Below are 72,089 nucleotides of genomic sequence, written 5' to 3'. Positions count from 1 at the left end.
CTTGGTTGATTATATCTAATGTTGCAATACCCCCAAGTTGATGAAAACCAATGACCTGTGATGGCAGGAGAACAGATAAATACCCTCCTACAGATATTGCATCCCCCTTAAAACTCAACACTTATATTTATTTTTAATGTTTCTAAATGACTGCAATAACCACTATTTAATTATGCTCCATAGTATATAAATATTTTGTCCTTAGATCTTTATTTATTGGTATGTTGATTAGTTTATGACAAAATGAGGCAATAGTCACTGCTAAAAGGTAGACGCAAGAGCTTCATAAATTTTCCTTTTGATTTTTTCCTATAGATTCTGAATCATTCTGATTTAGTTAGGTAATAGAAACTGTTATTTAAATGCCCATTGTGTACTAGGATTTTCAAAATCCAAGTTAATAGAGGAAACTTGGTGGCAATTCTGCACATGGTTATAAAAAATGACACGTCTAGAAGAAATGAAGTTCTTATTGAACAGAGCAATAGTTTAATATCACAATTCCAATGTACAGGTTTCTTTCTTAAAACTATCAAGAAACACCAAAGGTGTTTAGGGCATAGAACTAAGGAAATATGAATATTAGATGCCAGTATTATTCTGTACTCATTATCAAAATCACAGTAATCTTGATGGCTAAGGAGGCACCTAGCAAACTGAAATGATAATGTGCTCTGAAATGAGAGGACCGGAATTCAAATCTCTCTCTTGATGCTCATTTACTTAAGTGACCTTGGCCAAAGAACTTATATTACTGAGCCTCAGTTTCTTCATTCATATAATAAGGGGATCTTAAGATGGATTCTGAAACCTAATATTTTGGATTTATTATTCTATCATTCAAAGTTCCATATTGGAAATCAAAACTGCCAATGTGTGATGCTTTGAGACATGGCTCACTGAGGATAATGATATACTAGAGTGTTTATAAGGGCATAGGATATGAGACCCAAGAAAGAGCCTGGGGATTATCTACTACAACTCTCATTTTCTCCTTCATTTGACAGATGAGTAATTTAAGGTTAAAATAGAAGAAGTGGCCTGCTAAAGAATACAATACAATATGACACAACATAACCCAGCATAATAATATAACATAACTTGATAAGATAAAATATGTTTTTGAAGCCCATGACTGTGAGGTTATAATGAGCAAACAGATACAGCTAACCAAGAACAGAAGGGAAACTATACCCTAAATTAGGAAATAATATCAATATTAAATATATAGATGATGAATGGTATCTCAATTTTTTTTAATTCTTAAAAACTTTAGTGTGAGATCAAAACTGTGAAGTCAAAACTTAATCAGATGAGCCTTTGAAAACTACTTTGAAAACATTGTCAAAATCTTACCCTAAATTCTAGTTTCTTTTGGAGTTAGATGAAGTAACAAATAATAATGAGAGAAAAAAATATAGTAACTATCCGGACTTGCTAGAAATTTTTGCCATATTGAGGGTTTTTTCTTCTTTTTTTTAATAACCAGAATGATCCTATTTTTTCCCAGAGAAATCAAAACATTAATGAATTCCATTTCTGAATCTACTCTTTGTTTCAATAAGTATGTTTGTTCTTCCTTTTTCATGGAATGAATTCTTAAATTGCTATCTATAAGAGAGAAGGTCTTCACAAAGTAACTACCACAAACTTTGAGTATAATTACTTGCTTATTCAGTCAGTCCTATGTTACTTAGCTGTCAGACAAGAATACCAGAAATGGACATAGGACATCTTACTTTGTCCTTTTGGAGTTCTTTTGAGGAAACTATCAGACTTTTCATTATCTCCCCCCACACCAATTCAGAGACAATCGGTGACTTTAAAGAAGAAATAATTAAGATAATATCAAATATTTTTCCTCTGGTACCATCTCCCAATCTTAATTTCCAATAAAGGTGATAACATCTCTTATAAAATTCTAAAACATTTTTTTCATTTTTTCCCACCATCACTCTTTTTATTCCTTATTCCTGTGCTTTAAAAATCATATATAACTCATATGCCAAAAGATAGAAAGACTTCTTAACAAAAGCATTTGTGAAAATAAATATAGAATGAAAGAAAAATCCAGAGAAGGTAGAGCTCTCCAATATTTATAATGTCTATATGTGTACATTTTAATGATATTAATTCTCATTTTTTTATCCTCAGGGTAGAACAAGCAAAACATTTTGCATTTCACTTGCTGTTCATCCTTGCTCACTCTAATTTTTATTCATTTCTGATCTGTAAACATCATTCAAGGACTTTTGATAACATGAGAAAATATTAATCCATGTCCTCTGAAGTCACATTTGACTCTAACACTATGATTTCTATTGTTTAATATTTGCTAGAATTTGTGTTCCAGTGTGTCTGTATATACAAAGAACAAGTGACATTATCTCAGTTCTCAACTCATTTATAGCCTAAAAGGTAAGATAAGAAAAACTAAATAGCTGTACTTCAAATTAGCATATGATATGTAGCATGGACCCAGGGAGAGCCCTCTCTTTTATTTATTATTTTCAAAATCAATATTACTTACAAAATTAAAGGCTATATAAGAATGGATATGAAAAATCATTATTATTGTTCCAATAGTATTGTATTCAGAACTGTCCTTTGGGCTTTGGGGTTCAAATTTGAAACACATTTTTCATTGTCCCACAAAGCTTCTATTCTGAAGCTTTCTCGTGGCACATTAGTGACTTGATTCTTAAAGGTTATATCAAAAAATTACAATCTTTGGTAAACCCAAGCTAGTCTTCAAGCATGGGCATGTTGGTACATTGTATGTTTGCTGACCCAGGATCAGTCTAATTGAGTCCACTAAGGACACATAATTGTTGGTTGGATACAGTGAGATTTATTTCTTTGGCTATAGATCCTGAAAAATTATATGATCAGTGATGTCCATATCAATGATTTTATAAACCTTTCAAGTATTATATTTCTATTCTTTCAGTTAGCCTTAAGAGAATTCATAATCTAAAATACAAAATGCTTTCTTTTAAGATTTGTAAAGTTTACTTCTCTTCTGGTCAGGACCTTGTGTTTAGGACAAAAACTTTTAAAGTTCAAGAAAATGATTTTGAGGCCTTATTTTATGCATTTGAGACATAGACTCTTCAGTTCTTCAAGGTCCTTGGTAGAAATTCCTTTGAATAGAATTCTAACTCAATCACTGAGCTGAATCCCATTTAGTTGAATCAACATTATATCTCCAATCATTAAATTCTTCTCTTATCCATCCCGATGAAGATATATTTAGTTGTTATTTTCATAGCTAATTTCTTCTGGATCAAATGCATTTGCATCATTAATTAATGGTTTCTATTCTGATTCTAGCACCAGATAGATTTCCTGTAGTTTGTGAAAGACTCCTAGATTCTAAAATTTTTGAGATGCACTCTCATAAAGATAACTTAGAAATGAAGACTATGACAAATTGAAATTTTGAAGTCTTGATTGGAATGAGTTTGGAAAGCTTGCAATTTACTTGGATATTATGTCAAATGGCTATATCAAAATCTACAATGATGATGATAATGATGACAATAGAAATGATGACAGTGATGACAATAGAGGGTTGTAAGATTTGTAGAACATTTTTTATATATGTATATATACATATATATTATTTTATCATTTAATCATTTAAAAGTTTAAAATTTATTTTGAACTTTACACACAAAAAAGAACATTTCCATATACACAGCACAACATGAGAATTCAATATAAAACCATAAATTTCTATTTCACAATGTTTACCTTTTTTTGAAAAACTATGTAATAAATACTACACTTCATTTTCAAAGCTACCCTACATTTATTTTTTTCCAAAACAATTTTGTTTTTTTCCACTTCATAGCATTTTATTTTTCCAATTATATTTAGAGAGAGGTTTTAACATTTATTTTTGTAAGATTTTGAATTCCAAATTTTTGTCTCCCTTCATTCCATCCTCCATCCCCAAGACAGCAAGCATTCTAATATAGGTCATACATGTACACTCATTTTAAACATATTTTCATATTAGTCATGTTATAGAAGAAAAATTAAAACAAAAGGGAAATAATATGAGAAAGAAAAACAACATTAAAAAGATGAAAATAGTATGTTTCAATCCACATTTAGACTCCATAGACCTCTCTGTAGTGCATATGGCATTTTCCAGCCCAGGTCTATTTGGAATTGTCTTGGATCACTATATTGGTGAGAAGAGCTCAGTCTATCATAGTTGATCAACACATTATCTTGCTGATCTTCTGTAGAGTGTTCTCCTGGTTATATTTACTTCACTCAACATCAGTTCATTTAAGTCTTTCCAGGCTTTTCTGAAAGCAGGCTGCTCAGTATTTCTTATAGAACAATAATATTCCATTATATTCACATACCATAACTTATCCAGCCATCCCCTAATTGATGGGCATCCACTCAATTTCCAATTCCTAGCTACCACAAAAAGAGCTGCTACATATATGTATATGTGGGTCTTAACCCCTTTTAATGATCTCTTTTGGGATATAAAGCTAGTAGTGACACTGTTGAAGCAAAGGGTATGCACACTTTTATAGCCTTTAGGCACAGTTCCAAATTGCTCTTCAGAATGGTTGGATCATTTACAACTCCACCAACAATGCCTTATTGTCTCAGTTTTCCTACATCCCTCCAATATTTATTATCTTTTCCTGTCATCTTAGTTAAACGTGAGGTTGTTTTAATTTGCATTTCTTTAATCAATAGTGTTTTTTCATATTTCTTCACCTGAAAATTATCTATTCTTATTCTTTGACCATCAATTGGGGAATGACTTGTATTCTTACAAATTTGACTTCATTTTCTGTAAATTTTGGAAATGAGGTCTTTCAGTTCCAATAGACTTGTGATGGATAGGATCATTCACATCCAGAAAAATAATTACAAAATTTGAATGTGAGTCAAAGCATAGTATTTTCACTTCTTTTGTTGTTATTTGCTTGTTTTTTATCTTACTCATTTTTCCCCTTTTGATCTGATTTTTCTTGTGCGTCATGATGAATACAAAAATATGTTTAGAAGAATTGTTTAATCTATATTGATTTGATTGCTGTCTAGTGAAGGAGGGCAGAGAGAGGAGAAAAAAATTGTAACACAAGGTTTTGCAAAGATGAATATTAAAAACTATCTTTCCATATATTTGGAAAAATAAAAAGCTATTATAAAAAAGGGAAACAAATTTAATTTTTTTTAAAGTTGTATACACACGCAAAAAGAAATGAAGCCCTTTTCAGGAACACTGCCTGTAAAAATTGTGTCCCATCTTTTTGCTTCCCTTCTAATCTTGGATGCATTGGTTTTGTCAGTCCAAAAACTGTTCAATTTAATGTAATCAAAATTATTTATTTTGTATTTTATAATGTCCTCTAGTTCTTCTTTGGTCCTAAAGTCCTCCCTTCTTCAAAAATTCAACAAGTAAACTGTCCCTTGTTCTCCTAATTTGCTTGTAGTGTATCTATTTATGTCTAAATATTTTTTTTGCCTTTCTTTTTTTGTCTGAGGCAATTGGGGTTAAGTGACTTCCCCAGGGTCACACAGCTAGGAAGTGTTAAGTATCTGAGGTCAGATTTGAACTCAGGTCTTCCTGACTTCAGGGCTGGTGCTCTATTCACTGTTGTCACCTAGCTGCCCCTGACTTTATTTTTTAAAAGATGTGAGAAGTTGGTCTTTGCCAGGTTTCTGCAATACTATTTTCCTTTTTCCCCTGAAATTTTTGTCAAGTAGTGAGTTCTTATTCCAGAAGCGGGTATCTATGGATATATCAAACAGTAGATTACTATAGTCATTGACTATAGTATACTATATCTTATATTATATATATATACATATATATATATATATGTATGTATATATATATAATGACTATATCTTGTGTACCTAATCTATTTCACTGATTTACTACTTCATTTCTTAGCCAGTACCAAATTATTGAAGACTGTTTTATAATGTAGTTTTAGATCTGGTATAGCTAAGATAATCTCTTGCATTTTCTGCCATTATTTCCATTAATATTCATGACTTTTTTGTTCTTCCAGATAAATTGTATTATGGGGGAGGGAAAGTACAAAATACACTTGGACAAAAAAATTCCTAATTATTAATTTTATTTCTTCTTTATTGGTGGTAAGTTCACATTTTTTATTTTATACAAATAATTTTGTTTGATTCTTTTTTAATCAAATAAACCAAATGTTTTTCTATTTTATCCTTTTTTTCATAAAACCAATTCTTAATTTTATTTGTTGGTTCAATAGTTCTCTTACTTTAATTTTATTAATCTCTCCCTTGATTTTCAGAATTTCTAATTTGGTATTCAATTGAGTATTTTTATTTATTCTTTTTCTAGCTTTTTTTAGTTGCATGCCCAATTCACTGACCTCCTCATTTTTTTATTCATGTAATCATTTAGAGATAAGAAATCCCCCCCCACCCCCGCCCCAGAACTGCTTTGGCTGTATTCCATAAGTTTTGGTATGTTGTCTCGTTATTGTCATTCTCTTGGATGAAATTGTTAATTATTTCTATTATTTGTTGTTTGACCCATTCATTTTTTAGAATTAGATTATTTAGTTTCCAATTGGTCTATTTTTCCATGACTCTTTATTACATATAATTAAATGCTATAATATTTCTACCTTTCTGCATTTGATTGTGATGGTTTTTATGCTCTATTATATGGCCAATTGTTTTGTAGGTGCCATGTTCTATTGAGAAAAAGATATATGCCTTACTATCCCTATTCAGTTTCTTGCAAACATCTATCATACGTAATGTTTCTAAAATTCTATTCACCTCTTTAACTTCTTTCTTCTTTATTTTGTGGTTAGTTATGAGACAGGGAGGCGGAGATCCCCTACTAGTATAGTTTTGTTGTTTATTTCTTCCTATATATTTCTTCACTTAATTTCTTCTTCAAAAATTTGGATGCTGTATCACTTTGTGCATATATATTTAGTATTGATATTAAATCATCATCTATAGTACTTTTTAGTAAAATGTAGTTTTCTTTCTTATCTCTTTTTAATTAAATCTATTTTTATTTTTGCTTCATCTAAAGCATCTCTACTCCTACTTTTTTTACTTCAGTTAAAGCATAATATATTCTGCTCTAACCTTTTATCTTTACCTTGTGTGTCTCTCCCTGCTTCAAATGTGTTTCTTGTAAACAACGTACTGAAGAATTTGTTTTTTAATCCACTGTTATCTGCTTCCATTTCACAGGAAAGTTCATCCCTTTCACATTCGTCAGCTTTGATTACTAATTCTGTATTTTCCTCTCTCCTATTTTCCTCATTTACACTTTTCTCTCTCCTTTCATCCTTTCCCTCCTTACTGATATCTTGTGCTTCTCTATCTCTTTCAATCTGCTCTTCCTTCCTTCTATCAACTCCCTCCCTTTTCTTACCTTTTCCCTTTCTACTTCTGCTTGCCCCTTCCATCAGCTTTCCCTCTTCCCTTTACTTTCCCCTTTCTACTCCCTAAAGGGTAAAATAAATTTCTATACACAATAAGGTGTGTATGTTATTCCCTTTTTGAGTCAAATTCTGTCAGATTAAAGTTCAGACAATGCTCATCCCCCCTCTTCTTTTCCTCTACTATACTGGGTCTTTTGTGCTTCTTCGTGTGATATAATTTATCACATTTTACCTCCTCTTTCTTCTTCTCCCAGTACAATCTTTTTTCTTTCCCTAATTCCTTTTTTTATATGATCATATCAAAGTCAATTGACAACCACACTCTGTCTATGCATACCCCTTCTAACTACCTTAATGAAGATACAGTTCTCAAGAGTTATAAATATAGGGATGTAAACAGTTTAACCTTTATTTTTTATTTTTAATAGCTTTTTATTTTTGAAAATGCATGCAAAGATATATTTCAATATTAATCATTGCAAAACCTTGTGTTCCATATTTTCCTCTATCCTTCACCCCTCACCCCTCTCTAGACAGCAAGTAATCTAATATAGGTTAAACATGTGCAATTATTCTAAACATATTTCCACATTTATCATGCTTCAAAAGCAGTTTAACCTTTAGATAACATTTTTTCTTTCTTGTTTACCTTTTTATGCTTCTCTTGAGTCTTGTATTCGAAGATCAAATTTTCTGTTCAGCTTTGGTCTTTTCATTAGTAATGATTGAAAGTCCCCTCTTTCAAATTAAGAGAGCTGCAAGAAGAAATAGACAGCAAAACTATACTAGTGGGGGATCTCAACCTTGCTCTATCAGAACTAGATAAATAGAAACACAAAATAAATAAGAAAGAAATTAAGGGGGTAAATAGAATTTTAGAAAAGTTAGGTATAATAGACCTTTGGAGAAAATTGAGTGGAGACAGAAAGGAATATATTTTTTCTCAATGGGATTTAGAACATACATAAAAATTGATCATGTATTAGGGCATTAAAAACCTCAAAATCCAATGCAGAAAGGTAGAGATAGTAATTTTCAGATTATAATGCAAGAAAAACTACCTGTAATAAAGGGCAGGGAAAAATAGGCCAAATATTAATTGGAAACTAAATAATTTAATCCTAAAGAATGAGTGGGTGAAACAACAAATCATAAACAAAATCAATAATTTCAACCCAGAGAATGATAATAAACAGACAATATACCAATATTTATGGAATACAACCAAAGTGGTTCTTAGGGGAAGTTTTATATCTCTAGATGCTCATTTGCATAAAATAGAGAAAGAGAAGATCAATGAATTGGGCATGCAACTAAAAAAGCTAAGAAAAGAACAAATTTAAAATCCCCAATTAAATACCAAATTTGAAATTCTTAAAATAAAAAGGAAGATTAATAAAAATGACAGTAAAAAAATTTGTTGAACTAATAAAACAAATCTAAAAGTTGGTTTTATTTTTTAAAAAACCAACAAAAGAGAAAAACCTTTAGTTAATTTGATTAGAAAAAGGAAAGAAGAAAATCAAATTGTTAGTATCAAGGTGAATATTCTACTTATGAAGAGGAAATTTCAGCAAGAATTAGGAGATATTTTGCCCAAATATGTCAATAAATCTGATCATCTAAGTGAAATACATAAATGCTTAGAAAAATATCATTTTCCCAGATTAACAGGAGATAGATTACTTAAATAGTCCCGTTTTTAGAAGAAGAAATTGAACAAGCTATTAATCAACTCTCTAAAAAATCTCCAGGACCAGATGGATTTACATGTGAATTCTACCAAACATTTAAAGAATAATTAATTCAAATACATGCAAACTATTTGGAAAAATAGGGGGAAGAAAGGAGTCTGACCAAATTTCTTTTATGACATAGATATAGTACTGATAACTATACCAGGTAGGGTGAAAACAGAGAAAGAAAATTATAGACCAATTTCCATAATGGATATTGATGCAAAAAAATCATAAATAAAATATTAGCAAAGAGATTACAGCAATTTATTCCCAGGATAATACATCATGACCAAGTAGGATTTATAACAGGAATTCAGGGCTGGTTCAATATTAGGAAAATTATTAGCATAATTGATTGTATTAATAACCAAGCTAACAAAAACCATATAATTATCTCAAGAGATGCAGAAAAAGCATTTGACAAAATACAATACACATTTCTATTAAAAATACTAGAGAGTACAGGAATAATTGGAGTTTTACTTAAAGTGATCAATAGCATCTATTTAAAACCATCAGGAACCATCACATGAAATGGATATAAACTGGAATCTTTCCCAATAAGATCACTGATGAAACAAGGTTGCTCACTATCACCATTACTATTCAATATTGTATTAGAAAGATTAGCTTAGGCAATAAGAGAAGAAAAATAAAGGAATTAGAGTAGGTAGTGAGGAAACCAAATTATCATTCTTTGCAGATGATATTGGTATAGTTAGAGAATCCTGGGGAATCAACTAAAAAACTATTAGAAACAACCCACAAGTTTAATGAAATTGTAGAATATAAAATAAATCCACATAAATCATCAGGATTTTTATATATTACCAACAAAGTTCAGCAGCAAGAGATAAAAAGAGAAATTATATTTAAAATAATTGTAGATAATATAAAATATTTGGGATCTATCTGCCAAGGCAAAGTCAGAAATTATATGAACACAATTACAAAACACTTACCACACAAATGAAGTCAGAGCTAATCAACTGGAAAGGTATCAAGTGCTCATGGGTAGGTTGAACTAATAAAAGAAAAATGACAATATTACCTAAATTAATAAATTTATTCGCTGCCATACCAATTAAACTTCCAATAAATTACTTTACAGAGCTAGAAAAAAATAATAAAATTCATCTGGAAGAACAAAACATCAAGAATTTCAAAGAAATTAATGGAAAAAAAAGCAAATTAAGGTGATTTAACTGTACCAGACCTAAAACTATATTATAAAGCACTGGTCATCAAAACTATTTGGTATTAGCTAAGAAATAGAGTAGTCAATCACTGAAAGAGGTTAAATTCACAAGATACAATAGTCAATGACTATAGTAATCTAGTGTTTGATAAACCCAAAGATTCCAGCTTTGGGGAAAAGAACTCACTATTTGACAAAAATTGCTGGGAAAGTTGGAAATTAGTATGGCAGAAACTAGGCACCCAACACCCTATACCAACATAAGGTCAAAATGGGTTCATGATTTAGAAATAAAGAGTGATATTATAAGCAAATCAGAAGAACAAAGAATAGTTTACCTCTCAGATCTGTGGAGAAGGAAGAAATTTGTGGCCAAAGAAAAACTAGATTACATTATTGAATACAAAATGAATACTTTTGATTATATTAAGTTAAAAAGTTTTTGTACAAACAAAACCAATGTAATACATGGGAGGGGGAGGGGATTTTACATTCAAAGGTTCTGATAAAGGCCTTATTTCTAAAATATATGGAGGATTGAATCAAATTCATAAAAATTTAAGCCATTCTCAAATTGGTAAATGATCAAAGGATATAGACAGACAATTTTCAGATGAAGAAATTGAAGCCATTTCTAGTTATATGAAAAGTTCTAGTTATATGAAATCACTATTGATCAGAGAAATGCAAATTAAAACAACTCTGAGATACCACTACACACCTGTCAGATTGGAAAGGAAAAGATAATAATGAATGCTGGAGGGGATGTGAGAAAATTGGGATGCTAATACATTGTTGGTGCAGTCGTGAAATAATTCAACCATTATGGAAAACAATTTGGAACTATGCTCAAACGGTGATCAAACTGCATTCCTTTTGATCCAGCAGTGTCTCTACTGGGCCTGTATTCCAAAGATAACATAAAAGGTGGAAAGGGTCCCACATGTGTAAAAATGTTTGTGGCAGCCTTTTTTGTAGTGACAAGAAATTGGAAACTGAAAGATTCAAGAAATTGAGTGGATGCCCATCATTTGGAAAATGGCTGGATAAGAAGTGGTATATGAATATTATGGAATATTATTGTTCCATAAGAAATGATCAGCAGGATGATTTCAGAGAGGTCTGGAGAGACTTACGTGAACTGATGCTAAGTGAAGTGAGTAGAACCAGGAGATCATTGTACACCACAAGAGCAAAATTATATGATGATCAATTCTGATGGACATGGCTCTTTTCAAAAATGAGATGATTTAACCAGTCCATTGAAGTGAGCCATCTACACCCAGGGAGAGGACTGTGGGGACATGGATCACAATATAGAATTTTCATTCTTTTGGTGGTGTTTGCTTGCATTTTGTTTTCTTTCTCATTTTTTATCTGATTTTTATTGTTCAGCATGATAATTGTGGAAATATATATAGAAGAATTGCACATGTTTAACATATTTTGGATTACTTGCTATCTGGGAGAGAGAAGGAGGGGAATAATGGAGGGAAAATTTTGGAACACAAGGTTTTGCAAGAGTAAAAATTAAAAATTATTTATTTGAATGTTTTAAAAATAATAAGTTTTAATAATAAAAAAAATCTCCAGGACCAGATGAATTTACATGTGAATTTTACCAAACATTTAAAGAACAATTAATTCTAATACTATATAAACTATTTAGAAAGAAAAGGGAAGTAGTTGTCCTACCAAATCCCTTTTATGATACAGATATGGTGCTAAACCAGGAAGGGCCAAAACAGAAAAAGAAAATTATAGACCAATTTCTCTAATGAATATTTATGCAAAAAAATCTTAAATGGAATATAAGCAAAGAGATTATAGCAATTTATCACTAGGATAATACACCATGACCCAATAGGATTTATACCAGAAATACAGGGCTGGTTTAATATCAGGAAAACTTATCAGAAAAAATATTATATCAATAACTGAACTGATAGAAATCATTTGATTATTTTAATAGATGCAGAAAAGACATTTGATAAAATACAACACCCATTCTTTAAAAAAAAAAACTAGAGAGTATAGTAATAAATTGAGATTTATTTAAACCATAAGTTATATCTACCTAAATCCTCAGAAAGTATTATATATAATGAGGATAAGATAGAAGCATTCACAAAAAGATCAGTGATGGCACAAGGTTGCCCACTATCACCACTATTATTCAATATTGTACTAGAAATGTTAGCTTTAGCAATAAGAAAAGAAAAGGAAATTGAAGGAATTAAAATAGCTAATGAAGAAACAAAACTATCACTCTTTGCAGATGATATGATGGTATATTTAGAGAATCAATTGGGGCAGCTAGGTGGTGCAATGGATAGAATACCAGTCCTGAAGTCAGGAGGATCTGAGTTCAAATCTGATCTCAGACATTTAACACTTCCTAGCTGTATGACCCTGGTCAAGTCACTTAATCCCAATTGCCTCAATAAAAAAAGAAAAAAAGAAAGAAAAAGAGAATCAATGAAAAAACTACTAAACAATGAACAAATCTAACAAAGATAGAGGATATTAAATAAATTCACATAAATCATTGACATTTCTATATGTTATCAACAAAGCCCAGTAGCAAAAGATAAAAAGAGAAATCACATTTAAAATAAATGTAGATAACATAAAATAATTGGGAATCTACTTGCCAAGACAAAGCCAGGAATACAATTACAAAACATTTTTCACACAAATAAAGTTAGATCTAAATAGTTAAAAGAATATCAAAAGTTCATGGGTAGACTGAGCTAATATAATAAAAATGACAATTCTACCTAAATTACTTTACTTATTCAGAGTCGTACTTATCAAATTGCCAAGAGATGACTTTGTAGAGCTGGGCATAAGAATAACAAAATTCATCTGGAAAAACAAAAGGTAAAAAATTTCTTTTTTTGTTCTTTGTTTCTTTTTAAGGTCAAAAATTTTGAGGATATTCATAAAAAAAAAAAAAAAAAGCAAAGCAATGTGGTCTCACTGTACCAAACCTAAAACTATATTATAAAGTATTGGTCATAGCAGGATGAATACAGAGAGGCTTGGAGAGACTTACATGAACTGATGCTAAGTGAAATGAGATCATTATATACTTCAACAATGATACTGTATGAGGAAATATTCTGATGGAAGTGGATTTCTTCGACAAAGAAATCTAACTCAGTTTCAATTGTTCAATGATGGACAGAAGCAGCTACACCCAAAGAAAGAACACTGGGAAATGAATGTACTGTTTGCATTTTTGTTTTTCTTCCTGGGTTATTTTTACCTTCTGAATCCAATTCTTCCTGTACAACAAGAGAACTGTTCGGTTCTACACACATATATTGTATCTAGAATATACTTTAACATGTTTGACATGTGTAAGACTGCCTGCCATCTGGGGGAAGGGGTGGAGGGAGGGAGGGGAAAAGTCAGAACAGAAGTGAGTACAAGGGATAATGTTGTGAAAAAAATTACCCAGGCATGGGTTCTGTCAATAAAAAGTTATAATTATGAAAAAAAAAAGAAACTCAAATCCTATCTATTCAAAAAATAAAATAAAATAATGGTCATAAAAACCATTTGGCATTAGCTAAGAAATAGAATGGTGGATCAGTGGAATAGATTAACAAGACTGATTTACAAGACCCTATAGTCAATAACTATAGTAATCTAGTATTTGATAAACCCCAAAAGTTCAGGTTTTAAGATAAAAATTCAGTATTTGATAAAAATTGCTTAGAGAATTGGAAAATAGTATGGTAGAAACTCGGCATTGACCAACATCTAATACCCTGTATCATGATAAGGTCAAAATGAGTTCATCATAGGGTGATACTATAAACAAATCAGAAAAACAAGAATTATCTTACATCTCAGCTCTGTGGAGAAGGTAGCAATTTATGGCCAATGAAGAACTAGAGAACATTTTGAAATTCAAAATGGATAATTTTGGTTACATTAAATTAAAAAGGTTTTGCACAAACAAAACCAATGTAGTCAAGATTAGAAAGGATCAGAAAGCAAGGGGGGAAAATTGTCACAGCCAGGTTTCTGATAAAGGCCTTATTTCTAAAATATATAAAAATTGACTCAAATTTAAAAGAATACAAACCATTCTCCAATTGATAAATGGTAAAGGATATAAACAATTTTCAGATGAAGAAATTGAAACCATTTCTAATCATGTGAAAAGGTGCTCTAAATCACTATTGATCAAATGCAAATTAAGACAACTTTGAGGTATAACTACATATGAGTCAGATTGGCTAAGAGGACAGGAAAATATAATAACAAATGTTGGAGGCAATGTGGGAAAACTGGGACACTAATACATTGTTGGTGGAGTTGTAAACTAATCCAGCCATTCTGGAGAGCAATTTGGAACTGTGCCCAAAGGGCTATTAAACTGTGTATACCCTTTGATCTAGCAATGTCTCTACTGGGTCTGTATCTCAGAAAGATCATAAAAGGGAGAAAGTGTCCACAAGTGCAAAAATGTTTGTAGCAACCTTTTTTGTAGTGGCAAGAAACTAGAAATTGAATGCACATCCATCAGTTGGGAAATGACTTCTTAAATTATGATATATAAATGTAAAAGAATAGTATTGCTCTATAAGAAATGATGACCAGACTGATTTCATAAGAGCCTGGAAAGACATGAACTGATGCTGAATGAAGCAAGGAGAACCAAGAAAGCAACAAGAATATGTGATGATCAACTGTGATGGACTTGGCTGCTTTCAACAATAAGGTGATTCAAGACAATTTCAATAGATTTTTGATGGAAAGTATCATGCACATCCAGAGAGAGAACTATGGATATTGAATGTGGATCAAAGCATAGTATTTTTAGCATTTATTGTTGCTGTTGTTGTTTTCTTGTTTTTTACTTATTTTTTCTTATTTTTCCCCTTTTGTTCTGATTTTTTTTTGTATAGCATGACAAATATGGAAATATGGTTAGAAAAATTGCACATCTTTAACCTATATCAGATTGTTTCCTGTCTTGGGGAGGGGGAAAGGAGGAGAGAGGGAGAAAAATTTGGAACATAAGGTTTTACAAACATGAATGTTGAAAACTATCTTTGCATGTATTTGGAAAAATAAAAAAAATTAAATTTAAATAAAAAGCAAACTAAGAATATAATAATAAGTTAGACAAGGAATTTAAATGAGTGATACATGGTCTTTTGTTTTGAGGTTCTTATAGTCTCCTTATGGAAAAAGACATTTATAATTTGAAAATTAACTAAAAACAAAAGACAATGTAGGTAGGTAAAATGAATGAATGGCCCTCACATGAGGGCTATAAGAAGCCCAAGATCATGCGGCTTTCACTGAACAAGGAAGGACTTAAGGCAAACCAAAAAGAATGTCCTCTTTAGTATAAATAAAGAAATGTTTGATGATCATTCCCAATTAGGGGGGAAATATGTATATAGTCAAAGTTGAAACAAGCAAGGGAATCTTAAAGTTTGTGTACATATCAGTCTTTTGGGGAGTAGGGGGAGAACAAAACAACTGAGGTTAAGTAACTTGCTCAGTATCACACAGCTGGTAAGTATTATGTGTCTGAAGCAGGATTTTAACCCAGGTCCTCCTATCTTCAGGACAGATGCTCTATCCATTGCACCCTCTACCTGCTCTTCAGCTTTTATTTTATACAGTTCTTTTTAAATGTGAAGAATATTTTATTGAGATTATCATTACAACTCATACTTATTTAGTACCATAAAGCTTAAAAGGTGCTTTCCCTATAATAATCTTAAGAGTTAGGGTAAAACAAGTATTATCTCTATTGTATAGAAGATAAGAGTATGGCAAGAATGATTAAATGACTTGCAAATTGTCACAAAGGTTTTAAATCCGTATATTTGAGAACAGCATTGATTTCAACTTTTTTAGTTGTTTTTGTTGAATTGTTACAATTGTCCAATTCTTCTGACTCTCTTTGGGATTTTCTTGATAAGGGTACTTCTCAGCCAATTTTACAGATTAGGAATTGAGGCAAGCAAGGTTATTTACGCAAGGTCACATAGTTAGTGTCTAAGGCCATATCTGAACTCAGGAAGATGAGTCTTCCTGATTCCAAGCCAAATGCTTTATCCTCTATGGCACTTTGCTGTCAAATCTGATTTCATTTTTATACCACATTAAAATTTACTTAGGCAAAATATTTTTAAGTTTATTTGTGGTACATGAAATACCAAATATTTTTATTTAATCCTATTTAATTTAAACCCATTGTTTATTTAACAATGAAAAATGGAAAATTTGAGTGGGGAAATGGTATTTTTAATGGAATATTTTAGGAAAAATCAGCTTATATGTATTCAGAAAGTAGACTCATAGGAAGAATTTCAAGAGAGGGACACAAATTATATACTCTACAATACTATAATATAGACTATAATAGAGATCAAGTAAAATAGCAATAAATTAACAAATACGAGAAACATTACAAAAATTGGTTATTGTTTGGAAGATAAAAAAGAATTAAACCTCTTAAGAATGTACTAGCTGATTTTAATGACCTAGAAAAAATAACAACAAAGTTCATATGGAAAAACAAAAGGTCAAGAATTTCAAGGGAATTAATGAAAAAAAAATCAAATGATGGTGGCTTAGCTGTACCAGATCTAAAATTATATTATAGAGCAGCAGTTACCAAAACTATTTGGTATTGGCTAAGGAATAGATTAGTTGATCAGTGGAATAGATTAGGTTCAAGGGATAAAACAGTCAACAAATATAGCAACCTAGTCTTTGACAAACCCAAAGATCCCAGCTTTTGGGATAAGAACTTACTGTTTGATAAAAATTGCTGGGAAAATTGGAAACTAATATGGCAGAAACTAGGCATTGATCCATACTTAACGCCGTACACCAAGATAAGGTCAAAATGGGTTCATGACCTAGGCATAAAGAATGAAATTATTAATAAATTAGAGGAACATAGGATAGTTTACCTCTCAGACCTGTGGAAGGGGAAGGTCTTTATGACCAAAGCAGAACTAGAGATCATTACTGATCACAAAATAGAAAATTTCGATTATACCAAACTGAAAAGTTTTTGTACAAACAAAACTAATGCAGACAAGATTAGAAGGGAAGCAATAAACTGGGAAAATATTTTTACAGTCAAAGGTTCTGATAAAGGCCTCATTTCCAAAATATATAGAGAATTAACTCTAATTTATAAAAAATCAAGCCATTCTCCAATTGAAAAATGGTCAAAGGATATGAACAGACAATTCTCAGATGAAGAAATTGAAACTATTTCTAGTCATATGAAAAGATGCTCCAAGTCATTATTAATCAGAGAAATGCAAATTAAGACAACTCTAAGATACCACTACACACCTGTCAGATTGGCTAAGATGACAGGAAAAAATAATGATGATTGTTGGAGGGGATGTGGGAAAACTGGGACATTGATGCATTGTTGGTGGAGTTGTGAACGAATCCAACCATTTTGGAGAGTAGTTTGGAACTATGCTCAAAAAGTTATCAAACTGTGCATACCCTTTGATCCAGCAGTGTTACTACTGGGATTATATCCCAAAGAGATTATAAAGAAGGGAAAGGGACCTGTATGTGCACGAATGTTTGTGGCAGCCCTTTTTGTAGTGGCTAGAAACTGGAAACTGAATGGATGTCCATCAGTTGGAGAATGGCTGAATAAATTGTGGTATATGAATATTATGGAATATTACTGTTCTGTAAGAAATGACCAACAGGATGATTTCAGAAAGGCCTGGAGAGACTTACACGAACTGATGCTGAGTGAAATGAGCAGGACCAGGAGATCATTATATACTTCAACAACAATACTATATGATGACCAGTTCTGATGGACCAGGCCATCCTCAGCAACGAGATCAACCAAATCATTTCTAATGGAGCAGTAATGAACTGAACTAGCTATGCCCAGAAAAAGAACTCTGGGAGATGACTAAAAACCATTACATTGAATTCCCAATCCCTATATTTATGCACACCTGCATTTTTGATTTCCTTCACAAGCTAATTGTACAATAATTCAGAGTCTGATTCTTTTTGTACAGCAAAATAATGTTTTGGTCATGTATACTTATTGTGTATCTAAGTTATATTTTAATATATTTAACATCTACTGGTCATCCTGCCATCTAGGGGAGGGGGTGGGGGCGGGTAAGAGGTGAAAAATTGGAACAAGAGGTTTGGCAATTGTTAATGCTGTAAAGTTACCCATGTATATATCCTGTAAATAAAAGGCTATTAAATAAAAATTAAAAAAAAAAAGAATGTACTAGCTGGAAGAAGAGTTAACAGAATTTTATTGTAGTAGTCTCTAAACTCTGAATAGCTAGAGATACACAAAAGAGGCCTAGAGACATGTTTTTAGAAATCAAGTAGCAGTTTAATTTAATCACTTTTAGGGTGAGGAATACAATTTGCAAGTTGGAATCTCTCTTTGGCAAGAGACTTTAGCAAGAGACCTTCACCTGTTGCAGGAAAGGTGGAGATTTTGTACACAAATCATAAGTAGAAAGGGAAGAGGAACATGGATTACAATACAATCATTCCCAGAGTTTGAGCAGTTTCCCATGACAAGCCCACGAATGAAAAAGTATATAATTTTTGGATTGTATCAAAATTTTGAGGATATTGTCCATCTCTCCCTCAGGGCTCAAAACCACAGTTTTGTGACAGGAACAATTTTCTGTAGTTTTCAATTCCCTTTCACTTACTATATATAGGTATAATATAACACAAGAATATAGCCACTGTCAGAATGATTGGTAATTATAAGCTGCATTGTGAGTTTCTGTCTTCTATGCTGAAAAAACTAAGTTATTAGTATATTCATTAAATATATCATATCAATTAATATGAAAATCATAGTAAATTTTTCTACATTCCCTCCTTTTGATCAAAAGTGAGGATGACCCTGCAGATTGATGAGGAACATTGATTTGACACATGATGTTTATTTTTTGTAAGAATAAGTGAATTACAGATTGGCTAAGATGACAGGAAAAGACAATGATAAATATTGGAGGGGATGTGGGGAAACTGGGACACTGATATATTGTTGGTGGGATTGTGAATTGATTTCAACCATTCTGGAGAGCAATTTGGAACTATGCCCCAAGGGCTATCAAATTGTGCATACCCTTTAGTCCAATAGTGTCTCTACTGGATCTGTATCCCAAAGAGGTCATAAAAAAGGAAAAAGGACCCACATGTGCAAAAATGTTTTTAGTAGTCCATTTTATAGTGACAAGGAACTAGAAACTGAGTGGATGCCCATCAGTTAGAAAATGGCTGAAGAAGTTATGGTGTGTGAATGGAATGGAATATTATAGTTCTACCAGAAATGATCAGCAGGATAAATGAGTTTCAGAAAGGCCTTGAAAAACCTACCTAAACTGCTGCTAAGTGAAGTGAGTAGAACGGAAAGAACATTGTACACAGCAACAAGATTATGTAATGAGCAACTGTGATGGACTCGACTCTTCAACAAAGAGGCCAAATTCAGGCCAGTTCCAATAGACTTGTGACAGAGAGATCCATCTGCATCCAGAAAGAGAACTATGGGGAATGAATGTTGATTACAACATACTATTTTCACCTTTTTTGTTGTTTGCTTGCTTGGTTTTTTCTGCTCATTTTTTTCCTTTTTGATCTAGTTTTTCTTGTGCAACATGATAAATGTGGAGATATATTTAGAAGAATTTCACTTGTTCAATGTATATAGAATCACTTGGTATTTGGGAGAGAGGAAAGATGGAGAGGAAGGGAGAAAAATATGGAACACAAGGTTTTGAAAGGATGAATGTTGATAACTATCTTTTTGTGTATTTTGAAAAATTAGAAGCTATCATAAAAAAGAATAAATGACTCACAAAGCAAATGCCAAGGTTTTTTGAACTTCTGAGTGGGCAGTTTAGTTGAATCAGAGCATTCACATTTGTTGGCCAAATTGAGTGGACTAAGACTAAACAAAGTAGGAAAGGAACTGAATTTGTTGCACTACACCATCATGTTTGAGACCAAAGTCATTATCAAAAATTTAGGCAAGTCTGCCATAATGATGAGGTTTGGTGCAGGGCAGAGAGTTGTGGGAACCCCTTCTGGTTGGTGCAGGTCCAACGTGAAAGAGTTCACAAACCCAAAAAGTTAGACCTGCAAAAAGAAGTTTACTGGCACTGAGATGTCATCTTTTGCTAGGAGGCTGACTTCCTCAGTGGCAAGATCCCAACAGAGAAATAAAGGCAGTAGAATTCACATCCATTAATGATTGCTTAACACATTCACCAATGTTGACATGCTTATTGTTTGAGACTCAAAGAAAGATATTCCTTTATCTGTGCCCCTTGAACAGTGTTGGAAGCAATGACCATCATCATCAGGGTATATATTTTATTTTTATATATTTGAGAACCCAAGAACTGTTACAGAACTCTGGTTCTGTTCCCTGAGAAGGGGGTTGTTACAGTCCTCAAGATTTGAAAAGATCCAAGAATTGTATTCTCTTCTATTGATGGGCTTGTCTTGAAAAACCACTTCAAATCTGTGAATGATTATATTATAATCCATATTTTCCAGTCCTTCCCACTTATAAAATCTCTAATTAAACTACTTGATCTCTAAAAACTCTCTAGATCTGCTTTTTGTGGCTCCAGCTATATTCACAGTTTAGAGACCAATACAGTAAAATTCTGTTAATAACATTTAGTCTTTCCACCAGCATCATTTTATAATCTATCATTAACTTTTCTTTGAAACATTCAGAAGCCCATATTAAATAGGCAAAGGACTTAACATTTATTGGAGAAGATTTTAAAATATCAGCATTCCATTGAATTTGCCATGGATAGAAGAAACATGTCAAGAGGAAGAAACTTTGATAAGGATTGGCTTTCTAGTGGCTCAAATGTTTTCTAATTTTGATTGTACCTCAACCAAATGATATCATTAGGTGAAATGAAGATCAGTCAGATATGTACATAAAGTTGTTTTGACTGTTTACAAGTTTAGTTATAAATGCTTTTCTTTTACAGTTTTTAATCATCTAAAAGAAAGTCTATTCTACATCTAATAAATTGTTAGCATAAATATTCTGGTAGAAACCGAAGGTCCTTTTACCATTTTCATGCAGAATAAGAAAGGAGACAAATGCTGATGTTCTTGGGTGAATCCCTAATTAGGGATATAATCAAAAGAAGGTGACTTATGAGGAATCTCCAGTTCTGAACTCAATCCATGGAAGCCCAGGTCTTTTACCAGGGTTTATATTCAAATGTTTGTGGAAGGAATAGGAAAGGGGAAAAGAACTAACTGGAATATTTGTCACCTTACCAGAATTATCAATGGTTAAACTGGCTTTATGGATGAACGTTCTGATCAGTTAATTGGCAAAAGAATTAGTAAAATCAAAACCAATTGATTGTCCATCCAAATAAATGATACTGATATGATATTAAAGTATGCCAGACATTAAATAAGAGGTTCCAAAAATTATCTTTAGTGGTTTACAGCAACAGAGTCAAATGCAGAATATTAAATAAATAATGTTTTATTTCCTCCCAGTTACATATAAAGACAATTTTTAACATTCATTTAAAAAACTTTTGAGTTCCAAATTTTCTCTCTATGTCCCTCACCTCTTCCCTCCCAAAGATGGGTAGCAATTTGATATAGGTTATACATTTTCAATCACACAAAACATGTTACCATCTTACTTATGTTGTGAAAGAAGACAACTCAAAAGAAAACAATGGAAAAAAGTAAAAGATAACACACTTATATGAAATGCAAGATATTAAAAATAAGTAATATGCCCCCACAATATTACCACATTTACCATAATTGTGATTGTCAAGGACTATTATTGATTAAAAAAAAAATAATGAAAAGGCACTCAATTCATGATTTTCTCTATGTTCATTCATTGAATCACACAAATCTAGTAATGTCAAATGACACTCATCTTTTAGAGGGTTTTTTTTTTGCAACATGATGAGTTGGATCAATATATGTGATACTTGATACCACTGAACATTATTCAATGGTTATCAAACATGGAGATCTCCAAAAGACCATCTGAAATGTACTCATTTCCTGTGGTTAAAAAGAAAAAAATTAAATTTTTTTCCATGTTTGGTTCATAAGGTAAAGTAAGTTACTTTTGAAGCCCTAGGATCCTGTAGCTTTGCACTACAGAAGAGAAATCATAGAATGAGAAGAGTTTTTATTTCTGATTTGCCTTGTTGGTTCTTGGTACAGCTTTCAGAACAATGGGAACAGTTGGTGTAAGGAGTGGCTGATTGCTTAACTTCAGAGGAACCTGCAACAGTAAAGAAAATTATAGTTCAATAAGTAACTAGTTTCAAACAAGAGAGAAATAAAAGTTACAAATGTTCATATTTTATGGAAAAAAAGATTATACAAATGAAGACTAACTAGCTAGAATATCATGCAAAGAAGTGTTAGAATGATATGATTATAATAGAAATCCATCACATTATAATAGAAACTATCACAAAATAGACAAGCACCCAATCAATATGTATTAAGTATATACTCAGGTTTTTATTTATACTAGTCAGTTGTAAAATAAATTCAAGAATCTTGCTGAAATTAAGAGACTTTATTCATCCCATGACCAATAACACTAAATATCTTTTTCTCATAAAACTGAGGAATTAAAAAAAATTTAAAGGGCCTGTTATATTTTGGTCTTCAAAAACTATATTGTTTGCAACAACAAAAAAATTGTATTATTGTTATTTTTGTTGCTATTATAGTTTATTCAAATTAGTTATGCAGCCAATGATACTTTAATTATTTCTCTACTGGCCTTCTGTATATTTCCATTTTAATAATGGTAAATTAACACTTAATAGCCTGCTCACCTTAAGTATACCAATTGTGTTGAATTAAATTTGTCATGCAGTATAGGAAATTTCTCTACTTTGCTTTTCTAATGGTACTTTCTCCCCCAATTACATACTGATGCAATTTTTAACATTCATTTTTACAAAATTATGAGTTGCATAATTTCTACCTCCCTCCCTCATCTTCCCTCTTCCTAAAATGGTGGGCAATATGAAAGAGGTTGTGCATGTGCTATCATGTAAAACACATTTCCATATTAGTTGTGATTGTGAAAGAAGTAACAGATCAAAAGGACAACAAAACGACAAAAAATAATATAGTAAGTGAAAAAATATGGTTCAATATGCATTCAAAATCTACCAGTTCTTTATCTGGATATGGATAGTGTTTTCCTTCATAAGTTCTTTGTATTTGTTTTGCATCATTGTATTGCTGAGAAGAATATAGTCATTCATAGTTGATCTTCACTATGTACAATGTTTTCCTGGTTCTGTTCATTTCACTTTGCATCAGAATCAACATGTCTTTCCAGGTTTTTCTGCAATCTGCCTGTTCATCATTTCTTATTGCACAAGAATATTCTATTCCATTTATACCACAGCTTATTCAATTGTCATTCAGCAATTCCTCAATTGATGGGCATCCCTCAATTTCCAAAATTTTGCCATCTTGTAAAGGGTTGGCATAAAAATTTTTGCACATATAGGTCCTTTTCTCTCTTTTATGATCTTTTTAAAATACAGATCTTGAGGTGGCATTGCTGGATCAATATAGTTTGGTTGCCCTTTGGATAGAGTTACAAATTCCTCTCCAGAATTTTTAGATCAGTTCACATTTTTTCAATGTCTCCTTTATCCTCTGGTTCCAGGATATCTGCCAGTTTTCCTTGATAATTACTTGAAGCATGTTGTCTATTCCTCCTTTTGATGATGGCTTTCAGATAGTCAGATTCTGACACTGTGTTTCCTAGATCTCTTTTCTAGATCAGTTGTTTTTCCAGTGAGGTATTTTACATTTTCTTTTATTTTTTTACTCTTTTGAATTTGTTTGGTTGAGCTTGTTTTCTCATCTGATCATTAGCTTCCACTTGCCCAATTCTAACTTTTAAGAGGTTGTAATTCCCTGCTGTCTTTTGTACTTCCTTTTCAATTTGACCAGTTGTACTTTTTAGAGAATTGTTTTCTTCAGTGGATTATTGTTTTTCTTTCCACTTGGCTAATTCTCATATAAAAAGAGATGTTTTCTTTTTCTATGCTGTTGATTCTTTTCACAATTTTCTTACATTATTTATTTCTTTTCCCAGATTTCCTCATTTGAGTCTAGGTCTTAATCTGCCCTTTCACCAAAATAACTTTCTATAGGCAGATTCTGTTTGTATTGTTTGTTGAGCATCTTCTTTTAATAGGTCTTTTTCCTTTCTAAATTTTAACTTTGCTTCTAGAATGAAAGGGGCACTCTCAAATTTCTTGTGCCAGTGGATCAGGCTCTGGTTGTTTGTCTCGTGCTGCATTGATATTGCCTGAGGCCCTCAGGAACGCTTAGATGTAGTGCTACATTGAGAGAGTGTGGTGGGAGTGTGGCAAATTGTTGCTGTAGGCCACAGAAGTCTGGCAGCTTAGTGGATGCTGAGCTGGGACTTTAGAGCTGGTGTCTGGCATGTGCTGAGGTCAGAGGGCTGTTGACTGTTTCAAGATTTCCTTAAACACTTAAACATTAGTGGTCTGGCCTCTAAAAGTTCTCTGTTTTTGCTAAAGTGGGGTTTGCCACTTGCTTCTTGGGAATACTTGTGCTGGAATGTGTTCCCCTTTTACCCAAGTAAAACAAACTTTCCTGTCATTCTTTCAAGTTTCTTGGGTTCAAAAATTGCTTCACCCCTTTTTTAGTTGGTTCTGCTGTTCCAGGATTTGTTTTGGAACATAATTTTATGATTGATTAGAGGTGAATGTAGAAGAGCTACGATGATTTACTGCTTACTTCACCATCTTCCATTTCTCTACTTTGAAAATAAAATCATGCATGGCTCTCTTCAACAATGAGATTATCCAAACCAATTCCAATTGTTCAGTGATGAAGAGAGCCATCTACACCCAGAGAAAGGACTGTGGAAATTGAGTGTGGACCACAACAGAGCATTCTCACTCTTTCTGTTGTTTGATTGCACTTTGTTTTCTTTCTCAGTTTTTTTCTTCTTGATCCAATTTTTCTTGTATAGCAAGATAATTGTGTGTGTGTGTGTATGTATTTAACATGTTTTAAAATAATTGATATGTACTGGACATCTAAGGAAGGGAGTGGAGGGAAGGAGGGGATAATTTGAAACAGAAAGCTTTGCAAGGAACAATGTTGAAAAATTACCCATGCATATGTTTTGTAAATAGAAAAGCTTTAATAATATAAAAAAGAAAGAAATAAAAGTTAAAAAAAGAAAAGAAAGTAATTTTGGGGAAAAAATTATCATAATTACTGAAACAAAAAATATGACTCCTTACCTGTGTCTCTTTACAAGTTTTGAAGGTAAATTCCTGCAGGAGTCGGCTAGTTGCAACTTTCATACTCATAAGTGCAAATCTCATCCCAATGCAGTTTCGAGGACCAGCACCAAAGGGCAGGTACACATAGGGGTTAATGCTCTCTTTGTTTTCCTTACTGAACCTGATCAAAATGGTAAAAAAAAAAAAATAGAAAAAGAAAAACGAAAGAAAAGAAATGAGGGGAAAAGTGAAAAAAGGAGACGAAATTAAGAGGCAAAAGATATTACTCACCCTCAAGAAATACTATTAAGCCAACAAGCCAAAATAAAAAAAAAGTCTGTTACTGAGAATGGTGTCTTTTCATTCCTAAAGTGAGCAAAATCCAACTTTAACAGAAAATTTAAAGTCATGGAAAAAATATAAAAATTAGGGGGGGAAAAAAGAAAACTTGATCTTAAAAAAGTTGTGAAGATGATGGAGAGTTTTAAACTCAGAAGAAGAAAATTATATGAAAAATCTATAAGCATAGCCTCAAAGAAAAATCCATATTGGACAAAAGCCCCAAAAGAATTCCTAGAAGAGCAAACAAAAAGAGAGACTTTCTTTAAAAAGTTAAAAATTATTTCACAGACTAAATAAGAAGACTGGGGAAAAAATGAGAGCAATACAAAAGAATTGTGAAAAGCAAATTCACAACACAAAAAATTAATAAAGAAAATAACTCCTTTGAGAACAGAATTGGCCTAGTAGAGAAAAGAAGCACAAAACCCCAATGAAGGAAGTAATTCTTTAAAAATTAGAACTGGTCAAATGGAAGCTAAAGAAACAATGAAACATCACAAAAAATAAAATGGAGTCAAATGAATAAAAAAATGGAAGAAAATGACAAATAACCCATAATCCAAAAAGAAGAGCCTAAACTTCATATTTCATTCAATTACATGGGGAAACTCCCCAAATATTATAATCAGAGAACAAAGTCAAAACTGAAAGAATTCACTGATAAACTCCAAAAAATATCTTAAAATGAAAACTGTCAGGAATATTATAACCAATTCAAGAAGAAAAGATGGAAGAATCTAGAAAGAAAGAACTCAAATGTTGTGGAGCCATAGTCAGGATCATACAAGATTTAGCAGCTCCCAAGTTAAAGGAATAAAGGATTGTAAATATTATATTCCAGAAGACCAAGTAACTAGGATTAAAACCAAGAATTACATACCCAGAAAAATTGTGTATGTTTTCATAAAGCAAAAAATGAAATAGAAAAATTCCAGGCATTCCTGATGAAAATACCAGGAATAAATAGAAAATGAGACATTCAAACATCAAATTCAAAGGCAATATAGAAATCTTTTTCATAAAATAAATTAGATTAAAAATTTAATACATAATAAAGTTTAAAAGATTAATAGCATTTTTAAAAACACATGATAAGACTGTGGAGTAAATTAAATGAAAAAGTAAAGGAAAATAACCTTTTTTTCATCAGATATACAGGGAATTTTCACACTAATATCATCATAAACAAATGTTAAAATAAGACATAATGAATGCTCATTGGGGGCATAATGAATTTTAAAATTATATTTAATAATGACTTTTTAAACATAGATTAAATATTAATTGAAAATTAAATAATATAATCCCCAAGAATTTATGGATCGAAGAACAAATCATAGAAATATTTTTAAACCCATTAAAGATAATGACAAAAAATGAGACAACATCCAAAATTGATGGGATGCAGCCAAAGCAATACATAGCAGAATCAATGAATTAAACAGGAAACTTAAAAAAAAAAACTAGAAAGAGAACAAATTAAAATTCTCCTTTTAAACATTAAAATAAAATCCTAAAAAAAAAAAATAAAAGGAGAGATTTTTAAATATATAAATTACAAATCTTTAATTTTAAAAATAAAAATTGAGATCTGGTTTGTGAAAAACAAAATAGATAAACAATTTCTTAATTTGAATATTTTTAAAAAGAAAAGAATCAAATTATAAGCATTAAAAAGAAAAAACAATGCATTATGACTGAAGATAAAATTAAAGCAATTATTAGGAGAGGTTTTTTCCAATTATATGCCAATAAAATTAATAATTTACATTAACTTAATGAACATTTACAAAAATATAAATTGCACAGATTAATATAAAAGAAAAAAATTTCTTAAATTAATCCTAACTTCAAAAAAGAAATTTAATAAGTATAAATTAAGCTCTCAATGAAAAAATCCATATGACTACCTGGATGTACAAGTGAATTCTAGAAAATATTTAAAGAACATTTAGTTACAATATCATGTAAACTACTTGAAAAAATAGTTAAAGATTGAATTCTGTGAAATTCTTTCTGTAACATAAATATAGTCTTGATTTCTAAACCAAGGAGAGCAAAAACAAAGAAAACTATGATAAATTTTCTCTAATGAATATCGATGCCAAATTTTTTAATACTAGAATAAAAACTATAGTAATATATCACAAAGATTATTATGACAGGAATGTAGGACTGGTTACACATTAGAAAACTAATTCAAAGCTATCAATAGTCAAAGGAAAAAATATTCTAAATCACTACTGAGAAATTCAAATTGCAGCATTTCTGGATTGCCACTTCACTCCTATTAGACTGGCTAATTTGACATAAAAAAATGACCAAAGCTGGAGACAATGTGGGAAAAAAAAAAGGAACACCAAAATCTCTGTGGGCAGAGTTGTGAACTGGCCCAACCACTCTAGTAAATAATTTGTAACTATGTTCAAAAAACAATAAAATTGTAAATCCTTTGATCTAGCATCAACAATATTATATCTATATCCCAAAAAGATCAAAGAAAAAGGAAAAATCCATATGGACATATATGCTTATACCAGTACTTTTATGGTGGCAAAATTTCAAATGAAAATATACCTATCAAATGGTTGTGGTATGAGTGGACAAATTGTGGTATGACTGTGATAGAATATTATTGTCTTAGAAGCAAAGAAAAAGGGAATGGTTTCAGAAAAACTTGGGAAGTCTTATGTGAACTTATGCAAAGTGAAGTAAATAAAAGCAGAAAACTATTCACAGTGACAGGAAAATTGTAATAATAATCAATTATGAAATACTTAGTTTCTCTGCTTAATACAGTGATCCAAAATTAATTCTAAAGTTACCATGATGAAAAGTGCTATTCATCTCCAGAGATAGAAATAATGAACTCTGAGTGAGATGAAGGACATTGTTTTCTCTTTGTTTTTTTGTGCTTTTTTATACAAAGCTAAAATGGAAATGTTTTTCATGACTTCACATATAAAACTGATTCATATTGTTTGACTTTTCAATGGACAAGTTAGAGGCCAGAAGGAGCGGAGAAATTTGGAAATCAAAATGTTAAAAATACATTTTATGTATGTTAAAAATAAAAAGTAGAAAAAAAAATATCAAGAGATAGTCCTTAAAAACATAGTGACATCTAAAGTGCCTACTCTGATTTAAGAGCAATTCTTTCCAATCATGATGCTTTATTTGTTTTTTGTCATTTTAAAAAATCCCAAACTAGACTTGAAAGTCAAAAATATCAACAGACTCTCAACAACCTGTTCTAATATCAATATTGTTTAGATAGTAGATATTCTTAAATTATTGAGAAATATAAGAAATGAAAATATAAGGAATCAGGTTGTTGATCTGTTGCAAAAGCATTGCATTTTAGTTTAAAGATTTTGGGGAGCTGTTGAGTGGCAGAGTGAATAGAAATCCAGACATGGAGTAAGAAAGGCCCGAATTCAAACCCTAAAAGCTGTGTGACTCTGGGAAAGTTATATAATCATATTTGCCTCCATTTCCTTATCTGTAAAATGAGCTGGGGAAGCAAATGGCAAACCACTGCAGTATCTCTGTCAAGAAAACCCTAAATGGACTGATGAATCACATATGATTGAACAACAACAAAAGAATATAAATGATTCTTTAAAATTCAAAGATGAAGAAGAGGGTAAAAGAAGAGAAAATGGAGGTACTTATTATAGGTAACCTCTGTACCTTTTTATTATATAGTAAACTTTTTGAGGTTAGCTACAAAGAACAAAGGAGATATAAGGCAACAGAAGGAGGTAAAGGATCAAGTCAGGATTTATTTAGAATAGAAGAAATGTCTGCATATTATAGACAGTAGGAAATGAGTCAATAGACAGGGACAGAATGAAATTAAGTATGAGTGGGAATCTGTAGAATCTGTTAGAAAAGATGGGATCCCTTGAACAAGTTGAAGAATTAGTGTTGGAAAGGAATAAGGTTACTTCAACATGAGATACATGTGTAAAGAAAAAGGTAACAGAAGGCATCCAAGTAATGGGAAATGAGGAAGAGGAAGAAAAGAATTCACCGTGAATTGTCTGCTATTTTTAGTAAAATATAAGATAAGGGTTTCAGCTGAGAGTGAAGAGAAGGGTAAGCAATGGGAGGTTTAAAGAAAGAATAAAATATTTGAAGAGTCACTATGTAGAAAGTGATTATCAGTGCCCTTAGACATATAGCTAAGTGGAAGCAGAAGTAGGCTTTGGATTTGGATCTTCCTACCTCAAAGTCTAATACAGTGTTCTTTGTCTGATATGTCCTAAAAATTTAATCATTGTTAAGGGCTTAAAACACATCCACAAATAAATGATTCATGGAAATAAGTACACACTTGTATTCATCTCTATTTATTGACTTTTGAATAGACATCCTACAAAATAGAATAATGAAAAGGAGCTAAAGGTTATAGAATTTCAAAATCAAAGGGACTCAGGTGGCATATAGTTCAAATCCTCATTTTCAACATGAAACTATAACAAAGACCAATATTCAAAGCTGACTTCTGACACTTGGCTGCAAGGCTAATGCCAAGTCAATTAATGTATATAAGCTTCAGTTCATTCATAAAATAAGAACAATAATGCAAAGTGGTTCTGTCTAAGCTGCTGAAATAGCTATTGCAGGCATTATGCAGAGTTATGTGAGAATTTAAGTAATAGGTTCAAGTTCATTAATCTAAGCAAGACACAAAACCAGGATTCAAAACTTGATCCTGTCTCCCAACTCAATGTCCTCTCCACACTATTTCAACTGACCACATTGAGTAACCTTTTCCCTTATTTAAAAACTAAATGTTTACCTTTCAGGGCGGAACTCCTCTGGCTCTGGCCAGTATTCTGGGTCACGATGAAGGACAAAGGGTGGAGCCATCACCACGGTGCCTTTAGGAATCATTAGTCCATTGATCTCTACAGTTTTCTTAGCAACCCTCTCAATCCTGCCAGCTATGGGATACAGCCTGAGATTTTCATTTATCACCATGTCTAAGTACTCCATCTGCAACAGGTTATCATACATGACTGCTTCCTGAAAAAAGAACAAACAGTTCCAAGTACTAAGGTGATATATCACATCTATCTTTACTTACTTGGTCTTAGAATGATGCTATACCAACTCCATCATATATTTGGTCACCCACTGTTAGAGCAATAATGTCTTCTGGGAAAAAAACTATAAAAATATATTTGCTATTGAACCTATGGAATGTTGGGAGTTCCTCTATGGTCAATGTGCTAATAAAGTAGTTTAAAACTTCTGAGCTCCATCAAAGTGAGATTTGAATTTATATAATGCTTGTAGAGTCTGAAACAAAACTCTTGAACTCAGTGAAGAAAATTTTGTTAAGATGAATGTTTTTCTTTTGTTCTTTTGGATTGTCTCTTGGAATAAACTAGACTAACTATGAAATTAGGGTGGAATATTAAACAAAATTTTTGTTTTAGATACACTTGAACCTGAGAAGAGCCCTTCTGAATCTTCATTGTTCCCTTGCTTCCATTTCTTGTCACTTCTGCTTATCCCTTTCAAAAATGATTGCCTTTTCTCCAGCATCTAAAAGTCCTCACTCTCAACTCACCATCAGTGTTGGGATGCTCTGGTAATATTTCATAATAGTTTAGTATTTTACACCTCCAAAGGATTTCATAGCAGAAAAGACTCATGGGGCACATCTGTAATGGCAGTATGTAGAAAAGATACTTGGGGTGGAAACAGAGAAGCTTTCTCAATGTGCTTCATAACAGATAACATAGACAATTATCTATTTGTAAGGGCAGCTCTGATCATATCCTTCTATTCCCAGACTTCTATATAGTTTAGAGAATATTATGGGGATTGGAGGTAGTATGGAAGAAATTCCTATTTCATAGTCATTATCTATCTCTGCGGGAAAAAAATATCTTGGCAACCTGCAGAATACTAAAGAAAATTAGTAATATACAAAAAAAGATCTGCTCCCAAATCAAGATGAGATGCAATCTGTCCCCCATTTATGTTCTCTAGATTGTTCTCAGCACCACTATAAGGAGCTCAAATTTGGTTTACTAGGTAATCAGTAAGCTAGACACTTTTACAAATTTATTGCTTCTTCCTTCCTACTGCCACCATTCTGGTTTGGTCACTCATTATTGTTTAAATGGACTTTTCCCAATACATTCTAAAGGCTATCCCTTAATTTGATAGGGAAGTAAGTATTTAAGTGTTCCCACAATAGTGATTACACTACTTGATTTAAAAGTGATGGAGACAGATGATCCTCGTGGGTCAAAAAAGAGATTCTTGCACATTGATAAAGGCCAATGTAGACTTTTTGCAACAAAGAAGAGTTTATAATTGCTGTTATCAGTCACTTCATAGACTGAATGAAAATCTGAGAATAGAAGAGGAGAAGAGAGGAGAAGAAAGAAGAGGAGAAAATAATAAGCAAGGGACAAAAAAGCAGAAATGGAAAGAGAATAAGGAGTACAGAGAGAGCCAAAGTCACAAAGAAATTTAGTATCAGAAGAGATGAAAAATGAATGTCATTATATGGAGGAAGGTCTTTGAAGAGGTTGTGTGAACAGAGGACAAAAGGGCTTTTCCATGAGCTGGCACTAGTTCCTGAAATATTTTTCATTCTCTGCAAGGAGAACATCATATAAATCTATGGTGTCTCAACAAATCTTTGCCTTTTCAACTCTGGCTATGTCTCAATAATGGACAAGCACTCAGTCAGCAGAAGTGATTTTGACAAAGTTTCTGCTAGGAGATGAAGCAAACAGGTGAACAGGAAGGGATTTGGGAGTGAAGAGCAAATAGTTCTATTCCTCTCATCTTCTTACCTTATTGGGCAAAACTTCATCGATCTCCTTCTGAAGCTTTTCCTGGATCTCAGGGTTGGTGGCCAGGTGGTAAAAGAGAAAAGAAAGTACAGAGCTGGTGGTTTCGTAGCCAGCAAAAAGAAAGATAATGGATTGAGCAAGAACTTCCTCATCACTCAGATCTGAAATTGAGGCAAGGGAGACATTCAGACAAAGTCATCATACCTTTGGGGGTTTTTTTATTAAAGCTTTTTAATTTTCAAAACATATGCATGGATAATTTTTCAACATTAACCCTTGAAAAACCTTGTGTTCCAATTTTCCCCCTTCTGCCCATCCCTCCCCTACATAGCAAGTTAAACATGGTAAAAATATATGTTAACTCCAATATATGCACACATATATATATACAATTATCTTGCTACACAAGAAAAATCAAATCAAAAAAAATGAGAAAGAAAATAAAATGCAAGCAAATGACAACAAAAAGAGTGAAAATTCTATGCTGTGATCCACACTCAGTTCCCACAATCTTCTTTTTGGGTGCATCATACCTTTGTTATACTATTCAAGTGTATCACAAGAATTTAGAAAGGATATCTACCTGACTCTCCAGAATACCTAGATAAGATCTGAAATAAATTAATTGCTATAATAAGAATTTTCCATCCACATATATCATCCCAGTACAAGAAAAAAGATTAAGTCTAATGAAAATTGTTAAATTGTTCAAACTTACTTTTCCTTTATCTACTCATTCCACACACCTATCTCATCTTCACTTGTTGTTTCTAAATGTGATAAAAATGATATTTCATTTCAGGGTATTCTCTCTTCTTTCTCACACACTGTGTCATAGAAAAACATATTAGAAGGTTCTAGCAAGAGTCCAGAGGACTTGTGGTAGGGTAATTGTATATAGAGGGAAGCAAGTATGAAGGAGAGATTTTTGAAGGGAGATTCTATATCTAAAGTTAGAAGGGACCCCAAGAGCAAGGTAGTCCAACATTCTGACTTTTCAGTTCAATAAAAATGTGGGCTTCTCTCATAAATGAGAGAGTTAAGGCTTGAACACAAGTCCTCATACTTCAGAGTTCCTGTTCTTTCCATGATATACCTCTGTATCCTATCTCTGATGGTCTTCATGAAGGAAAAATATCCAGAAGATAACAATACGCATTGCTTATATTTACATAATTCCTAGTGTTTATAAGTTACCTATATTATTCATTTGCCTGCCATAAGGAGCCTTTGAAATTGCTGGTTTAAGAATGGTTCTTTCCAGCCTTTAGATAAGGCAATTGTTCAAAGTTATCAATCTAGTAAGAGATTGAACCTGAGACTAAATCTGGCCTTCCGACTCCCAACTCCACTCCCCCTTCCTCTTAATTCTGCTGCTTCCCTGAAACTGAGCTTTTAAAGAATGCCTAGGAGAGCTTAGGAGAGTCTGTATCTTATTTATGGTAAATGAGAATATTTCTCAATAAAACACAATTTGAGTTTTCCCACAAGTTTTAACTTGAAAGAGAAACATATTATCAGATCAATCTCTTTTTTCTTTTCTTTCTTACTATTGGAGTGTTTTGCCATTTACTTTTTCAGTTCATTTAACAAATGAGGCAACTGAGGCAAACAGGGTTGAGTGATTTACTCAGAATCATACAGCTAATAAGGGCAAGATTTGAACTCAGGAAGATGTGTCTTGCTAATTTCAGACCTGGTACTACCCTATGCTAGCTGATCACAAATAAACATAGTCTATGCCAGAGAATAGAGTAAAATTATAAGATTTAGAGCTAGAAGAAAACTGAGTCATCTTTTGGGTTAATACCCTGGTTTTACCTATGAAAAATAAGCCAAAAAAACAGAAGTAATGTCCATGCATCATACATGTACTTAATGACATAGTTAGGATAAGAACACAAATTACACTTTTCCCACCTCACTATGCATCATGTTGTCCTAGGTTTGAGATGAAAAGAGGACTTCTATGTCACCATATAGGCTTCAAACTAACTTTACCATCACAAATTCAAATAGAGTTTTGAAAAATTCTCTCTATCTGGCTCAATCTACAGATGTCAAGCATATTTCTGAGATGGCTAGGTGATATCATACAGTGTCAGAGTTAGAGGTATGTCCAATCTAATTTATTTCAAATCCTACTTCAGTGTTTTACTAGCTGTGATCCTGTGAAAGATGCTTAAACTCTCAGGCTTAGATTCCTCTTCTCTGAAACAGAAATAAGAATGACACCAAATTCACAGAAGTGGTATGAAATCAAATGAAGTAATATCTGCAAAGTGCTCTGCAAATCTTAAAAACCTATAACTTCAATATTGTTGTCATTTATATCATTTTTCCATTGGGTATATCATCTAAGAAAATTGGACATTTTTTCAAAAGTCCATAGATGATGGCTTAACAGATTCTAATTTGTGACTGCCCTCATTCCCAACTTACCTCTGTGAGAGTGCGACTCTGAATTTTTAGAAGTCTGAGAATCCATCAAAAGCTGAAGGAAATCTACCCGGTGCTGGAAAATAAAAGAAAATACTAGTGCTGAGAAAATATTTGAGAACACACAAATTAGCTATGTTCCTACTGTAGGATGAACAAGTGAAGATCTGTAGGATTAAAGATATTCTGGCTTCATCTCACTGACAGAATTAGAATTCTACCCAAAGTACTTCCACAAAAGACCCAAATGTGTGCCAAAAACCCACATGCAGAATTTAAATACAACATTGTTGACATAATTATAATTTGTTGTCCATTCTTATATAACCTTTGTATTGTTAGCATGGCCTGTTTTGAGAGCTTATAAAGGAGAAAGGTACTTTCCTCTTCCCTGGGATTCCTGCTATATATCATATAATAATTTGAAGTAAAATATTGGTATGTGTCTTATCCAGCCTTTGAGATTGTAAATTAATTAAGAGCTGGGACAGCATCTTTTTTCTCTTTCTACTCTCAGAGACACACATCACTAGGTCTGACAAATATTAAATAATAGAAGCATAGAAATAAAACTAGAAATAAGCTTAGAGGCTACCAAGTGACAGTTCTTCATGTTACAGTAAGTCTTCAAAAAATAATTCACAATTGGAATTGTATAAAAATTATAGTGAATAAGAATGATCATCAAGTAAAATGGAACACAAGATTTGTTTGCTTTATTCTGAGAATAATAAATACAACTATAATGTACACATATTGTTACTTTGAACACTAGAGAGATCTGCTTACCTTCTGTGTATTGGCCTTTCGTTCTGCCTTTATTTTTTTGATTGACTTTGCTAAGAAATCTGTTGCTTCTTTTGGAAAGACAGTTACATCCAATTTTTTAAGCAAAGGAACAAGGAATGGAAAGAGTGCTGAAGAAAACAAAACCAAAATTTTTTATGAAACTGTAGAATTTTACAATAGATGTTATCATTTTTATCTGGAATGTAGATGGGGAGATGGTACCAAAGGTACAAATTGTAATAGGGCTTCCTCATTTCCTTTTTGATGTTGCCAATCATTTGTGAATACATGTGAGTCAACAAAAGTCCAAAAGAAGAAGGAAATATTCCTCCAAAATTAGGCTTCCTATGCCTATCACTAGTTTTCTAGATTAACTACAAAGCTCTATATAACTGACCCAATCTGCAAATAATTTCTCCAAAATTCCTAAGATTGTGCTATAATATCTCTATGTTATATTTTAATTCTCTATAAATAAAGGATTTGGAATTAATGACTCTTAAGTTTCCATCCATCACTAAATCTATGGTCCAATTGATTGAGCTAACTTCAGTAATGCCAGGATCACTGAACTTTTAATTATTCATTTCTGTAAAGAAGAACAAACTTACTTATTGTAAGTATGAGTGGATCCAGAAAACTGAATTTGATTAACTTCTTAATTTCTCTGACAAAGGGATCGTTCTGATTATTCAAGGAATCAATATTGACACCAAATGAAGTGCTGGTAATCACATCCATACTGTAGGCCCCAAAAATCCTAAAGAGAGAAAACAAAACAAACAAAAAAACAAGACTCAGAACAGATACCCCATCTTTTACCTCTCAGCAAAGGCATGAAAGTAAGGTTCTAAAGCAGTGGTATCAAAGTCCATAGAAACTGGGGTCATTAAACTATTCAAAGGAAATCTCTGGGCCATATATTGAAATTACAACCCCACAAACTCAAATTACCTGTGTTCTATTGTATTTTTTCATTTTATTACATATTTCCCAATTACATTTTAATATGGCCTGCCAAGATTTGCCACAGGGCTCTATGTTCAACCAAGCAAGGCATGTAGGCCAGAGTTTTAAATAGTCAACAGCATCTACTAGATGAGATTTTTCAGAAACATACTGATTATTTTTATCAACTTCTAGGTAGTTGATACTTCTAGGTAATCCAAAAAACATTTTATAAATGAATGAGCAAATGAATAAATGATAGGTTGGACATTCATGGGACAAAATGCATAGTATTAATGATTTGTATTATCACTTCCTCTTTGTAAGCTGTTAGAAAAATCTGTTTCTTTTATTTAACCAGAAGTATATTCTCTTCCTCACATTGTGAATACTTTCTACTTTCAATTTATTTTTTTAATACTTTTTATTTACAAGATATATGCATAGGTAATTTTTCAGTATCGACAGTTGCAAATTCTTTTGTTCCAACTTTTTCTCTCCTTCCCCCATCCCTTCCCCCAGATGGCAGGTTGACCAATACATGTTAAATATGCTAATCTACTTTCAATTTATAAGCTATCTTTTAAGTGTTATTAAATGCTTACTTACCATGTGCTATTGGATATGAGAAAAATGTAAAAATATTCTCTGATCCCAAGAAGTTTATATTCAAGTAAGGATGATTTTATATATATATATAGTTAGTCACTCAAAATTGTTCTTAAAATAATATTACTGTTACTGTATACAATGTTCTCTTGGTCCTGCACATTTCCCTCTTCATTATTTTGTGCAAGTCTCTTCATGTTTTTTCTTTATTTTTTTCTGGTTATATGTTCATGATTTTTCTAAGATCACTGAGTTCATCATTTCTTATAGCACAGTAGTAATCAATCACAATCATATTTCACAACTTCTTTAGCCATTCCACGATTGACGGATATTCCCACAATTTTTACTTCTTTGCCAGAACAAAGAGAGCTTGCATAAGTATTTTGGGGTATATATGTTTCTTTAATTTTTCTCTAATTGTATTTTAAAATAGATCTACTAATGGTATTGATGGGAGTGTGAAACTGTGTTCCCTTTGATCTGTAAAATTATCACTGTGAAATTGTGTCCCCTTTTGATTTGTAAAAGAAGAGCAATTAGGGTCTCCCAGACTCCAGAGTCTGAAAGAAGGCACATCCTCCCAGATTGAGAAAAGCAGTATCATTCAAGGGCAAATTGACTCCCATTGATCTTTTGGGGAGTCACATCCTCATTCAGGAAACTCTATTTTCATTTAAATGGGAGATACTGATCTGACAATCAGTTCAAACTGCCCCCAGATCTGCTCATAAAATAAGTTTCTGTTCATTCATTCTTTGCAGAATGTCCAAAGTAGCATGCTTTGCCTCTTTGGCATAACTGCCAGGACCTGCCCACTGAGAAGACATTCTCTTCTCAGTGCCGGACCCATTTCCCTAATAGGATTTAGCCACTCAGAAGTCAGTCTTCCTAGCAAAGCTGACTTCTCATCCAACAATAAACTTCCCTTTTGTCATTCAATATTTCAGGTTTGTGAATTCTTTCACAAAGGACCTGAACCAACCAGAAAGAGATTCCGCACACTTTGACTCTCTGTGCTGCCACTAACCTCATCAGAATAGCTGGGTGAAAGGGTATTGCCAGTTTAATAACTCTTTGCATTTAATTCAAATTTATTCTCCAAAATATTTGAATCAATGGACAAACAAAAAGAATACTATGATAAAAAGTTATTATGGTGATAGATATACTGAAAACACAAACTCAGAAAGAAATAGCTCCAAAACAAATCTACAAACCAAGATTCAATGGAAAGCATAACTTGGGCACAAATCCAAAACAATTTCTGAAAGACATAAAGCAAGAGTTTAAGAAAAGAGCTTAAAACATTTTTATAAATGTAAAAAAGATCATTAGTAATTTTGGAGAAATTTTTTAAAAATATTTTTGTTAATTTAATTAATTTATATTAATACAAATTGCTTTATGAATCATGTTGGGAAAGAAAAATCAGAACAAAAGGGGAAAAAAACCATGGGAGGGAGAAAAAAAAAACAGAAAAAAGAAGTGAACATAGCATGCATTGATTTACATTCAATCAATACCCATAGTTCTTTTTCTGAATGCAGATGTTATTTTCTGTCCAAAGTCTATTGGGATTCCTTTGGAATTAAAAATTATTTTAAAGGTTGAATAATACATTTGAAAGTCAGACTATACAGATTTCAAACTATGAAAAAATGTAAGAAAAAGGAGAAAAAGTGGAGTTATCAGTTACAAACAGCTTTCTCAAGGGATTTAACCTCAGAGGGGATCAGATTGCCCTTTACATTTGGTTTGTTATTTTAAAATTCAAATAAATAACTCTAAAAGTTGGTGTTTCAGTTTTCAGGGAAAGATGGCAAGAGACAAGCTTAGGCAAGGAGGATCTCCTGTAGTTCCTCAGATTCTTAGAACCATTGCACCATACTTACTCTTTCATTGTCACAGGCTTGCTTTTCTCTGCAGCATTCTTCATGTTCTTCACTAATACATCTCCATATTGGTTAATGATAGGAAACATCTAAATGCCAAAAGACAATAGTTACAAATAGAAAATCCAATTCTAGAACAGACCAGATTTCCCAAGACAGAAGAAGCACAATAGTATTTAGAAATTTAATTTTCTCTTTTAGAATGCAAAGAATTGTACATAGAAGAACTTCTAGGCCATATAGTCAAACTGCTTCATTTTTTAATAAATTTTTAATAAGGTAGCTAGAATGGTTAAGTGACTTGCTGTCATCAATCAGGTAATAAGAATCAGAGATGGCACTGGAGATTAGGTTATCTAACTCCAAAAACAGTGCTCTCTCTCCCATCTCATCACACAAAAAAATTTAGGAAACAAGATAATCCATTAGAGAAGCTCAGACTTGCTGGACTATTAATTAGGCTTTAACTGGAGAAAATGATTAGAAGTCGGTTTTGTGGTTTGTTTGTTTTTTTAGTCTCTCCTGGAGATCCCTTCTGGCATCTGACCAGTATCCATCACTTTACCTCCTTGAGTTTTCCACTTGTAAATGTTGGAGACAACACTGTTCGAATCCTCTTCCAATTTTCATCTTCAGCAATTGAAACAGCAGTCTCCAAAATCCCAGCTGGACCAAAGTTCTAGCAAAAAAAAAAAAAAAAAGATAAAAGTCAAGAACATTGTTGGTGGAATCAGAACTAGAGATCTATTATATTTTACAATATAAAAACTAATTCTTTCTAAATATCTAGAGTTATCTGACATTTCCCATGGACATTGGTAACAAGAATTTTCTTTTACTTTTCTGGATCTGTTGTACTTGCAGGAACAGTTTCTAAGTTATATCACTACAAAAGTTCTTCCCAGGATGATGGTGGGATGTTTTAAGCTAAAAAATTGCTATTCCTGGGTGACATATTTAGGCTGTCTCCCAAAGTGTCTGAGGTGAGGTGCTGTGAAGATGGTGGTAGTGGTGGTCATTTGACACACCTGGTATACATCACCTTCTATCTCTACCTCATGGCATCAATTGTTTCAGTTCTTCTGGCTGGCCTGTCACATGTGAGATAATTATTTGACAATTAGTGGGGAGGGTCAGAATCTCTTCCTGAGGACTTTTTCCCCAGGATTATGACTGGGAATGCCTGGCCAAAAGCAGAAAAAGACTCTTAGGGGTACTTTTAAGAGTATGTTGTCTGTGCCCATCTGTCTATTAGAGGCAGCTGGTCAGCAGTTATTGCCTTTGTAGATGAGAAAAGCAGGCCCATTTAACACTGTGACCTTTCCTTTTAATAATGGCCTTGGGGATTGCATTATAAGCAAGTCTATTTGTTGGGGAGACATTGCCACTCCCAAGTTTTTTGGACCCACGGGATACTTGGAATTTCAAAGCCCCCAGCAAAAGCTGACTTCTGTCACTCCCTTATAGTACGTTGCCTTAACAATGTACTTGCCTGCCTGCTGGTTCTTCTGCAAGAATATCAACACTGAAGATAGTATTTACAGATGGTCTAAAAACTGTGTGACCCTTAAAATGCTTAAGCATATTTTCCCCATTGCTGCCACCATTACCCTTCTACTGTCACTTACCCGACGATTAGTGAAGACAGAATAGCACTCTTTCACTAGCACTAATTTGATAGTCTCTGGGTCCATGATGGCCAATACAGGTTGCCTGCCATCAAAAAACCTATATTCCCCAGATGGAACAAATTATATCAGTCATCAAATTGCACTGTCAGAAGCAGAAGTTGTAAGTGGAAACTATAAATTGATGGTCAGGGCTCAGTGCTGCCTTATGTTTTCTCTAATTTGAGATGTGAAAGTGAACTAATAATCTAAAATAAAATTCAGCAGAGAATATTTATAAAATACTTTTTGGATGCTCAAGTTAGAATCCTTTCTAGCTCTGTGATGTCATGAAAATCATTAATCTCTTTCAGATTCATTTTCCTTATTGGCAAAATGAGAATGAGAATAAAACCAACCTTAGAGATTTGTTGTTGTTGTTGTTGTTGTTGTTGTTGTTGTTGTTGTGAGGTATGATGGGAAAAGGGAATCGTTTCATCAAGAGATAGAACATTTGAATTGAGCTTTAAAGAATGGTCAGCAAGTCAGGAGGAAAAGAAAGGGAGGTGAGTATTTCAGTGACAGAAAACAGCTGAAGTTACTTGAGAATGGCAAATGTGTTTGGGACCCAAAGAATTACCAGTTTGGCTAGAGTGGGACTTCTTAAACGTTTTCCACTTGCAAAGTCTTTTTTTGCCTAAGAAATTTTTACAGGGACCCAGGTATATAAAATAGGTATACAAATCAAACATTTATTGATAAAAAAAGCATAATTTCACGATACCTACATTCAGTTATACAATGCTATATGGGGTCATGGACTACAGTGTAAGAAGCTGGGAGCTAGAGAAGAAAGTGTATAGAGAAAAGTATTAAGAAATAGACCTGGCAAGTTGGGATAAAAACATGCCAGAAAAAAGTCTTGACTATTACTTGGTGATTTGTGAATTTTACTTAGGAGGCAATAGGGAGCCAGGGAGGATTTTTGTGCAGAAGTATAAAAATAAACAAATTTTTGCACATGAAAGATTATTCTGGCAATTGTACAGGATTTATCAGTGGCTATAATTAAAGATTACAAGTCTTGAAATATTATATATTGACAATCAAAATACTAAGGTTGCAGATGAAATTATTATATGCAGCAAAAATTATGTATAATATTGAATGAAAAAATGGACATTCAGTGAACTCAGATTTTCAGAACTTTGTCTCAAACAAAGCAGAACTCAATAGAATATTTATTATATAAGAGCGAAGACTAATCTCAAGGGACTCAATAAGGACAAACTGTTTACACTGTATACTTGGAAATATAAATTATTTGTCCAAGATTGCCATTAGTAATTCAGTAATCAAATAGAAAGATTGGAGAAGAAGTGAGTATGATATGACTCTCAAAACCAAAATCATGTGATTGTCATGGAATATCACTGTTCTATGGGAAAAGATGAGCAGGATGCTCTCAGGGAAAAAAAAAAAACTTGGAAAATCATCCACAAACTCAAGAAAAACAAAATGTACTGTATACAAAGTCATAAAAATGTTCTAGGATGACCAGCTGTAAGTAACTTTGCTATTCTCATCAGTACAGTGAGCCACAACTACTTTGAAGGATTTATTATGAAAAATACTATCCATATCCCGAGAAGAAACTGATTGTGTCTGAATACAGATTGAAACATAGTCCTTCCCTCCCATCTTCACTCTCTCTTACTCTGTCTCTGTCTCTCTCTCTCTCTCTCTCTTTCTTCCTCTTTTCCCCCCTCCCACTTAATTTTTGAGGGTTTTTTATTAGGGTGAAAGATTTATGTTTTCTTTCACAACATGACTTTTATGGAAATGTTTTGCATAAATTCACATGTGATTTTTTTTTTAATGGGCGCTAGGGGTGGAGATTAGAGAGAAAATCTGGAACTCAAAAGTTTTAAGAACAAATGTTAAAAAAAAAAAACTTTTAAATGTAACTGGGGGAAATATTAAATAAATAAAGTTTTTTTTTTAAATAAGCAAAACCATGAAGGAAAAGGTAAAAACAGTAATTGTGCTATTTGAATGAAGTATAGTAATAGCAAGAATGAACCAGCAAAGAAGAAAGAACCCTCCTACCATTCAAACATTCTGTGGTAACAGGGAAGATAGGGGTTCATCTTCAAAGGAAGATACTGAAAGAAAAAAAAGCTTCCACCCCCAAAGAGTAATGTGAAATGCCCCCCTTACCCAGAGACAATTTATCAAAAAACTCAAAAGAGAATTTAGAAGTCAAATAAGAGACATTGAGGAAAAACTAAAAAAATATTTTTAATTTAAAAAAATCCAAGAAAAACAAGATCATGAAAAAAAATTAACCAACTAGAAAATGAGATAAAGTTTCAAAATTGAAAATAACTTTTTGAGAATTAGAGTTGGCAAGGGGAAGCCAATGAAGCTATGAGAAACCAAGAAATATCAAAACACATTATAAGGAATGAAAAAATAAGACATAATATGAAACATAAGAAAAATGACAGATTTGGAGAACAGATGAAGATGAGAAAATATAAGAATAATTTGACTGCCTGAAAGTTGTGACCAAAAGAAAAAAAAAAAAAACTTTGACACAATAATGCGAGAAAATTGCCCTGGAGTGATAAAAAACGAGGGTAAAGTAGAAATAGAAAAAATCCACCGATCACCACCTCAACAAGATCCTTTTTTCTATTATTTATTATTGATAAGAAAGCATAATTTCATGATACCTACATTCAGTTATACAATCCCATATGGGATCATGGACTACAGTTTAAGAAGCTGGGGGCTAGAGAAGAAAGTGTATAGAGAAAAGTATTAAGAAATAGACCTGGCAAGTTGAGATTAAAAACATGCCAGAAAAACACTTAGGAATATTATTGCCAAATTTCAAAACCCCCAGATCAAAGAGAACATTTTGCAAGAAACAAGAAAAACAATTCAAATATGCTGGAACTACAATTAGAATTGTACAGGACTTATCAGCAGCCACAATAAAAGACTACAGGCCCTGGAATCATATCTATCCAACAATTAAAAGAACTAGGCCAAAAAAATCATAATTATATGTATATATAATCATATGTAATATCTATATTTATATATTATACATATTATTATAAATATCTATAATGTAGAACAAGAAAAAATAGACATTCAATGAACTTGCAGATTTCCAAGACTTTCTAGCAAACAAACCTTAATTTAACAGAAAATCTAACATATAGAAGCCAATATCAAAGAGCAATTTCAAGAAACTCAACATGATTAAACTTGTTATGTTTTTTTTTACATGGGAAATTTATAACATATGTTTAAGATTGACAAGAAACAACACCAGCTCAAAAGTAAGGTTGGGGCAGATGAGGTAAAAATAGTAATTATGTCATTCAAATGAGGTATGAGGAAGAATAGATACTGAAGGGAAAGGAAGGCTCATAGTTCTGAAAACCTATTCACATCAGGACTGGGTTAAGTAGACAATACTACCTATATACCATGAAGGGTGTAGCACCTTCCAAAATCTATAAAGAAATAAGGGAGGAGGGATGGGTGGTAGGGAAGAAAAAGGTGAAGGAAAAAGACAAGGAAGGCATCCATGAGTTGGGGGGGAGTTAAGTAATAGGAAGGCAAGTTAGGAGCAGAATTAGAGCAAAGGATCAGCAGGGACAGGATAGATATGTGTATATCTATGTGCAAGGATAAATATGTGTATATGTATGTATATGTATATATCTACAAATGTGCATATAACTATATTCTTTCTTAAATATAGCTTGCTGGGGGAAGTAAGAGGATGAAAGGAGAAAAAGAATAAAGTAAAAACAAAAGTGTGCAGCAGAGAATAAAAGAACAATTTACAAGGAAGTAAAGAAAAGATGGACACTTATGAATATAATTTCTTCTACTAATATATATACTTTCTCAAACTGGTATTTGTTTTTATATATTTTGAATCCTCCTTGATATTCTGTAGGCACATGACAATGTTTTGTTTTGTTTCATTTTGCTTTATATTCCTTTTGTTTTTCTTTTTTTTCTTATTCTATTTCTTTAAATAAAATAAATTTGGAGAAAAAAGTAAAATAGAAGAATTAGAAGCAGTAGAAAAATATGTACACAAACACAATAACTGATCAGGAGTAGAATTTGTTAGAAAAAAGTAGAGGTAGTAATTGATTTCAGACAAAGTTAAACTTAAAAAGAAATTAATCACGAGAAAAATTTATATATGAACCCTATTAATATTTTAGATGTATGTGCATATATGTATGCATATATGTATGTATGTAGGTGTATGCATTGTAAATCTGTGTGTGAAAGTGTATGTGTATATATGTACATATATTCATACTAAACTGTAACCTGCTAGGGAGATGGGGAGGGGGAGGGAAGAATAATCTAAAAAGTACACAGCAGAGAACAAAAGAAAACCTACAAGGAAACAGAAAATAAGTGGATAGTTATGAATACAATGTCATCTGTTATTACATATGCTTTCTTGAAATGCAAATTTATTGGTATATATTTTGAATGTTCGGTTATGTTTTGCTAAGCACATGACAATATTTTTTTCTTTTTCTGTCTTTCTTTTTCTATTTTGTTTTTTCTTATTTTGAATTTAAATTTTAAATTAAATAATATAAATATATAATATATATAAATATAAATAAATAAACAGTTTTTAGAATACATAACAAAGCATTGAAATAAATAAAACCCATAAGGAGGAAGTAGAACAGAAAAATAGGTCAAGGGCTACCATGTACAATAATAAGACTAGTCAGTTTAGTGGGAGTGAATGGGACAGGTAAAAGGAAATAAGTTGGTGGCTAAACTGTGGTATTTCAATTCTGAGTTTTGGTTTAGGTGAGATTATTCAAAGTTCAAAGGTATGAAGACTCTAGTTAGAGGCAGGACAAGGAACTCTTTGGAATTGTAAGGATTGAGGAATTGCAGAGGCTGAGGAATTTCATGGTCAGACTATAAAATGAATTTTTTTGGTAGCCAAGAGCAAAGAGTGAGTAAAGGAGAAGAGGGTTAATCTGGCACCATACCATAGAAAAGGTTGGAAAAATTACTTGAGAATGAGAAGATAGCAAAAGGGAAAGTATCATGGAGACAGTGGGAAAAAAATGATCTGGAAACAACAGTGATGATTAAGATAAATGTCATCTTCATCTTCTAACCCAGTAAGTATGGGGTTGAGGGAGTAGAAGACAGGTCAGAAAACATTTTAAAAGATTTGGTAATTTCAGGAGAACATCAGCTTTCTATTATAGCATCTATATGCTGCTATGGATTTGAACTAAAATTCTGTGGAATTAAACAGATTTCTCATAAATCAATCTTCTTAAGTGTATTTGAGTTGAGTGGGAAGCTTTGAATAACTGATTATTGAAATCTGTAGGTAGAATACTCACCCCCATGTTTTCCCATATTTTTTAAAACAACTCAAGTCAAAATCTGCAAAACCCTGCAAAAAAATTTTTTGAAATCAGATATTGTCATGAATTCTTAATAATGAATAATATTACAAATGCCATTCATTAGGAAGTTATATATAAAATATTTGTATTTTTTAGCACTCTTGCTATGATCTTCACTTTGCCTGGAGGTTGTGTCCACCTCCAATTCTACTTGTTGGCATCTGACCCAACTCAAATGTGGTCACATCCAAGAAGTATTTCCTGATCTCTTTAGCAGAAAAAGATTTCTCCATAATCCTTGATCTCCAGACTTCAATTTTAATGCCTTTTTCCTTTGTTCTGAAAACCTATTTAAAATAAGCATTTTTCTATTCACTGTATATGTAACCCAGTATCTACTGAAGCTGAACGTCCAAACCTCTCATTTTACAAATGAGGAAACTGAGAACTAAGGAGAAAAATTGATTTATGCAAAGTCACATGAGTAATAAGCATCAGAGCTGGTATTTGCACCAAAATCTCAAGAAGAATTCAGAGAAACTTACTTTCCGATAAGAAAGAACAGTGCCAAAGAAGGGAAGAGGTGGTGGGCCTGGGATTCCCAACTTCTTAAAGGTCTTATGTGTCCAGGTCCCATATCTATAAAGTGAATGAAAAATACAAAGATATTAAAGTTAAGGCAAAGAGGAAAGACATAAATAGTCTAATCCTCTTGTCACTATTCAGAAGAGGAGGAGCTACATAGGTAACTTTTAAGTAAAGCTGGGTTCACTTAGATCCAGATATCCAGGGGATATTTGCAGAGATACTTCATAACTCCCACAAACATCCTGAGACAGTATGAGGCCCACTTGAGATTCCTTATAGGCCCACCTGAGATTGAATAATGCTTGAAGTTATAGTGAAGTTTGGCAAACTTTGAATAAACTTTACTATTGCTGTTGGAATAAAATCGCTCTCTGTCTGAATTTATTCCATCATTACTACAGTTGAAATCTATTGTGCTGTAACTGGACCCAGTCCAGACTGCTAGAATGGACTCAGTACAGGACCAATGCACCTAACATACAATTAACACAGTTCAGGAATGAACCTCAGACATTAAGCCATCCTTTCAGGAACCCAGTTCTGGTGTCTCAGACAAGCCACTCATCTTTAAAACCAGAACATCAGACTGACACAATCACAGTTTCTTATAGCTTTCACTTAACTTAATGACCTGATCCAACACCAAAGGATTAGATAATATATCTCCTACATTTAGAGGATCTTATACATAGGAAAAACCATTTACACAATTCCTAAATCACTCTCTCTTTGTTAGAAGAAAGAGAAATGACTTTGCTATGATTAGCAAAGTCCTACTACTTACTTTTCCATTTGACAGAGAATTTCCATATGACTAAGCAAAAATCACCCTCCTTTCTTGTCACTATTTCCCATTCTCTTATCTATACACATCATAGTCTTACCCCTCTAGGTAGTATTTCAGCTCTGCCCACTTGTTGCACTGTGCCCTTTGGATCTCTATTTTCTTTCATCTCCTATGTTCTCATGCCCTTAGATATATTAGTCCTGGTGGGGGACTCAGCATACTCCTTTCTTGCTCTTTACTACCACCACAGACCCTTCCTCTTTCATCACTTGCCAACTTGTCCTACTTTGAATTTCAATCTTTCCAAATATATGATACCCAATCCAATTCTGGAAACAGTTATACACTAGATTACAGCTCTCTTTTATCAAGCAGTTCAAATGCTTGGTCACTATTCCTCTGCAATCCAACCCTATCCTTATATCAGGTGACATCAACATTCAGTTAGTTTACCAAAACACTCTGGCCTCCCTATCCCTAAATTTCAACTTTCGCCTCCTATTCCTCTCTTTCCCATCAATCACATATAGGGATAATAACAATTTTGATCTCACCATCATCCCAAGAATTCTACTTCTGTGATCAGGAATTCTAAAATTGTTTTATCTGATCACATTCTAAAATGTCTTTTCTATATATATCTTATTTTTCATAATTTTATTTTTCATCTTTATCTTCAACTCTAATACCTTCACCACTACAATTAAGAATCCACTTAGGCTCTGATTTCAAGTTGTTGATGAAAACAATAATTTTACATTAACATTGACTCATTTTCCCTTCTTCCTCATCCCACATACATACACTATGAAAAGAAAATGGAATATAAAAACTCTGTAAGTTATATAAAATATATCTTCATATTGTTCATATCTAAAAACACATCTCCCTCTACAAAGCTAGTCCATCACCCCTACAAGAAGATGGAAAGCATTCTAAATTATCAATCCTCTAGATTTTTCATTAATCAATATGAGGATTAGTTTTTAGCATTTTTAAAGTTGGTTATTTTTAAAAATATCTCAATATTGATTATTCTCCTGGTTCTGAACAATTTGCTTTGCATTCAATTCAGAAATGAGGTTCAAATTTGCCTAATGAATATTGATGCAAAAATCCTAAATAAAATATTAGCAAAGAGATTACAACAACTTATCATCAAGATAATACACCAAGACCAAGTAGGATTTGCACCAGAAATGCAGCACCAGTTCAATATCAGGAAAATTATTGGTATAACTGACTATGTCATTAACCAAACTAACAGAAATCAAAGCATTATCTCAATAGATGCAGAAAAAACATTGACAAAATACAACACTCATTCCTATTAAAAACACTAGAGAGCATAGGAATAAATGGAGTTTTCCTTCAAATGATAAGTAACATCTGTCTAAAACCATCAGCAAGCATTATATGTAATCAAGAAAACCTAAAAGCATTCCCAATAGGATCAGGAATGGAAAGAACAAGGTTGCCCATTATCACCACTATTATTCAATATTGTACTAGAAATGTTAGCTTTAGCAAAAAGAGAACAACAAAAAAAAGAGAACAAAAAGAAATTGAAGGAATTAGAACAGGTAATGAGGAAACAGAAATATCACTCTTTGCAGATGATATAATGGTATATTTAAAGAATCCTAGAGAATCAACTAAAAAGCTACTAGAAAAAAAGCAACAACTTTAACAAAGTTACGGGATATAAAATAAACCCACAAAACCCTTAAAAGCCCAAATAAGCATTTCTATATGTTACTAACAAAGTCCAGCAGCAACAGATAGCAAGAAAAATTCCATTTAAAATGACTGTAGGAAAAAAAAAAATATTTGCATGTTTACCTGCCAAGACAAAGCTAGGAACAATATGAACACAATTACAAATTTTTCTTCACATAAATAAAGTTAAATTTAAATAAATGGAAGAATATCAAGTGCTCAAGGGTAGGCTGAGCTTATATAATAAAAATAACAATTCTACCTAAATTAATCTATTTGTTCAATGCCACACCAATTAAACTTCCTAGAAATTACTTTATAGAACCAGAAAAAATCAAAACAAAATCCATCTGGAAGAACAAAATGTCAAAAATTTCAAAGGAATTAATAAAAATGCAAATGAAGGTGAACTAGCTGTCCCAGACATAAAACTACATTATAAAACAGTGGTCATTAAAACCATTTGGTGCTGGCTAAGAAACAGAATAGTAGATAAGTGGAATAGGATAGGTTCACAAAACCTAGTAGTCAACAACTATAGTAATTTAGTGTTTGACAAACTCAAAGACTCTGGCTTCTAGGATAAGAATTCATTTTTTGACAAAAGGGAAACTTAGAAAATTGTGTGGCAGAAACTAGGCATTGATCAACATCTAACACCCTATACCAAGATAAAGTCAAAATGAGTTCACAGTGGGATGATACTATAAGCAAATTATGAGAACAAGGAATATTCTACATCTCAGATCTGTAAAGAAGGGAGGAATTTATGATCAAAAAAGAACTAGAGAACATTATGAAATGCAAAATGTATAATTTTGATTACATTAAATTTAAAAGATTTTGCACAAATAAAACCAATGCAGCCAAGATTAGAAAATAAGAAAGCTGGGGAAAAAATTTTCATAGACAGTGTCTCTGATAAAGATCTCATTTCTAAAATATATAGAAAATTGATTCAAATTTATAAGAATACAAACCATTCCCCGGTTGATAAATGGTCAAAGAATGTGATAGTCACATGGGAAAAAAAAAAAAACCAAACTTTAAATCACTGTTAATTAGAGAAATGTAAATTGAGACAATTGAGGTACCACTTCACACCTCTCAGAGTGGCTAAGATGACAGGAAAAGATAATGATAAATGTTAGAGAGGATGTGGGAAAACTGGGATGTTGATGCATTGTGTTTTGAATTGACTCAACCATTCTAAAGAGGAATTTGTAACTATGCCCAAAGATATATAAAACTGTTCATACCCTTTGATCCAGCAGTGTCACTAGTAGGTCTGTATCCAAAAAAAAAATCATAAAAGAGGGGGAAAAACCCATGTGCAAAAATGTTTGTAACAGCCCTTTTTGTAGTGGCAAGGAACTAGAAACTTAGTGGATGCCTCTCAGTTAGAAAATGACTGAATGAGTTATGGCATATGAATGTAAATAAAAAATGATGAACAGTCTGATTTCAGAAAGGCCTGGAAAGACTTGCATGAACTAATGCTGAGTGAAGTAAGCAGAACCAAGAGAAGATTGTACACAATAACAAGATTATGTGATGATCAACTGTGATGGATTTAGGTCTTTTCAACAATGAGGTGATTCAGGTCAATTCCAATAGACTTGTGATGAAAAGTGCTATCCACATGCAAAGAAACTATGAAAACTGAATGTGGATCAAAGCATTATAATTTTCACTTTTTGTTGTTGCTATTGGCTTGTTGTTTCTTCTTTCTTGGTTTTTTTTTCCTTTTTGATTTGATTTTTTTTAGCAGCAATATGGAAATATATTTAGAAGAATTGTACATATTTAACTTATATCAGATTGTCTGCTGTCTTAGAGAGAGAGAAAAATTTGGAACACAATTGTTTTATAAAAGTGAATGTTGAAAACTGTCTGCATGTATTTGGAAAAATAAAATAGTATGAAAAATAATAAGTAGATAGATAAATTAAATAAATATAAATGAGATTCAAGCCATATCTTTCCCCCATTCTTCCTCACTCATTTGGATTTCCATTTTTACCTCCAATTATGGGATATATCCACCCCCTGCATTCCATTTCTTTTCTTCCCCAATATATTCTTTCCCTCCTTCCTTTCCTTTCTCCTTAAAGATCTTCAAAATATTACAGAAATAATTTCCAAATTATTTGGTCCTTCTATGATTACATCTGGCATTATTGTTATGAGACATGGCAGTCTGTCTCTTGCCAAATTGAAATGCAAACACTTTATCCCTAAAAGACTTTAGACTTTTGTAATTACTCACCTTTTTGTATATCTCTTTACTCTTAAGTTAGCAGTTTAAAATTTCTACTTTAATCTGGCCTAGTTTTCAAAGATGCTTGGAAGTAAGCTCTCAATTTCATAATTAGACCCTTTCCTCCTCAGTATACTCAAGCTCATTTTTACTGGATAAATTATTTTAGTTCTAAGTATATGTCATTTGTGTTGAAGAACACTATACACCACATTCTCTGCTCCTCTATAATGTTATTTGCAGAACCTTACAAGATCCTCTCTGTTACTATTAATTACTTAAATTCTTTCTTTCCTAGAATTTGCAGTGGTTTGCTTTGAAACCTTTAGATATTGGTTCAGACATTCCTACAGATTTTCATTTAGATGATTTTTTTTTTTGAAAACTGCCTGGAAAATTTTTTCAATTTTTGCCTTTCTCTCTAATTGAATGAGATCTAGGAAGTTTTCTCTCCTGGTTTTCTGAAATATGATTCCTGGGCTTTTAGGTGGCCCATTGATTTTTAAATGATCTCTCTTTGATGTATTATCCAAGTTAGTATTTTGTTTGAGAGACCTTCTATTATCTTTTACTTTTCAATCATTTGTCTTTGTTTTAATATTTGTTCTTGTCTCATAAAATCATCATTTTTTTTTTTTGGCCCACTCTAATTTTCAATGATCAGTTACTTGAGTGAGACTTGAGTGAGACTTTGTCACTTTATGGTCAACCTAATTCCCTTTCCAAGTGTATCTTCCACACCTCTCATTTCTTTTCCAGTTTTTTTTTCTCTCAGGCTTAACAAATTTATAATTCCATTTTAATTTAAATTTTTTGCCTCTTGTATTTTTTCTTCTAGGGATTCTAATTTGTTTTGCAGGCAAGTTGTGGCTTTCTTCAAGGCTTTGTATATTTGATAAAAAGATATTCTCTTCTTGGTTTACTGTTTGGTTTCTTAATAATTCTTATCTTTCTTTATTTGTTTGTTTCTTTAGGCATTCCTCCAATTTGTTTTAGGCAACCATAATTGCAGACCTAGTTTGGAAACCTTTTAGAGTTAACTCTGTGGTGATGAAACTACTCTGGAATTTTTCATACTGCTTATCTACGTGTATTATTAAATCCAAATTATATTCACCGTAGGCCTTTTGATACTGAGTGCCTAGTAAAAGTTTTCCCAAGCCCTAACTTATTAGCCTGGGATCGACATGTTGAATAATATTGCTAGGTTTCCATGTGTTGCAGATCTATATGAGTTTTGTGTACTGATTTCAGTCTCCTTCTCCAAACTCAGTCCTGGGCTAGGAGCTGAATCTATGATCCATTCTAGACTAGCCTAAGGTTACTTGCCTTTTGGCTTATGATCTCATTATTCAGCTGAAATTGCTTCTTTCAATGGCAACAATAATTTCTTAAAGTGAAATTAAATTCAATGACTCTCAATTTTCAGAGTTCTTTATCTTTCTATAGCATTTGTCATTATTGACCACCTCTTCCTCTTGGTTATTATCTCTTTAACATCTCTAACATATTAACAGCTGATTACAAATAGGATTTATGCACCCAAACATTAAAAATTTCTTTCTTACTTCCATACTTTTTACTTTCCTTCCTTTCTAACTTCCTTTCTTCCTTCCTTCATTATATACTGCTGCTTACTCCAATTCACCATGTACCTATCCAATAGGCTTTGGGAGGCCCACAGCTTTAATTCCTCAAAGACAAAAAAATAAGGAGATAAGCTTGCTGGAGATTTTTGACATAGATAGAAAGGATGTTCAGCAAAAGAGTCCAAATCAGAATAATAGATGATATGTTGCCTTCTCTGCTCTCATTTGCAGATACCTTTGAATTCATTATCTTAAATCAGAATACAGTATAGAGCCTAGTAATTAGATTCACAGTCATCATGTCTACTTTTGGTGGGGTTATGAGGAATCAGGTACACTAATACATTGCTGGTGGGACTTTAGAAACAAGAAAATTTGTTGGAAAACAATGTCTTAATACATGATCAGAATCACAAAATTGAATATATCTTTTAATCAAGCAATTCTTCTACCAGAATATACACCCAGAAATAAAAATAAATTTTTAAATTACTTATGCACATAAAAAATATTTTTATTGGTTCTTTATTTTTGAAAGCAAAAATTAGACAAATATTATACTCAAAATTGGTTAAGCAAGGTATGGCACATTATCATAATAAAATATAAAGAACCCTTCCACAAGAATTATGGCTAATGTACACAAGGATATAAGAAAGAACCTTTATGAGATAAGGTAGAGCAAAACCAACAAAACCAGAATGGTTACACCCTTATGCTGTAACTTCACTTGCATAAAAGAGAGCATAAAAGAAAAAAAATACCAGCTCAAATATGATAAAAATTTCTAACAAGCTTGGATAGGAATGGTACTATTTTTGTACCTTACTATTTATGTTACTTCATCTGATTTTACTTCAGTAAGTTCTGATATCACAATAAAGTTTCTAATAATTTTAAATTGTTGATATGCTATTCATCATCTGTATATTTAATTCTGATGTTTTTTCTTCATCTTGAATATAGTTTCCCTAAGATGTAAGCATAAATTTGATAAAATCCAACATCCATTCCTATTAAAAAACACTTGAGAGTATAGGAATAAATGGACTTTTCCTTAAAATAATCAGCAGCATCTATTTAAAACCATCAGTAAGCATCATATGTAATGGAGACAAACTACAACCATTCCCAATAAGATCTGGAGTGAAACAAGGTTGCCCACTATCACCGTTACTATTTAATATTGTATTAGAAATGCTAGCTATAGCAATAAGAGCTGAGAAAGAGATTAAAGGAATAAAAAAAAAAAGATGTAAGCATAAAATGTTTATATCCTATAGAGCATAACTAAATGATAGACCTTGAAGCTATCAGAAGCCTGATACAAAATAAAGAAAGCAAATGCTGAGGTTTTAGGGAATTGCAATATCTGTGATTGAGTCTCTACCTGTTCTCTTGCTGGTATAAGACCCTAGGTCTCAACAGTTTCTGGGGATAGCAACTCTAGACAAAACTGAGTAACTTGTATTTTTTGTACAGAAAATTTTCCATCTCTAACAAGTATCCATGCCATTGACCAGTTTTCTATTTCCCTGACTTTTCAGAACTTTAATTTAATTACTTTAAAAAGATGAATGGAGCAGAACATAAATATGCAATTTTTTGTGATAATCCCACCCCAAAGCCTTTGAAAAAGAGAATGCAGAAATATGTCATACATAATCTCTAAAATTGACTAAAAGAAAAGACTATAGAGGTAGCTAGCTGGGGCAGTGGATAGAGCACCAGCCCTGAAGTCAGGAGGACCTGAGTTCAAATTTGATCTCAGACACTTAATACTTCCTACCTGTGTGACCCTGGGCAAGTCACTTAACCCCAATTGCTTCAGCAAAGAAAAAAAAGGAAAAAGAAAAGACTATTATAATGGTTTGATCAAGATGAACTATAATTTTTTGGACATAAGGAAATATCTTTTAACCTGTGAAAAGTAAAATAATAGGAAGCAAAACTGGAACAATAATAAGAAAAACAGACAATTAACATGAAGTCAGCTTTCTGTAAGGAATTTTCTTTGCTTTTAAATCACTTGACCAATATCAAAGAAATATCCTCACCATATCTCTTATTAGCAAAAAAAAAAAAAATAGAACCTTTAATTAGGTGGTTTATAGCCTTTTCTTGGTCCTTTTTCTAGAAAACTCTCAATTTATTTAGATAAAAAAAGGTCAGAACTTCCAGTTACAGAAATATAAATAACAAATATATCTTTATGTACATTACACAAAGAATAGAAGCAACTAAAAACCAGCTATTGTGAAATTTCCTGTCATAGTCATGAAGGAGCTAGTCCTAATCCCTAGAAAAATTGTGAGCAGAAAAACAAGTTCTCACTTACAGAAACAGGAGAGTCAAAAAGAGAATAAGTAATGTCCAAGTTCCAGCACTTAAGCTTGGGATGATGTTCATTGTTAGTCAGCTTTTTATTTCTTTCCTTTTTCCTCTTCTATGTTTGCTTCTTTGTTCTTACTACCTCAACCTTGAGTGCTGTTGTAATGCTCTGACAAATTTTGAAAGGTATATATACATGTGTAAACATGTGTAAAGCAAGGGGTGGAGTTAAAGGGATAGCCAATGAAACTATGATCCAAATGGGAAGTTTCATTGATACTATGTAAATCTTCATCTCTGAAGTCTCAAAGTTCATTTTTATTGACCTACTATAAGAAAAAAAAAAGTCATGGAATCCTGCGATGGTTAGTTAAGTTCAGAAAACAATAATTAACCTTACTCATTTTAAAAACGTGATGGTAATGTTGCAAACATCTTTGATTCTTATCAGAAATTGTGGTGACAAACCAGAGTGGAGTTAAAGTTTTATAGAAGTCTAAAGTACAAATAAAATCATCAATGAGCCTTTATTAAGTGTCTATATGTTCTAGGTTCTGCACTTTGTCCTTGAAAATTTTGCCTGTGACAATTAATAACTATATGAGTATAGGAAAGCCAAGTATCATGGAAATATGAAAAAAGAGGTGAACTTTTTAAGCATAAATTTAAATGTATGGTCTGCTACCTATGGCCTTTATGATAATGGAATATTTGCTTTACATCACAGGAGTTAATATTTCTCATAAATAATGAGAGATTCAGAGAGCACAAAGGTCTCTCCACACTCTGAATCTATCTTCTTTAAGCCTTAACTTCATCATTTAAGAAATGGGGAAAATTAGATTTACAATACATTTCTGACAAATGTCTTGTGAAACTCAAATGAGTCAGTGTCTATGCTTTGCATACTTTAAATGCTATATAAATGTTAGCTTTTACAAAGATCACCCTCTGCTAATAAGGCAGTATAATACATAGCTCTAGCATGCAAAATTCTGCAGTACTGAAAGGAGGGAGGGACATCTACCACATTTAATCTAAAACCTTAGAAAAATGTGCTGGAGGTGGGAAGGGAAGTATCTATAGAAGCTCCATAACCTGACCAAATCCCAGATACTGACCAAGGTTAGAGACATCATCCCACAGCAAATAAGAAGCTGCCAGTATTAATTCATCTCTGTCTTTCAAATATGAATAAGCAAAAAAAAAAATCTGTTCATCTTTTTTCCTAAATTGCACAATCATAATGATTTCAGAGTTGAAGGAGACTTTAAAGGCCATCTTACTAGAGTAAATACATGAACAAACATCTTGTCTACAGCAGGTCAAGCAAGTGTTTATCCAGCCTTTTTCTCATTGATTGCTGCATCATTTCGATCATATCTTACAATTCTTGACAAAGATAATGGAATTGTTTGTCATTTACTTCTCCAGTTCTTTTTACAAATGAGGAATAAAGGCAAACATGGTCGCATAACAACTAAATGTCTACAGCTGCTTTTGACCTTAGATCCTCCTTACTTCAGAACTGGCACTTTATCCACTGAACCATCTAGTCTTTCTCTGAAGACCTCCAAAGAAAGCAAACTATTTATTTTCTGAGAACAAAATCACAATTCTCGGAAATTCTAATCTTCAAGAATTTACAACTCCCATCAAGCCAACCTCTATCTTTCTGTAATTTCCATGGTTGATTCTAGTTCTGTTTTCTGCTACCATGAAAATTAAATCTAATCCCTCTTCAATGTGACAATCCTTAAAGCATTTGAAGACACCTAGCACACACTTACCTGTCTCTTCCCCAAGCAAAACATCTTCACTTCCTTCCAATGATCTCCAGATGACACAGAATAAAGGTCCCTGCCAATCTTGGTTGTCCTTCCTCTTTAAATATCATGTAAGAGCCATTTTTCAAACATAGAAGGCATCAATGGCACAAGTATTTTGTGTACTACAGCAAAAGACAATATAACTAGAATCTTCCTCATGTAAGATCCCTTTTTTTCTTCAATTAAATTTTATTTTCGGTCCCAAATTCTCTCCTTCTATCCTCTCTTCCCACTCCTACTTACTGGGAAGGCAAGAAAAACAAAATCCATTACAATTATGCATATTGATGCAAAACAAATCCCCACATTAACCATATCATATTCTAAAACTAGAAAAGAAAAATTTTTAAAAATATTCTCCAATTTGCACTTTTAGTCCATCAACTCTCTTCCTAAAGCTGGATAGTATGCTTCAAGATGAATCCTTTGGATATTATTGATTATGATGCTTACCAGAGTTTCATGAACTTACAAATATTTTTACAATATTGTAATTGTATAAATTATTCTGCTGACACTGTTCATGTCACTTTGTATGAGTACAAACAATGGTATTCAGGGTTTTTTGAAAATATTCCTTTCATTTTTTCTTATAACACAATATTTGTTTCACCATATTGATGTATCAGAACTTAGTCACTCCCCAGTTGATCCAAACTGAGGGATATCACCCCAGTTTTTAATGATTTTCTATGACAAAAAGAGCTGCTATGAATATTTCTGTACACATGGGTCATTTTCCTCATTCTTTAATTTCTTTAGATTATAGAATTACTACTAGTATTGATGAATTATAAGTGTATGGTGAGATTCATAGCTTTTTGTTCTTAATTCCAAATTTATGGAATGATTAAGCCAGTTTACCACTGTTCAACCAACAATGCATTCCAGAACTTGTTTTTTCCACAGCCCCTACTGCATTTGTCATTCCCCCTTTTGTGAACATAGTCTATCTGATGGGTATTAGATGGTACCTCAAAGTTGTTTTAATTTGCATTTTTCTATTTAGTGACATTAAGAATTTTTCATGGGACAGAGCCAAGATGGTAGAGAGCAGATATGTCTTTTTCTGAGCTCTCCCCATGACCCTCACAGTAACAGCAAATCCAGCCTCTGAACTGGTTTTGGAGTGACAGAACCCACAAATATTGAGAGTGAACAAATTACCAGCAGAAGATAATTTCAAAGATCTCCAGAAAATGTCTGTTTCAATGGTCACAGAGGGAGGCAGGCCAAGTGCAAGCAAGCCAGATGCATAGTATAGGCAGCACACAGTCCCCAAGGTGGTATGGGCTCCATATGCCAGAGAATCTACCAGAAGGAATCTACAGCAGTGTTGGCTACTCTACCCTGGTTGCAAGTCAGTAGATCACCTGACTAGTTATAAGATATCCAATACAAATACAAAAGGCAAATAGTGAATCCCTAAACACCAGAATTTCACAGAACCTGGCCATGCCCACCCAGTACCTAAAGTTAGTCAGTGACAACACAGCACAGCCACTGCCACTTGTAGAGGAAGCTTGGACAATCCCCTCCTTGCTCTATAAGCAGACCTTAACTTTAAAAAAAAATGAACAAAAAAAACAAAAAGAACATCTCACAAGTCTCTCTTGGAAAAAATTTTAAAAGATCTTAAAAGGGAACTAGAAGAAAAATGAGGAAAGGAAATGAGAACTTTGCAAGAGTTGCAAAGGAGTTGCAAGGAGCACAGAAACTATCTGAAGAAAACTTCTTAAAAATAGATTTAGTGAAATGGGAAAAGCATATAATTCCTTACAAAATAGATTGGACAAAATAGATAAAGAAAACAACTCCCTGAAAAACAGAATTTGTGAAATGGGGAAAGAAAACAACTCCTTAAAAACTGAATTTGTGAAATGGAAAAAAATACATAGGAAAAAACAATTCATTAAAAAATTTAATTGGCCAAATATAAAAAGAACTAAAAAAAACTGAAGAAAATAATTCACTAAAAATTAGAATTGAACAAATGGAAATGAATGATTCAATGAGACATCAAGAATCAGTCAAGCAAAATCAAAAAAAAAAAAGAAAAAATAGAAGAAAATGTAAAATACCTACCTGGAAAATAGATCTAGAAGAGACAATCTAAGGATTATTGAACTTCCTGAAAACCATGATGAAAAAAAGAGTCTAGACATTATCTTTCAGGAAATCATCAAAGAAAACTGCTCTGATAGCCTAGAATCAAAAGGTAAAATAGCTATTAAAAGAATTCACTGATTACCTCCTAAAAGAGACTCCAAAATGGAAACTCTAAAGAATATCATGGCTAAATTTCAGAACTATCAAACCAAAGAAAAAATATTGTAAACAGCAGAAAGAAAAAAAAAAATCAAATACCAAGGAGCCACAATCAGGATTACCCAGGACCTAATAGCTTCCACCTTAAAGGATCAAAGGGCCTGGAATTTGATATTCCAAAAGGCAAAGGAACTTGGAATGCAGTCAAGAATAAATTTTCCAGCTAAATTGAGCATTTTCTTTCAGAAAAGAAGATGGACATTCAATATCACAGGTGAATTTCATTTATTTCTGATGAAAAGACCAGAACTGAACAAAAAATTTTACTTCCAAATATAGAATTCAAGAGAAGCATAAAAAGGTAAAAAGAAAAGAACTCTTAAGAACTATATCTCTGAAGTGGGTATACATAGAGAGTGCAGGTCTAATTTGATTTTGCTGTCATAATATAAAAAAGGAACTAGAGATGGAAAGGGGATTGTACTGGATAAATAGGAAAATGGAGGTAAAATGAGAGAAATTACATATCAAGAGGCAAAGAAGACCTATTTTAATTGAAGGAAAGGAGGGAGGGAGATGAACATTGTATGAATCTTACTCTCATCTTATTTGGTTCCAAGATAAAATAGTAGACATATTTGTCTTTCACAGAGAAACTTTTCTCACTTTATAGGGAAGTTGGAGGGAAAAGGTAAAAAAAAAAGGGGGGGGGAGTGGCTAATAGAAGGGAAAACAGAAAGTAAGGGAAAGATATAAGAAAGGGGGAGGGCTACTTGAGGGAAGTGGTAGCGAGAAGCAAAATATTGGGGAGGAAGGAAAAAGGGAAAGGAAAGAGAGTATAATAACATGGGGTAAATAAGATGGCAGGAAATACAGAATTAACATAAATGTGTATGGGGTGAACTCTCCCATAAAACAGAATTGAATAGCAGACTGGAAAAGCCAGAATCCTACAATATGTTGTTTACAAGAAACACATTTAAAGCAGAGTGATACATACAGAGTAAAGGTAAAAGGCTGGAACAGAATCTATTAGGTTAAAAAAAAAAAAAGACAGGAGTAGTGATCCTGATCTCAGATCAAGCAAAAGCAAAAATAGATCTAACTAAAAGAGATAAGGAAGAAAACTATATCTTGTTAAAGGATACCATAAATAATGAAGTAATATCAATACTAAACATATATGCACCAAGTGGTGTAGCATCTAAATTCCTAAAGGAGAAGTTAAGAAAGCCACAAGAAGAAATAGACAGCAAAGCTATAATAATGGGGGATCTCAACCGTACTCTCTCAGAACTAGATAAATCGAACCATAAAATAAATAAGAAAGAAGTTAAGGGGCTAAATAGAATTTTAGAAAAGTTAGGTATAATAAATCTTTGGAGAAAATTGATGGAGACAAAAAAGTTTACTCCAGTCCATGGAATCGATACAAAAATCAACCACGAATTAGAGCACAAAACCCCTAAAATCAAAAGAAGAAAGGCAGAAATAATAACTTCATTTTCCAGATCACAATGAAATAAAAATTACATTCAATAAAGGGCCCAGGGAAAATAGACAAAAAACTAACTGGAAACTAAATAACCTAATCCTTAAGAATGAATGGGTGAAACAGCAAATCATAAACACAATAATTTCATTCAAGAGATCGACAATAATGAGCCAACATAACAAAATTTGTGGGATGTAGCCAAAGTGGTAATAAGGGGAAATTTTATGACTCTGAAATGCTTGCATAAAATACAGAAAGATAAGATAAATGAATTGGACTTACAAGTAAAAAAGCTAGAAGAAGAATGAATTTTAAAACCCCAATTAAATAACAAACATTAAATTCTAAAAATAAAAGGGGAGATTAATAAAATTGAAAGTAAATAAAACTATGGAATTAATAAATGAAACTTAAAAGTTGGTTTTATGAAAAAACCAACAAAATAGATAAGCCTTTTGTAAATTTGATTAGAAAAAGGAAAGAGGAAAATCAAATTATTAGTCTCAAAAAGGAAAAGGGAGAACTTTCCACTAATGAAGAAGAAATTAGAGCAATAATTAGGAGTTATTTTGCCCAACTTTATGTCAATAAATTTGATAACCTAAGTGAAATGGAGGAATACCAGGGCAAATATAGATTGCCCAGATTTACAAAAGAGGAAATAAATTACTTAAATAGTCCCATTTTAGAAAAATTAGAACAAGCTATTAATCAATTCCCTAAGAAAAAATCTCCAGGGCCAGATGGATTACATGTGAATTCTACCAAACATTTTAAAAACAATAAATTCAAATACTATGCAAATTATTTGAAAAAATAGGGAAAGAAGGATTCCTACCAAATTCTTTTTATGACACAGACATGGTAGTGCTATCTAAACCAGGTAGGACAAAAATAGAGAAAGAAAATTATAGTCCAATTTCCCTAATGAATATTATGCAAAAATCTCAAATAAAATATTAGCAAAGAGATTACAGAAAGTCAGCCCCAGGATAATACACCATGACCAAGTAAGACTTAATACCATGAATGCAGGGCTGGTTCAATAATAGGAAAACTATTAACATAATTGGCTATATCAATAGCCAAACTAACAAAAACCATATTCTTATCTCAAGAGATACAGAAAAAAACATTTGATAAAATCCAACACCCATTCCTGTTAAAAAAAAAAAAAACACTAGAGAGTATAAGAATAAATGGACTTTTCCTTAAAATAGTCAGTAGTATCTATTTAAAACCATCAACAAGCTTCATATGTAATGGGGACAAACTAGAATCATTGCCAATAAGATCAGGGGTGAAACAAGGTTGCCCCCTATCACCATTACTATTCAAATTTGGTATTAGAAATGTTAGCTTTGGCAATAAGAGAAGAAAAAAGGCATTAAAGGAATTAAAGTAGGTAATGAGGAAACCAAATTATCATTCTTTGCAGATGATATGATGATATACTTAGAGAACCCTAGAGAATTAACTGAAAAAACTACTAGAAACAAACTTTAGCAAAGTTGCAGGATATAAAATAAATCCACATAAATCATCAGCATTTTTATATATTACAAACAAAGTCCAACAGCAAGAGATGCAAAGAGAAATCCTATTTAAAATAACTCTTGATAATATAAAGAATCTGGGAGTCTACCTGCCAAGGCAAAGTCAGGAACTATATGAACATAACTACAAACACTTTCTACACAAATAAAGAAGGATCCAAACAATTGGAAAAACATCAAGTGCTCTTGGGTAAGTCGAATGAATATAATGTGAATGATAATACTTCCTAAATTAATATACTTATTTAGTGCTATACCAAACAAACCTCAAGAAATTATTTTACAGATCTAGAAAAACTGATAACAAAGTTCTTCTGGATGAACTTTAAGGTCAAGAATTTCAAGGGAATTAATGAAAAAAAAATTTTAAGAAGGTGGCCTACCTTCTTGGTAGAGCTACCAGATCTAAAATTGTAATATAAAGCAGTGGTCATCAAAAACATTTAGTACTAGCTATGAAGTAGAGTAGTTGATCAGTGGAATAGGTGAGGTTCACAGGACAAAGTAGTTAATGACTATAGTAATCTAGTGTTTGACAAATCCAGAGACTCCAGCATTTGGAATAAGAATTCACTATTTGACAAAAACTGCTGCAAAAATTGGAAACTAGTATGAAAAAACTAAGAATTGACCCATGCCTAACACCATATACCAAGAGAAGGTCAAAATGGGTTCATGATCTAGATATGTCTAGAGTGATCTTATAAACAAATTAGAAGAACATAGGATAGTTTACCTCTCAAATCTGTGGAGGAGGAAGGAATTTGTGACCAAAGAAAAACTGGAGATCATTATTGATCACAAAATAGATAATTTTGATTATATTAAGTTAAAAAAGTTTTATACACACAAAACTAATGCAGACAAGATGAGAAGGGAGGCAATAAACTGGGAAAACATTTTTACATTCAAGGATTCTGATAAAACAATAAATGAATAAATATAAATATAAATAATCTTTACAAAATATATAAAGATTTGACTCAAATTTATAAGAATTCAAGCCATGCTCCACTTGATAAATGGTCAAAGGATATGAACAGACAAATTTCAGATGAAGAAATTGAAACCATTTCTATTTATATGAAAATGTGCTTTAAATCATTATTGATCAGAGAAATGCAAATTAAGACACCTCTGTGATACCACTATACACCTCTCAGATTGGCTAAGATGATAGGAAAAGATAATGATGAATATTGGAGAAGATATGGGAAAACTGGAACACTAATACATTGTTGGTGGAATTGTGAATTGATTCAAACATTTTGGAAAACAATTTGGAACTATGTCCAAAGAGTTATCAAACTGTGCATACCCTTTGACTCAGCAGTGTTTCTACTGGGCTCATATCCCAAAGAGATCTTAAAAGAGTGAAAGGGGCCCACATATACAAAAATGTTTGTGGCAGCTCTTTTTGTAGTGGCAAAAAACTGGAACCTGAGTGGATGTCCATCGGTTGGAGAATGGATGAATAAGTTATGATAAATGAGTGTAATGGAATAGCATTGTTCTATAAGAAACAATCATCAGGATGATTTCAGAGAGGCCTGGAGAGACTTACATGAACTGATGCTAAGTGAAGTGAGCAGAACCAGGAGATCATTGTATACAGCAACAAAATTATACAAAAAATCTGATAGAAGTGGCTCTCTTCAACAATGAGATGATTCAGATAATTTCCAATGATCTTGTGATGAAGAGAGCCATCTACTTCCAGAGAGAGGACTTTGGGAACTGAGGGTGGTTCACAATATAGCATTTTCACTCTTTTTGTTGTTTGCTTACATTTTATTGTCTTTCTCATTTTTTCCAGTCTGATTTGATTTTTCTTGTGCAGCAAGATAATTATATAAATATGTATGTATATATTGGATTTAACATATATTTCTACCACGTTTAAGATATATTGGACTACTTGCCATCTAGAGAAAGGGGTAAGGGAACGGGGGAAAATTAGAACACAAGGTTTTACAAGGGTTAATGTCAAAGAATTATCCATGCATATGTTTTGTTTTGTTTTGTTTTGTTTTTTTCAATCAGTGAACAAGTATTTATTAAGTACCTACTAAGTGCCCAGCATCTGCAGAGTGACAGGGTTAGAATTTTGGTTTCTTCCCTAGTCCCTTCTTTTTTTTTTTATTTAATAGCCTTTTATTTACAGGTTATATGCATGGGTAACTTTACAGCATTAACAATTGCCAAACCTCTTGTTCCAATTTTTCACCTCTTACCCCCCCACCCCCATGCATATGTTTTGAATAATAAAAAGCTTTAATAAAATTTTTCATGTGACTAACTATAGCATAGATTTACTCCTCTGAAAACTGTTTAGTCACATCTTATTACCATTTAGCAATTTATAAATTATTCTCCTTTTACAAATTTGACTAACTTCCCTACATGTCTAAGAATTGAGATATTCATCAGAGAAATAGGCTATAAACATGTTTTCCCCCAAATTTCTTTCTTCAAATTGTTCTTTTTACCTCCTATGAAATTCTCTTATACTATTCATGAACTTTTCTTCTATCCAGAATCTAACAAGTAATTTGTCCGTACTTCTCCAATTTGCTTATGATATCATCCTTTTTGCGTTAATCATACATTAATTTTGAAGTAAGCATGGTGTATTATGTGAGATATTGGTTTATATCTAGTTTTTGCTAGATTATTTTTCCAACAGTTTTTGTTGAATATTGAGTTCTTGAATACAAATCTAGGATCTTCATTTTTATTAAAAACTGATTGTTATGCTTATTTCTTTCTGGACATTATGTCCTTATTTTTTTCTGCTAATCAAAATCAGTTACCCAATACTAAGAGGTTCTGTTGTTTGTTTGTTTTTTTCAAATATGGTTTTTGGTAATATGGCTTGAAATCAGGCTGAGCTTTCTTAAAAAAAAAATGATTTCCTGAATATTCTTGACCCCTTGCTACTTATCTCAGCAGTTACCCTCCCTATATTTAACTCCACCATTCTCATTCTTCAATTCTGAATACCTTCTCCCCCACTTTCAACTACCGCAGTTTTCTTCTTCTTATTGTATATTGTCTTCCCCAATTATATTGTAAGCTTTTTTAAGGAAAGAAACTCTTTTTTGTTTATATCTAAAATACACAATAGGTATTTAATGTTTATTAAATTAAATTGAATGAATTTCAAGTGAATTTTGTTATTATTGTTCTAACTTCATAAAATAATCCTTTGGCAGTTTGATTGGAGTGGTTCTGAATACCTAAACTATTATATGTAATTTTGTCATTTTCATTACATTAGTTTGATCTACCCAGGAATTATTCCTTGTTTCAATTATTTAACTCTATTTTTTATTTGTATAAAGAGCATTTTATAATAATGTTCAAGAAGTTCCTCTATGTTTTGGCAAGTAAACTCCAAAGCATTTTGTCTTATCTGTAGCTACTTTATTTTATTTTCAAGCCATCTATTTTATTTCTCTCTTTTTATTAAATTTCATTTTATTATCATTCCAGATGATCTCCTTCTCAACACCTCATCCATTCAGAAGACAAAAAATACAATATCTATTACAAAAGTGGTCTTGCAACAGAAAGAAGGAAGGAAGGATGGAAAAAAGGAAGAAAGGAAGGTCTGGGACCTATTGTTGGTCTATCAATGAAAGTCAGAATGATTTAGATTTAAGGTTTGGTCCTAGCCCATAAACCCCAAGATATTTTGGAAGACTTCAATGACCAAAATTTACATTCTTTTGGTCAGAGCAGGTAGAAGTATGGTACCTTGTATGTCTTAAAGCTTATCTTGTAGTTCAAGACAAAATAAACCTCTCCTGATTTAACAGAACAATGTATATAGGCCATAAGGAAAATGTCACTAAATTTTCAAAATATGAATTATGAAAGGGCTAGAATATGAAGGGTTTTGAATGCCAAATAGAGCATTCCATATTTACACCTGAAGTCACAAGGGAGCCACTGGAGTTTATTGGGCATGAAATGATGCAAGGTGAAATGAGCAGAATCAAAACAATTTACACAGTAAGTGGAATATCCCAATGATGCTCAACTGTGAAAGACATAGCTACTCTGCTCATTACAGTTCAAAAGAAGCCATAATGAAAAAGTTTCTCACCTGAGAATTGAAAGGGAAAGAGTACTAGGAGGCTTGAGGGGAGGTGATGAAAATGGTAGAGCCACTGTATCGAGGGAAATAGAGAGTTTTCTTGGCCATAGAGTTAAATGGTGTCAGAGATGGGTTTTGAATTCTGGTCTTTTTAACTGAGTGCAACACCATGTCCTCTATCTGATATGCCCTAAAAATTTAGTTACCACCAAGGTTTTTTGTTTAATCTACAAAAAAAAAGTTTTTTGGAAAAAAATACATTTGGTTTCATCTCTACTTATTGATGTCAGAATAGACAACTTATAGGATAACTGAGACAAAGCCCATAGAATTTAAAACTGGAAGGGACATCAGATGTCATATAGTTTAAATCCTCATTTTTCAATTTAGAAATATTAACAATTACCAGCATTCTGAGATCAAGTCATTTAATGTACATAAGCTTCAGTTCTTTTCATCTGTAAAATGGGGATGATAGTGCCTAAAGTCACTACATCAAAGCCACTTCAATAGCTACTATTATTGTGAGAATTTAAGTTACAAGCCCAGAGTTCTCAAACTAATCAAGACACAAGATCATAATTTAAATCCCGACCCAGTGTCCCAATTTGGTATTCTCTCTAGTGACTCAACTGATCATATTGAATAACATTTTCCTCATCTTTAAAGGAGAATGGAAAGGCTGGACTTCCTCTTGTTCTAGCCAACATACTGAGTTACAATGAAGGAACTAGGATGGGATCATCACCACTTTAAGAATCATAAGTTCATTGATTTCATCTTGGATGATACTTTATCTTGCATTTCATATATTATTCAATTTCACATAATCATAGAATCAACAATGATATAACTTATTCTCCAATATCTGAATACAAGTGAGATGGCTGTAGGCAATAAGTACAGTATTTCAGGACCAAGCAGTAATATGACACATACTCACAAAAACTAAATGAAATTATACAATTTGTTTACTTCATTTTTAAACTAATGTTTGGAAAAAGTATTTCTTAGTGAAGAGCAGAATCACTTTTCTTTAAGCTTCAAACTAAACAATAACTAATCCGACAATGCTCAACATTTCTCTTTATTAATTTACACAGACACGTATGTGAAATCCTTTATGATGCTAAATAGAGCCTTGTTACACATGGTACAAAATACTGACTTTTTTTGGTTGTTTGGAAGTTCCAAAAGGATAACAGAAACTGGCAAGATAGGGAAAAGCATATTTTCCATCAGAAAGTGGAGAGAGGCTCTGTCTATCTTTCTGTGTAGCAGCAATGAGATTTCAACTGCTCTTTTTTCTATTCTTTTTTTTTTTCACAATAGACAAAGACTAGGTTAGCTGGTATTGCAGAGAAAACCACATAAACACAGCTGTCTCCAGAAGAGATGCAGGCCCCTCTATTACCAAGTGCCCTTCTCCTGAAATAAAAAAACCATTTCTAGTAAACCTGTACTACCAGGAATTAAGGAAAAAAGGAATGAAGCAAAGAGTTCTACTCAAGAAAACCTCATTCTCACAACACTGTAATCTGTGTAGGGTCCTCCTACAGAAAAGGATCATCTGAAATCACCAAAGGACAATTATGTGTGAGCATCACAGGGATCTGCAGTACCTGGTTTCACTTCCAGGGAAAATAACAGGGATTCCAAAAACTACTCTTAATAATCTGCCGACATACCAAGGTAATCAATTTATGTTTCTGCACACCAAGATGTTTATAGGTTTAAAAGAAAAAATCCTTTACATAAATTGTTGTGGTGTTATTAAAATGGAAAATCCTAGATTTCTGTATGAATTTATTCATCCTTACTATAATATATCCAAGCCAAACAAGCTATAAGAATTTTAACCTATTGTTTCTACCTCCAGGAATAGTAACTATATTTTTGAAATTTAAAAATTACTTAAGCTATATTTGTTTGATCACAGGAAAAAACCACTCCAGAATAGAGCTTTCAACTATTTTTACAGTCAGATTTTACTAGCCTGATGGTAGAAACAAAATAGGAAACATTGAATCGAGTGGCTGCATCCAAACAACATTTAAAGTAGGAAACAACTTAATAATTGCCATTTTAAACAAATGAGTCTTAATGTTTAAGTCAATATTGATCACAATAATTTCAAATACATATTATAACATATACATGGAAAGTATAAAATCCTTCCCTAATGAAGATTATTCTAAAGATGAAAGTTGTTCATTTCTGAAATGTCTTAACATCAAGAAATTCTGAGAAATAAAGATCTAAATTTCTGGGGAGAAAAGGAGGAAAGGGGACAAAGATTTATCTGACAATTGGTCTCTGGAAAGAGCCCATCAGAGGAGAAAGAGGAGGAAATTGAAACAAAATGTAAGAGAAAAACCTAGTGCATGACTGGATAAGAATTTCCTTAATTTTGCCCCTCTTGGAAAAATACCTGTCCAATGATGCACTAAGTTTTCTCTTACATTTGTCAGCTAAATCTGTGTCCCCTCTCTACTCTCTGATGAAAAACTAATTGTTTCTCAGTTTAAAATCAAAATCTTCTCTTTATAAAAAAAAATAAAATTTTATTTATAAATAAAAATATAAATATATATATATAATAAATATATATATAAACATATATATAATATGTATATATTATAAAAAAATAAAAATAAAAAATAAAATAAATAAATGTTGTAAGGATGAATAACCAACAAAGGAAGTAGAAAAAGAATGGTCAGAGAATTAGGAGGAGGACCAGAGCAGAATCACAAAACACAGAAAGGAGGGAGCATATAGAAAGAAAAAGGGAGTAACTGTGTCAAATGCTAGATTTGACAACTAAGGAAAAATTAATAGAGATGGAGCTAAAATGGCAGAGAAGCAAGAAATACAAAAAGCTCTTTCCACCCTCAAACAAATCTAGAAAATGCACCAAACTGACTCCAAGAAGGAGGGGAAAATGGTATATACCCAAATGAATCATTTGTCTTGCCCAGATTGACATAGGGAGACAGATAAAGGTCTTTAGATACAGGTCAGAAATTAGCCCTATGGAACATTGCAACAGTGAGAGACTTTGCCCAAGGGAAATAAAAGGCCTAAACCCACACTGGGACTCTGACCTCATGCAAGGTTTGAGAACAGATTATTGCTTCTTGCATCTTTCTGAATCACAAATCCAGTGTGGACTGTGAAAAGAACCAGTGCCTAGATGTAAGGATGAGTCACCCTATCAAGCAAGGGGGAAATTCAGAAGCAAACAGCAACAATGTGCAGAGATCTCAGGAAAAGAGTTTGTACTCGTTTCCAGTTTTTAGATCAAACTGAAGTGCCTCAGTTCAACTGCAATGTATGGCCGCTTAGACCCAAATATAGGTCAAGTCTCTGCAGAACTCAGACCTCAGGGAGGCAGGAAGATCTGATTTTTCCCTTGAGAAGACCACACAGAGTATCCAAAGTTTTTAAGTTCCCGGCATGAGTTGGCCTTTGAAGCCTGGAATAACAAAACAACCAATACCCCAAGAAAGCTTACAACAGAATCAATTCTGACATTCCCTCCAGAAGTATGTAGAACCTGGACCTAACAAAGTCTAAAGTCAGAAAGTTGAAAAAAAAAGAGCAAACAAAAATAATCTCATAAAAAGTTTTTATTGGGATAGACATTTAAAAAACTGAAGATTAAAAATTCCCCAAAAAAATTTATAAAAAAAGCCTTAAAGGAAAACAGTACCTAGAAACAAATTAAATACAATTTCTGGAAGTGATAAAATAAAAGCTAAAGAAAAAAGTTTAAAATATTTTTGTAAATATAAAAAATATCATTAGTAATTTTGGAGATTTTTTTAATGTTAAAGATTAAGAAAAAAGATAAATTGGAAGCCAGGCTACAGAGTTAAGAATGTGAAAAGATAAAAGAAAAAGGAGTAAAAAGGTTCATCAGTCATAAATGACTTTCTCAAGAGGTTTAACTTCAAAAAGGTAGATCCAAACATTGTCATTTATGCTTGCTTTGTTAATTTAAAAGTCAAGAGAATAACTCTGCAAGTAGGCATTTCAGTTTCTGGGAAAGGGTCTCAGAAGAGAGACTTAGGAAAGGAGGTCTTCTGATGCTTCTCCAATTCTTATAACTGTTGCCTTATACTTCCCTCTTAGAATAACAAGCTTGCTTTTCTTTGCTTCCTTCTGTATATTCTTTCCTGAAATAGCCATAGTGTTAATTAGCTACATGTCAAAAACCCGGTTCCAAAAAAACCCATATTTCCCAAATGAGGATGGTGATATTTAATAAATTCATTTGTGACTTTTAGAATGGAAAGAATTATATGATTTTCATTGCACACTATGATAAATATGGAAATATATTTAGAAGAATTGTACATGTTTAACCTATGTCGGATTGCTTGCTGTCTTGGGGAGGAAACATGGGAGTAGAGAGAAAGAAAAATTTGGAACACAAGGTTTTGTAAGGGTAAATGTGGAAAACTATCTTTACATGTATTTGGAAAAACAAAATACTATTTAAAAGTTTTAAAGAGAATTATAGAGCTATAAAAGTAACTAGGCCATGTAGTCAAGTTACTTCATTTTTTAATATGAGGATGCTGCAATTCTGATGGACATGGCCCTTTTCAACAAGGAGATGATTCAGACCAGTTCCAATGATCTTGTGATGAAGAGAGCTATCTACATCCAGAGAGAGGACTTTGGGAATTGAGTGTGGATCACAATATAGCATTTTCATTATTTTTGTAGTTGCTTGCATTTTATTTTTTCTCATTTTTTTTCCTTTTTGATTTGATTTTTCTTGTGCAGCAAGAAAATTCTATAAATATGTGTGCATATATTGGATTTAACATATATTTATACCACATTTAACTAGGGGAGGGGGTAAGGAAAGGAAAGAAAAATTGGAATACAAAGTTTTGCAAGGGTTAATGTTGAAAAATTACCCATTCATATCTTTTGA

General features: G+C 32.4%; 1 protein-coding gene across 1 annotated transcript; it reads right to left on the bottom strand.

Moving 5' to 3' along the window:
* Positions 1-22,342: 22,342 nt before the first annotated feature.
* LOC100918011 (cytochrome P450 3A4-like) lies at positions 22,343-56,058 on the bottom strand. Its single transcript, XM_031941057.1, has 13 exons — positions 55,896-56,058; positions 47,160-47,253; positions 46,609-46,661; positions 41,198-41,297; positions 40,135-40,248; positions 39,570-39,658; positions 36,729-36,877; positions 36,118-36,245; positions 35,332-35,404; positions 32,890-33,050; positions 30,870-31,096; positions 25,739-25,901; positions 22,343-22,698 (listed from the first exon to the last, which is right to left on the bottom strand). The coding sequence occupies exons 1-13, from the start codon at positions 55,964-55,966 to the stop codon at positions 22,603-22,605; spliced, it is 1,518 nt and encodes a 505-aa protein (XP_031796917.1). The 5' UTR covers positions 55,967-56,058; the 3' UTR covers positions 22,343-22,602.
* Between the last annotated feature and the right edge of the window lie 16,031 nt (positions 56,059-72,089).

Source organism: Sarcophilus harrisii, chromosome 1 (genome assembly GCF_902635505.1).
Source record: "Sarcophilus harrisii chromosome 1, mSarHar1.11, whole genome shotgun sequence".
Lineage (NCBI taxonomy): Eukaryota > Metazoa > Chordata > Mammalia > Dasyuromorphia > Dasyuridae > Sarcophilus > Sarcophilus harrisii.
This window is presented reverse-complemented; position numbering and strand designations above follow the sequence as displayed.

Bases quoted from the DNA above. Each gene is read 5' to 3' on its own strand.
- LOC100918011 (XM_031941057.1), bottom strand. From the start codon at position 55,966: ATGAACATCATCCCAAGCTTAAGTGCTGGAACTTGGACATTACTTATT. The intron at 39,659-40,134 runs GTAAAGTGATGG...TTTGGCATTTAG, and splicing joins CAAGTGGAAAACTCAAGGAG to ATGTTTCCTATCATTAACCA. The intron at 33,051-35,331 runs GTAAGTTGGGAA...CCTCAATTTCAG, and splicing joins AGAGTCGCACTCTCACAGAG to ATCTGAGTGATGAGGAAGTT.